The following is a 56,250-nucleotide window of genomic DNA, read 5'->3' as shown; positions in this document are numbered from 1 at the left end:
AGGAAAAACAAATGGCATTCAAGTTTCAGTCATTCAGAACATAAAGTATGCAGTTTCAGTTTATACAGCAATTCCTCCCTTTCCTCTACAGCACGCTTCCCACAGCCGTGTACCTTGCAACAAGTAAGTGTTAGTGGGGCACGAAGTCTGGGCACACACTACTGCTGTGGGACACCTGCCTTAACAAAGGAGCAGACTCTAAAATGCATCTTCAAATTCTCTCTTGGCATCCAGGGGAAGGTATCGGAGAACTATATTGAGAGAAGATGGCAGCTCAAGACAGTGAAGGTTTGCAGCTTGAAGAACTATTTCTTTCCTGGTGTCCCCCAAGGCTGCCTGTTCTGAGGACCCTGGTGACCAGCCCTGTTTCGCTCCCATGCTCACAAGCTCTTGTCAGGGTGCATCTCGCAAAGCTCAGTAGCAACCACCAGTGAAATGGACAAAGCAGGGTTTGCTGTCAGTTCCTGTCGGAGGAGAACATCTCAGCAAGGTACTCAAGGGCACAGATTTAGGTCAGGCAAATGTGCTTGCATAGTGTAGTTACAGAAGGGGACTCAGAGCAGAGCACAGAGTTCAAATCCAGTTCAAACTCAGAAAAAAATCAAGAGACTTTCTGACCTGTCTGTTACATGCACACAGACAGAACAAATGTCACCTGATCGAGACAGGCTTGTGTTCATGACTTGACACTGGCACATTTCTCAATTGTTCCAGAAATGCAGCAGACGACTCATCGAGCAGGAGCAAACAAGTAGCAAACAAGCCCCAGTCATCTCTCTCTCTCTTTTCAGACCATGCTGGACACCTGTATGCCAGACAGACTTACTGAGCCTTGCCTGCTCACCTCCTTAAAGAGAGAGATGATTTTTTGGGGGAAAAAATATCTAGGGCTGCTCTTGGACTAGCTGTAACAGCAAGTATCTAGCTGGAGAAAGCAAAGCATTGTGAGCTGTATGGTCAGAACAGACACATCGGAACCTGGGAAGCAGCAGTTCCTGCTGCAGCTCAGCCCCTCGGTGTCTGAAGGGCTGCCTAGCATCCTGAGCAGTGCTGTAGGAAGTGCCAGTTGCTCCACTGCAGTTCAAATAACCTTTTGTGATCCAGGGAGTGTGTGCAGTTATTCTACAATGCCACACTGGAGGGGCATAAAAGCTCTCAGGCTTGGAACACTTAGTGCTTCAGCACTGAGGAGTCATGCTCCAGAGCTTTTAGTCCCTTGCAGCGTACCACTGCAGGCTGGCTCTACAGCCATCCTCCAGGAGACCCAAGCACAGAGAAGACAAAAGGCAGCAGCCAGGCACCAGCAGATGTAGCCACATCACAAGGAAAGTCCCAATGCTTACCAGCCAACCCGCTGCACAGCTGCAGTTTCTCCTAAGCATCAACTCCCAGTTAACCAGGTGTAGTGTGAACACCACCAAATACACCTCTGTAACACAGAGTCTACCCTGAGTCTCTGAAGGGGGTGACAACAAGAGAGCAAAGAGCCATGCCATACAGAGATGTGAGGAAGGAGGTATGTCATCGGCAGGATCCGTGGAAAAAAGATGAGAAATACCTCTGCTGGAGCATAAACCCTACAAAGTTAAATATATGGAAGCAGCAGGCTTGGACGGCCCTGGGTTCCCACAGGCCCATGTCACTGCGACACTCCAGAACACTGTCAAATGGCTGAAAAGGATTTGGAGTTTGGGCCTCTCTAGCAGGACAGGCCATACAGACTAACACAGTCAGTGGTATTTCAGCAAGGGGGTCCTTTAATACATTTGCTTCTGCCTTATTTAAACCATTTTGTTTACCGGTGCACCTTAAAAACATGAGATCAAAGGCAGACTGAGGCAATACCCCCTCCCTTGCACCAATGGACACATTTCTCTCAACACATGATTCCACCGAACATTTGCCCAAAAGTCCCTCCCAGCTTTCTCCCATGCCCACTTCCCCACACATGCTGGTCTGAAGCCTGCAGACTTCTCATACTGGTGTTCCTTTGGGGAAAGGCAGGAGTGGGTTTCTGCCAGTCCCTTTGCTTGCTTCAGCACCCTCTGTTTTCAGCCACTCCATCTTCTGTTTGTGTTGCTGCACAGCATCAGCTACCCGAGCATCAATCATGGCTTCTGTAAGAACACCGTCCTCCGATGCATAAGCTGCAGCCTGGAGAGGCAAAGGAAGAAGTTAGTGATGGCAAGTCCTAGGATCAATGAAGATCTGACACTGGCCCCTCTCGTTTTCTTCTCCATGCATGTTTGCCCCCACACTACCTAGCACAACATCCAGTCTTGTTCCAAGTCAGTGGTGGTACCCAGAGCAACCTGGCTTATCGCCATCGGAAAGGTTTTCCTCGATGCGGCTGTACCAGGGACTGAAATACATCAATAGCCCAAGCACGGAGAAACATTCACAGCTACGCTAAAGTCTTTGTCTGAGCTACTAACAAGCACCTTTGCCTACCTGCCTCTGGATTTCCTGGGAGGCAAGATCTTTGCATTCGGAAGAGACAAGGCCTCAGGTTCATAATGCTGACATAGCCAGTATGGTTAAGCTGCAGTCATACTTGGCTCGTTTAAATTTCCTCTCCTGCTTTAAAAGCGCTGCACATATGAGGCCAATAAGGTAAAAAGTAAGAGGTGCATATGGTGATTGAATGACTCCACCCAAGACAATAGAAAATGTTTTAAACACTTACACAGGAGAACTAACATCCATGCTAGGGTGAATATGGGCAGTGTGGCACCTCTAAAATGATGTCTAATGTGCGTTGATCTTACTTTCCTCATGCATTCTGCTAGGAATCTCCCCTGCATCACTTCTGTGCTGTGTCAGCTCCCACCCCATACTCATCTGCCCGTAGGACCTTCCCTTTTCTCCCCCCCCATTCATACCCCAACTCCTGTCTCTCCAATTCTGCTTGGGAAATTAACACTTGGTCCTGTTGCTACTTCGATAGGCAGTACAAATTTTATCATAGTTCCTTGCAGAAAGGGCTGAAAAGTACTGACACCCTTGCCAAACAGCCCACAATATTTCCAGTGGCAGCTTAGGGGAAACAGGACTGCATGCCGTTTCTCTTCAGCTGCAGCAAAAGGACTGTCACTTTTGTCCAAACATGCAGGACTGCTAGGACTCCACTGATGGACATTTTGGAGATGACAACACAAGCAGCCGTACCCTCCAAGGAAGGGAAGGATGCTTACACTGTTAGCTGTACCCATCTCCAAGGTAACAAAGCAACCCCAAGCTACAGATTTCTAAATTGGGTTACTCCCTATGCAAGTGCTCCTGCAAGCGACTCAGTACTGTGGTTCCTTGTACAGCTACGCTAGCGAGGGAGCTTGGCACTCATCAGGGTGGGACCCCCTCCAGCTTCTCGCATCCATGCTGCCTGCCCCAAATAGCCCCAAACTTCTGCCCACATCCCTCTCCTGCCACAGAGCTATCACATCATGGATTGCCGCATGCCAACCCTTGAGTCCGCAGGGCATTCCCCAAGATCCCAGTTAGGAATATAAACTTTGGCTTTCACGAGAGGCTGAAGTGTGCTTCTAAGGTATTACAGACAGGGTCCATAAATCATTAACAGTGCAAAACATCAATTATACCAAGCAACGAGGTTTACTGCAAAAGCATCACAGGAAGAAATTACAGTGTGACCATTTTATGCACCCACTGTCCAGTGATGTAGATGGGAGAGAAGACAAACCCAGAGTAAGCTGTTGCACTGGTCCATTATCATCACAGCACTGACTAGCCCAGTACAGTAGATTATACCTGCCTATTAGATTACTGCTACCTCACCACAGGAGGAATAATTATTTCAAGAAATGAGCAAAAGGTTACCCAAGCTGGTTTTCAGCCTCCTCTAGCCTACTTTCCAGCCCTTACTTGGTAGCCCTTTTTGGGGAACTGGTTAGATCCCAAGAGGTCTCACTGCACGAACCACATGTAACCATAGAGCTGGCAGGCGCTGGTTTTTACTGCAAGAAACATCAAAACAGATCCTTCCCTGTGCAAAACCTTTGTAATCCTTCCTTAAGGCAGAAGTGACAAGTTAGGCTAATGCTCATACTTCAAGTTAGGAGTAAACACTGGCTGCAGGCAAGGAATGCAGAGAAATGGAAGGTCTGCAAATAAAGAATTCACTTTGCGTAAAGGCACTTGTCCTCTGCATTCAACAACAGAGCAGGAGGCGTCCTGAACACGACGAGGCAGCTACTTCCCACAAACACCAGGAGAAGAGCACATTTCCATAACCTGCCACGAATATTTCTACATGTATCACGACATGATCTGTCTTCTCTCACCACTGTAAACGGGGCATGGCGGGAAGGTTCTGTTCAGCTGAAGTATCCTCTCCAACTCACCCCTATAACCCCCCCATATTTTTTTTTCCAGGACATGACTGGGGACTTAAAGCTAAAAGGAGCCAGCACCCTTTTGTCAATGCAGCCCTCCAGCCAGGAGGATTTGCTGTTTTAAAGTGGTGTAAGTGCTTTCCTGGGATGTGCGGTATGTGCCTCCACAGAATAGAGAGGATGTCTTCTCTTCCTCCCTGCCACTGCATACACCATAAATTCAACTGTGGAAACTCCTGCAAAGCTGTGCAGTTCACGCTCTGTTGATTTTCTCAATGACTTTCTATTTATAGAAAGCCTCAGGCCCTAGCTGTCAAGAAAGCAAATGGGAGAAGCAGCTGTCCCTTCTGGGAGTAGCTTGCACACACACAAAAACGGTACCAAGCTTCATTTATATTCATACCTCTGCCTTCTGCGTGGACAAATTTTAACCCATTTTCTCCAGTGCAACTATTCATGTTTTATAACTCAAATCCAATTATGAAATAACCTGAAAACAAAGTATTTGAGGGGGGAAGTAGAGGGATGGAGCACAGATGACAAGTCCAGCCTAGATGACCTAATGTTTCGTTTCCAGCCAAGAACCATGGTTTATTTTAACTTGACCAAATTAATCTGTATCCTTTGAATCACATTTATAATAAAAGCAGCCTGCTCAAAAAAACCCAAAGCCACAAGCACCGCCCTGCTTACCTATAACGTCTTTCAGCTCAGACCCCTATAGAAACATTAAATTCTGCCCGTTACTTGGTCAGGCAGATGATTCCCCCCCCCCCCCACCCCCCCCAATTTTTAAAATATAAACAAAGTCCAGGGAGCAAAAAGGTATTTATGTGTTGTGTTTAACCCCAGCTGGCAACTAAGCCCCCCCCCAGCCACTTGCTCACTCCCTCCCCCCGGTGGGATGGGGGAGAGAATCGGAAGGGTAAAAGTGAGAAAACTTGTGGGTTGAGATAAAGACAGTTCAATAGGGAAAGCAAAAGCCGCGCACGCAAGCAAAGCAAAGCAAGGCATTCCTTCACCCCTTCCCATGGGCAGGCAGGGGTTCAGCCATCTCCAGGACAGCAGGGCTCCATCACGCGTAACGGTGACTTGGGAAGACAAACGCCATCACTCCGAACGTCCCCCCCTTCCTCCTTCTTCCCCAGCTTTATGTGCTGGGCATGACGTCCTATGGTGTGGAATGTCCCTTTGGGCAGTTGGGGTCAGCTGTCCCGGCTGTGCCCCCTCCCAGCTTCTTGTGCCCCCCAGCCCACTCGCTGGTGGAGTGAGGAGCAGAAAAGACCTTGACTGTGTGTAAGCACTGCTCAGCAGGAATGAAAACAGCCCTGGGTTATCAATGCTGTTTCCAGCACAAATCCAAAACACAGCCTCATACTAGCTACTATGGAGAAAATTAACTCTCTCCCAGCCAAAACCAGCACAATGTCAGTGGCACAAAAGGCAAGAAAATGACGGGCAGCTCATCTCTATCGTTAACACTGGGACATAAAACTCCTGGGAATTCTCTTGAAGTGTTGCCAAAACGATTTTCCAGAGATTACGGCTGGAAATAGTGAAAGGTTGCTTTTTTGACATGTTATCTAAAGCATATCAATGGTTTTAAGTACAGGGTGCAGAACTAGAAAGTCTGCACATTACTATAAACAGATCTGAAGGGAATTTTTAAGTGTGTGAATGCATCTAATCCATGCTATATTCATAAAGGATTAGATATGAGGAATGGAAAAGCACAAGGACAAAAGGGAATGCTCAGTCTTCTGCAGAAGAGATTAAAATGGATTTCTAGCATGCAGACTATTAGCTGTGCCAGACAGCAATATTTTTCCCAGCACTAGAGGTTACACCCTCTGCTTTCCTGCATCTGATTTTTTCTGTTTGGTAAATTCAGGACAAACTGAGCCAGGCTGAAACAACAGTGAACTAGAAATTCATGTAAATGACAGCCAATCAATTTCAAGCCCAGCTTATAGCGGAATTAAGCCTATGAAAGATGCAGCTACTGCTCAGGCTTCTAGTTTAACTGAGATGTTTTTGTTAAAAGCAATATTGGCAGAGGACTCCAAAAACATCTTCTTGGGAAATGACTGCGAGGCCATGGGACAGCAGAGTGGCCATATGCTGCCGTTCTAGGTTACTCTCAGTAAGAGCCAACAGATATGATAGTTTCTCCTCCTACTGCTTCAGAACTTCACTTTTCCCCAAACCATCTCTGAGGTTCAGTTCTAGCCACGAGAGGTGACCCCAGGTAAGCTAAGCAGAGCTGATGAGGATCCTAGCATCTCAAAACTCCATCAAGTCCATGATATATACCTTCCTGTGCTCCCTGTCCATTTCCTCCAGCACTTCTACAGGTTCAGGAATGGAAGCAGGAGTAACAATGCAGATTCCTCACTGCCTTTCCTAGTACTACCCGTGCTTCGTGGGTGGTTTGATAAGCAGAGGTTAGGACTAGAATTGCAAGCAACAAGGCTTCAGTCAGCTTGAGGTAGTAGGACAGACCCTGTGGAACAGAGCAACACTTCACCATAGATTAAGCCTGCCATTCTGCTCCCTCTGCATTTGTCTCTGCTGTCCAGACACTGGTTGAAGTTTTGTTCCAAGACATGTCTACAGAGGTATAATGCATACTAACAGCAACACCGCAAATGACTGTTGGAGGAATAAACTAATTAAGAAAACATGTATACAAAGCTGAGGTGAATTCAGTGACAGGCATGTTGCAATTAAGCCTACACTTTGAGGATTAGCTCCAAGTGACATCAGGGCACTATGCAAAATAGCTGAAAACAAAAGGCAAACAAAATGCTCCCATGCAGCTCTGTGCTCCAGCATTCACAACCAGCAGCTTTCACTAAGGCTTTGTGCTGTAATCTTCCCCAGAATAGGTCAACTGAATTTATTTATTAAACAGAGACCTTAGGCATATTGCATTTCAGCAGCCGGTATGATGAGCCTATCTAGAAAAGTGTTGGAAGCTTAAACGTCTCGAGACATAGTTGTTTCAAGTCTGCTTTGAGGACTTCTAAAGAGCACTAGGCTCACAACATCTGCCGTTTACTCTGTAAGGTGTTACTAAGATCAGAAACAGAACTGTTAAGAGAGATACCTTGTTCTTCCCTTTTCTTGGCTCTTCTTGCCCTTCATCTTCTCAACTTGTACATCATCTCAAACTCTTCCTGCCTGTCTTGTTAACTTGACATAATGCTTTGGGTGGAGGGGGGGGAAGCAATGGCAAGTAGGGAACTGAGTAGAAAGTCCAGATGTTCACCTTAACTACAGTCACAGAAGAGGCTCCCTAAATCCTCAGGTTAAGCCCTTTTGTAGCTTCCTTATAGCTCTGCACATCCAAGGCGGACAAAATTGTAGCTTGCAAACTAATTAAAATTCAAGTGTGCGTTCATGAAGGTGCTGCTCACATCAGGTTATTTCCCACATCAGCCATCTTTGGCATGTAGCATCTTGAATCAAAAGTTCAGTCGTACAGGAGTTTAAAAGACCAACAGTTCCAGAGTTAACAGTCCTATCTGTAGGATATAATCACGTTACAGTGGTTGCATCCAGCTGAGGAAAGTCTGATAAGCATTTTCTTGAGTCAGTTATGCTGGTTCACATAGCCCCTACCTACCCCGATCCACCCCCTCAGATGTGCTAGGACAACAGTGTAGCTATGCAGTTAGCTTGTCTTGCCAAGCTATTTTTAATTCTGATCAGCTCCCTGACCCAGTTCATAGTACAGCCTTACAAAGAGGTGTACCAGCACAACGGAAAGGACAGCAGAAAGGCAGGAATACGAGGCAGGACTAACGCTGCCAGAAATGCTTATCAAACTGCAGCCTTAATCCTTCCCTGATAGGAGAGAGCACTGCATCAGCTACAAAGCCACCTATAACAAGCTATCTGTTAGCCCTGACCCAGGCCCCAAAATACCAATACCATTCAAGAGATCAACTGGGGTTAAGAGTAGTTAACACACCTGCTTACAGAGAGGCTTTTAACCACAGCTACTCAAGTGCCCTACCCTTAATACTTTACATAGGCAAAACCAAAGGCAGGTGTTAACAAGTCTTGCCACAGTCAAAAGTCAGTGGGCCAAACCTGGCGTAAATGCAGCCTTCTGTAAAGCTCTAGTCAAGCTCCAGTCTGTTACAGCTCCAAATTCCTTGACCCGATGACTGAAAGAGAACCCTACAGTAGCACTTCGGATCAACAGCTCTGACAGGCAGCTCCCAGGGCACCATTCAATCCAGAAATCTTACCCCTTTTCGGATGCCCTCAGAAACCTGCTAGTGGACTGTATCCACCCAGTCATCTCCTGAGGAGAGAAGCCCATGTGTCTAGCCACTAGCTGCAAAAATCCTGTGCTATTTTAACACCGACCCATGACACATCACGCTTCCTTTCTTGATCAACAAGGGATAAGATATGAAGTCCCTTGTTCCAGAACACCAACAACTTTGATTTTGACACAGATGAACCTTCTTGCAGCTTCTACATCAAAACAATTCAATCTTTTTGTCCACACTCTCCTGCATCTTTTTTTTTTAAAGCCCTTTGACCATTTTATGATAGCTGAGAGGAACCTCCTGCTGCAATTTTACATAGAACCTTGTTAATAGTTCTGGTGCTATGAGGTGCATATTAAAAAGTGCTCAGGGCAACACCACTAAGGAATTAGTCACCCCCACCTTTCCCTTCCTTCAAGATCACTTAAAGGATAAATTATAAAAGCTGAGGTCATTCCTGGGGAGTAATGACAAGCTAGGAGATAAGGGGTGATAAAAAGCAAAGCTGATAAAAAGCAAAAGGATCATTTATCACAACTTTTTATTACAGGAAATGCCTGGCAGCAAAGCCTTTCACATACATGGGTAAGGGGGTTCCTCTTCTAAATGAAGAGAAATAAAGAAATTCCACAACCATTAGTGGTCTGCTTTCTCTCCCACATCACCGTCACTCAGTTTAAGACAAACACCCTAGGTCTTTATCCTGGGTTTCAAAATCAGAAACCCAAAAAAAGCATGGCTGTACTTGGAAGAAATTAAGCCATGATCTACCGGCCCTGTGAAAGGCAGAATGGCCCAAGAGTCTGGTCTCTCCTTCAACCTGTCAGCTCTCCAGAATGGCGTCTGAACACATGCTAACTGGACACCACGGCAGTCCACCTAACACCCATCAATATGCGCTACCTCCCTCTGAACCTCAAATACTTGTCAAGCATCTTGCTAAGCTTCTTGACTGAACTGGTGACAATACTAATCTGGTATGTGTTCAGGCAGAGAACAGAAACAAATTAAAAATAAATAAAGCTTTATATACATTTTCAGATGACAGCGCACATTTTGAAATATGTTTCAATAATACAAAATTCACATAGTAAAATTAACCAGCTGTGTGCTAACATACAAAGAATAAAATAAGGACTAACAGCACTCAAATGGCTGCTTTGGACCTCAGCTCATGACTACTGCAGTTAAATGGATTAGAAAGGATAAATACTTTCTGTACCAGAAAAGGTAGAAAAACAGTAGTAGGAGGAATGAAATGCACAAATTTTGTAAAATGTTTGTGAACTGCTAAACTAAATTAAAAACAAAGTTGTTTGTTTGTTTTTTACAATACCTGAAAGGAAGCTGACATTAGTAAGTTACATGACATACAATTTGAAGCATATTCCTTAAATTGATATTACTAGGTTAGTTTATACAAATACACAACCCAGTAAGAAACTGGCAGCTGGGACAAAACAAGGTGAAAGCCCTATTAAAAAAAGCGCTTAAGGCTGTTGAGCATGTGAACATTTGCAAAGTGACTGCATTTCTTATTTCTGTATAGGTACCATGCATGTAGAAGCACTTAGTCTTTTCAGCTCCATTTTCCAGTCAGTTTTGTTCCTTCAATTACTCAAGCTGCACTAAAAATGTGTTTAGAACCAAGTAGGGCAGAAGGATGTTTTAGTGTCCTAATGCTGTCATACCTATGGGCAACAATATTAGGCATCTCTTCTGCTGAGCTTCTTGAGCTGGAACATGAGCGATGGCCAACACGATTTGCCCAAACCCATTCCTAACTCACTTGCTTTACTTAAATTCAGTAAGAGATTTCTCATTCGTGATTATAAAAACTGTTCCTATTTATGAGATGAGGAATTATGCTCATATTCTGACACCCACCCAGAGCTAGCAGCATTCTAGTACTACCGTATGGACATAATGAAACTTCCACAGCGAGACAAGATCTGAGACTCCAACATCAAACACTCAAACCTTCCAGAAAGGGAAAACAAACCAAGAACCCCAGTGATAAAAGCCCTACTTACCTGCCATGCCACAGCAAGCTGAGAGATCTCTCGGCCAGACATGCCCTCTGTCAACCTGGCAATCTCCGAGCACTTTTTCCCATAGTCAAACTGGGCCAGCTTCAAACGTCTAAAAAGCAGAAGAACAAGAATTAGTTCACATGTAGCCACATGACAGGACAGGAGGGTGAGGGAGTCAGAGGTAGGCTTTGTAAAGAGCAACACTTACAATGAAATCAAAGATCAGATTGGATCAATCTGTATAGAAAGATCCAGCCTGAGTACAGAAGTTGTTCTCCTGGGCCCAGAAAGCCAAATTTTGTGGCACAAAGAAACATGCGTACCTGGATTAAGACCAAAAAAGTGCAAGAATGGCCAGCACACAAGGAAATGAGTCACTTGGTCTGATTTGTCTCTGTTAAGCCAAGCAGGAGACAAGTGCTTGGATATGAGGAGTTCCAACAGCATTCCTACTTGCATTATTGCCTCCAGTGCAGTAACTGGTCTCCTAAATTTTAAGGGCACAACAAACCATAATATTACAGGATGGCATCTCATCCTGTAACAGGATAGCAAGAGGCATCTCTCCAACTCTTATCTGTACTACTGGTTTAAAGTGGGTTTATAGATAGTGGGATAGAATACACAGAAAAGGAAATGAAGAAAAACAATAAAAGAAAGAGAATCCTGTAGGGTGGGAGAGTTCTGCAGGGATACTCACTGTTTACCCTCTGTGGCTGGCTTCAAGACATGCCTATCAAAATACATTCTCACAAGCCGCTCCCGTTCTTCTAGCTGGGGCAGATCAAAGTTCACCATTTCATCTATTCGGTCATTGATAGCCCAATCAAATTGCTCAGGCTGGTTGCTTGCTAAAACAAGCATAAACCTGGAAGTACGAAACAAGAGAGGAAAGACTGAAAAACCCATAAAAATAAAAATAAAAATCAATGAACCAGTCTGAGCATTGGGAACTGCCATGGCCAGTATCAAAGACATTTCATCACCTGACGTGTCTGAAGATTCTTTAGAAACAGCTTTGTAACAGCGTCTCAAGCAACATACTAAAATGCAGTGCAATTTAAGCTATTTAGAACTGAAATGCGTTTAACTCGGTACTTAGCCTTTCAATATCAGCCTTCCCCAGTCTGTCCTTGCCATACAAGCCTAATTTATCACTTTACCCACAATCTCCCTCAAGTTAGGAATATCATAAACATTTAGCAAGAGTACAGCCTCCCAGAGACCTCTAAGTCTGAAACCTTGGAACAAGGCTGGACAACATGGAGAGGTGTTCTCTGGCACATACATATCCAGTTTAAATCCCAGTTTGGGGAACTGACTTCAAGCTGCTAACTGCACAGCACTCTAGAATCATGAGGGGCTGTCTTAGTCCTGCTCTGAAGGTATGAACGGCTGCCAAACTGAAAGCCAACAGCACTACCGAAACCTCAGCCAGCCCAACAAGCTGCAGAGCATTGAATGGACTCATCCTGGCCTAAGAATAAGGGGAGTGTACCACTGCTGGGTCTGTGTATGGGGAGCTCATTCTTCAGCAGGTGGTAAAAGTTGACTTGTTTCCTTCAAGCAAGTCTGACACCATATTCCTGCTACCAAGTCTAACGTGTGCAGAAAGAGAGGCATTCACAATGGGTATCATAAAACAAAGGTCGTTTGTTTTACCAAGCTTTGCTCCATGGTACAGATGTGCCAGCTTCCAGGTCCTGCTCTCTCCTGCTGCATTTTGATGCCAGAAGCCCTTTCTTCTGCTTTGTAATGATGCTTCTTCCCCATGCCAATTCTACTTTAATGCTTTAATTGATGTAGGCAGCTTAATAGAGCATTATAATTTGAAACGGGCTTTTAACCACAGCTATTGGAATATTGACATTCTCACAGTCTATTTAAATCCTAGTCCACAGGGGGGCTGTGTTCTTTGCTGTCATTTCTGAAGATAACTTTGCCAATCCAAGAGCCACACAGGCATGAAACTGTTCCTTTTCTACCAACAAGGACTTCCCCCAAACCCCTGCAGAAACACAGCCTGGATAAAGGACTGACATGCAACCTCATATTCAGGCCTTGCTCCTTTCTATTGTGAAAATGATACCATAGAGAGCAAGAGCAAGAGATGCAGGCACAGTCAGCTATCCAGCAAGAAGATGCAGAAAGTTCTTTGGCAAGTTTAGGCCAACAATTCACAATACTAAGTACTTAGTTATGTTGGTGACAATTCACTGGTAAAGTAACAGTACTCCTCAGGGTCTCACCAAAACAGCTAGATTTACATGCACTATTAGACTTACTCAAGTGAACTCCCAATCACGGATACAGAAGTCCTTATTGCCCAAAGCAGCAATAAGGCTGTTCAGAAGTAAAAAGCAGCGCATGAATCACAAGGGCACGTTCAGTCTCCTAGAATGGCTCACAGTTTAAATTAGGGTTGAATTCAACACCTGACAAAATGACAGCTGTTTTGAGTGGAGGCATAGCACCCACCAGCACCAAACAAGCATGCCCAGAGCTCTGCTAAGGCAATTTAACACCAGGAGAAAGAACCATCCCCTTACCACCCCCTGCCAGTCACTGGCTTGCAGTGCCGTTATAAATCTGGTCAAAAACATAACTTTGCTGGATTCACAGCAATTAGACATTACAAGTCTGAAAAGGACTATTCCCTAGAAAAAGGGGGAGCTATCTAAAGCTAAAACATACATGCTATTATTCTTAAAGTTCTGCAGTTCCAGCTAAACATCTTTATCATCTTTGCAGGTACAGGGCAAAAGACATTTCTAGAGATCACCCAGGAGCTCAGGATATCTACAGTTTTCACCTTGGAAAACTGTATTTCTATCTTAAGCACCATTTGCTCTGGGTCCTGCAGAACATATGTATTTTGCCAATATATATTTATTATATTTATTCTCGCAAACAGCAAATACAACATCATTTAATAATAATTACACTCAACTCAGCATTTATAGAGCAATTCTATGTATCATTTCAGAAGAGACTCGCTATCCTCCCAAAGAGAAAACCAAGGACCTTGCAAGGTTCTTGCAGGCTCAACTCCTTGCTTTCTAGCAATCTGCTCCTTTTGGAAAGGCACACCTTCCAAGGCACCTCACTGTGACAGAGATGGGTACAGAGAAGCTACGTACAAGCAACTACCAGTTAGAGCTGCATTGGTTTTAACAAGTTCAAGAGAGACCCCAAGGACAGAAAATGTCCTGCTGTTGCCCTGAAACAATGACCTTCTAGAATATTCATTTCAATGTCATGAGGTTACTATAAAAGGTGTTTCACTACAGCCTTACTAAGGGAGCAGTTCAACCCCGAGAAACTCACCTTCCCACATACAGAGACAACTTTTCTCGTTGGCTCAATTTTTTTGTAAGCCCAATTTTTTTTGTAAAACAAGTTTAACAACTAAGTAAAGTTCACACACACACAAAAAATCAAATCAAAGATTATTTGAAAGAGGTCAAGGCAAGGTCATCTCTCTCTATTATGATAGCCAGGAAATGGCTCTTGTTAAACTAAGCAGTGCTCTGCAGGAACTTAACATTAATGTGACAAAGGGAGCATGGATGGATTGGCAATGAAACTCACACACATGCATACATCTGTCGAGTCAGCCCTGCAATCGTCTGCGTTTAGCAAATCTATTAGCAGCCATGAAGGAAACAGCTCTGGGATTCCTACATTTATATGCAACGTTGCACACAGACATACTGAGCAGACAGCTCATGCAAAAGAACGGGGGTCAGATTTAAACTCATTTGCCTCAGTCTCAAACCCATCCCCACCACACACACATGCACAGCGTGGAAAGAAGCCACCAAAGCACTGGAGAGGAACAGCAGCTCAAACACACACAAGCTGAAGCATTTTTGAAAAGATTATGAAACATCCAGCCAGTATCAACCCTGCATTCTCTTTTGTGATATTGATATTCATGGGCCCAATACTGTCCTCGTTTAAACAACAGTAACTGATCAAGAAAGAGAATGTACTCATTAAGACAATCGAGATGTTCAAATACCACCCCTGTTTCGGGAAAGAATTTCCCTAGAGTGCTGGAAGGGAGCCACACACAGTATGGATGACATATGAAAGGGAACTGCTCACCACTACGTACCATATGCAGGGGAATCGTTGTCCTGAAAAGCAGCTCAAGATCCCTTTTGCACATCTGGTAACGTGGGCCAAACAAACGCCCTTTTTACAAGCACTGATCTCTACCCTGCGTATAGCCCTTCTGAGTTCTGATTTCCAGGTCCCAGGAAAAGATAAAGGAGGAGCAAGCTACATTCAGTATATAAGCTGAAATGGGGATATTCTGTGCAGATTTTTTCAAGTCCTTAGTAGCACAGATCATACGTTTCCAACTTTCATTTGCACGCCGCAGACTCTTTACAGACTTTCCTCAATTCAGGGAAGTATCAACTGATGTAAGGGCTGAAACTGGATACTTACTTGTTGCTGTGCTGCCCTGTTCTGTGCAGGAATGCATTTAAAGTTGCTCTGAGATCTTCACTGATTTTCTCCTGCAAAGATGAAATCCAAAGGAAGATCAACTGCCTGGGGACCTAAGGCAGGTCCCAGCTTTAAGCAGCATTACTGACAAAGTGAGTTCTGTTATTGTCAAGCATTTGCATTACAGTAGAATCCAAAGCACTGTAATACCTTGAAAAAAAAGGATCAATTTATATACCCAGGAAAAAGGTTAGGAATTAAAGCTTCCAGCAGAGAGATTATTTACCCACAGTTATTCAGTGATTCTCTTGATTTCAAACCCAAGGCTCTAACCATTGGCCCAGGTGGCTTTCCCTGCTGAATACTATTTTAACCGGGAAGTCCAATAAGATACTTACAGGAAAATAAGCCACAGCAAAGAATTCACTTACACATTCAAAATAATCTTCTAGGGATAGCTCTTTAAATAGACCATTGGGGTTCAAGTAGCAGGTCCAGATTCAGCGTACAATATGGTGACTTACTTTGAAAACATAAATCATTTTTACAGGGGAAGATGCTAGTGTAGCTTTGTTAATGTCGCAAAAAGCAGCTCTGTTATGAAAACCTCCCAAGATAAATAGCTTTTGGGACAAAACCCAAACCCTGCAGGGTACCAACTCTGCAGCGTGAACAATCTTCTCCTGTTATGCCTCTGTCTTTCCTACTGCCCAGTCACCTGCAAAACCTCCAAAAAGATGATGTCACCCATCTTCTGCAGGGAGAAATTCTCAAGTCAGTCTTAAGATGCTCATTCCATTCAGCTGCAAGACACTAATTTCTTGTCTCTGCGTCACTTAATTAGGTGAGTAGTAAGGCAACTGCCAGTTTTAATCTTTTGCCTGTTGAAGCTAGCTATTCAGGTTAAACAAGAAAGCTGTTGGCTGACTAACTCTGCAGCATACACAGGTAACAGACATAGAGAAAGCACTTACTGTTGCCCTCTTCCGCAGAAATGCATCCGCTTCATCCACAAATAGCAAGAGGCTGTAAAAGGAAAGCACTACACAGTAATAGAAGACAGGTAAGTGAGGCTCAAATGGCTCAAGGATTCTCCTGTCCCACTACCAGGCACCCCTAAGTGTGACCAGCTGTAAGCCCAAAGGATTACACGAGCAAATTCATTTCTCAAGGCAACGTTTCTCAGCTAAGCTATGGCAACATTTCCATTGCATACACTGGCCCCGTCCCAACAGTTAAGAAAGAGGCAGTAGCTTTAGACACCTTAGGCCATAAATCTGACTCCAGGCCTCCGGAGTTTTGTTTCCTGCTGTTCAGAAGCAGACTGAACAGAAGCAATTCTAGGGCACACAACCTTAACCTCCTCCAGCTTTTTAAATATAGATGGGAGTTTTCATGGGCATGGTTTGGCAATAGGCTTGTATCTAGCAGTGCTGGTATGTTACTGCCAAGTTGGAACAGATCTCTGAAATTTAGACGTGGCTCCCCAAGTATTTGAGAGAGTGCTTATTTTAGCATTCCCTCCTATTTAGAGAAATGTGTGCAAGGGTACAAGACAGGTACACAAGCACATAAGAAATCTTGGTGACAATGGCATCTTCTTGCCATTTTTCTTCCTTATACCATCCTGAAAACGTGAAAAAAAGAGTCCTCCCCTGCAACTTGCTTTGTTATTTTGTTGGGTTTTTCCTTTCCAAACCACACTATCAATAATATAATGGTTTTACTACCTGTGGAGAAGTGAATTAATAAAGTCAATGAATAATTCACAAAAATACGTTCACTTATAACCCAAGGGTAGTGCTCTTCCCAAGACACAAAGTGTATAAAGATGTTTATCAATAACAGAACCAAGTTGCTCATAAAGCTGTCACAGCTTCTATTACCTCCTTGCCTAGCTTCAAAACCAGCTTTCAAGGGATTTCAGGGCCTATTAACATCTTTTACTCAACTCCAGTTTTTCTGAAAATATTCTCAGCTACAGTCTCCGCAAAGAAGCGTCTTCTATCACCACTGCTTTCAGCTAATAAAGGCAACACAGTACTAACTGCTAACATTGTTGGATACCCAGAATAAAATCTGCTTAAATACTTGAACATTACTGGAGCTTAGAATATTGATGTATATGGACACATGCAATCTTTGATCACAACGTTCATAAGATGGCTATCTGGACTGTATGAAGTTCAAATGCACAGTTTTTATCAGGACAGAGAATAAACTCAGACCCAGGCAGTGCTGTGAAAGACAATTCTTTAGGGGAAGCATCCAGCAGTCTTCATCCTGTTGAGTATCCTCATATCTCTTCCAACTTCTTTTTCTAAGCTCACTTAAATTCTTACACTTTTCCTTCTATCCTCGGGGTAGGAGAAGCTTGAAGAGTTTAAACCCTTAGGACATTTACTCTGCAGGTTTTTGGGTTTTTTTAAAGGGGAAATAGAAACATGTAGATAATGAATGTGGCAAGGATTAACACAGAAACTGCAAGATCATGTCCACCTAAAGCAATCAGAGAACAGGTAAATCACCAGTTAGCCACATGTACAGAAGACCTGCAATCAAAACAGCATAAAAAACCCAAACTCACACCCACTGCAAGTTCCCTATTGAGTTTTAATATCCTGGCTGGACTTTAGCTACCTCTGGACTGCAAAAATCCATTTACACTAGTATGAACAAATTAACTACACACTCTTACAAAATCAGGGAGTCATGATTTAGCCTCAACATGAATGCTTTTCTGCAGATAAGTTTGCTTTTAAAGGTGACTGAAAAAGCACAGCAGCTTGTGACTTTTACACCTAACGTCAATGCCTTTAGCATCTGTCTCCCCCTTATCCTCTTTTATTTCTTATAATTCACTGCTACTGCTTGAGACCCAAAAGTAAAGAAGCCGCCGGATCCAAAGACTGTCAGAGTCTAAAATCTAAGCAATTGCAACAGGGAACATAATATCCAGAGAGTGTAAACACCTGGTTACACCTCCATGTGTGCTAAGTCTTCTAACTACTGTCAGAAAACTAAATCACTCTGAAGGCATGTGTCCCAGCCTTAAGTGGGCAATATCTCTCCGTCTGCCTGGTGAGATCAGCAGAGAGTCAAGCTATGACTGATCTGGAAAACCTGAAGTAAACAAGAAGGGTTTGAGGGAGAAGAGCAAAAGCTTTCAGCCTTTTAAATATTACAAAGCAGCAAGAATTCACCCATTCTAGGAAAACTGTAGGAGATGTTATGCCTGGTCAGTGTTACCTCATCTGTGCAAGAGTATCATTCAATAACAACAGAGATTAGGGGTCTGAACTACGTCGTTGCAGTGAGTTTCTCTGAGCAAGAAACCAAATTCAGGATTCAGAGGAACCTCTACTTACCCTCTCCTACTGGTGTTTGCCCAGTCAAAGAGTTTATGCATGGCAGTAACTCCTTCCCGCCCCATGGGGGCAACATCGCCACCAGTCATGATGGCATAATCCATGCCCGAGTGCATAGCTAATTTCTGGAAGGAAACAAAAAACAGCGAGTTAAGCGCTCTCTTTCACTGCAAGTCCATGGAAGATGAGGAGGGAAATAAAAGTAGTTTAGTCCTATCAGCACGCTTATTTGCAGAGGGTACGTATGCTCTTAGCGAAGAGAACACTTCTGTGGTCACTTAGGGGCAGCTTTTAGCATTGCTCTGAATAGGAACAAAAAGATGGAAGATTAGTCTTACGGCAATGCACGAAATTTTAATGCCAGAAGGCACTGCTGAGAGTGCTTAGACTTCCAAATACACTTGTGTATTGTTTATTTCTTCCACTGTTCTCTTCATGGTCTAGTTTATAACTTCCTTCCTCTGCGCAGCAGAACAGGATTCTATTCTCTACTAGATGCTTAACTAATACAACTCAAAATTTTATTCATTTAAAAAATTTAAAAGCCTGGAATTAAATGGTCAGTAAACCCAATGAGTATTCAGACAAAATAACAGAATTTTCCCTTTGTGTCTTAAAGCCTGCCACAACTCATTGGTCTGGTGGCTACTATGTGAAGGGTTTTGATGAAGCTCCAAGGGCATGCTAGAAATACCTCCCTTAAGCCTGCAGGTAAAAAAAAAAAAACAAACCACACACTGATTTTTTGCTAGGACAGAAAATGCAAGTCTATCCATAAAGCAAGTTTGAGAGGATGTAGCCAACATTAACCAAGCACATCAGAAGAGCCTATAGATTGCACTGACCAAAGTTTGCTTAGGCTGTCACATCACTGCAGGGCAGAATTACAGCCTTGGCAAAGCCTCCCTCTACTTCAGCCCAAACAGGTCTACCAAGAGCTACGTAACATTGTAATTAAGCTCCCAGCTTAAACCTGCTCTCCACCTCACTGGCGAATTAGCCCCCAAATGCCTGTATCTGAAAGAACAAGCTCTGCTAGGATTTGAAGTCAATAAACGGGAAGATCTCTCTCCTCCATTTCCGAAAGCAGTTCACAGAGCAGCCACCAACTGAGCGCTGCCACGGTGACAGACAGCAGGCTGACTTAACATACCATTAGCTGTCCCAGACCTGGCTATCCAGTTCTGCCAAGTAAAGGAAAGTCATCTGAAGGTTAAAATGAACAAGTCAACCCAAGTAGATCAGCAACAGCCCCAGCAAAGCATGCTTAGCTGAATCCAACCAATTATCGGCTGTGCAGCAGGAGGCTGGAAAAAAGCTTTGCTCTGCCCATTAAAACCACCCAGTTCCTGCTACTAGTGTTTAGTGTTTTCTATCAGTCCAACAAAGCTGGAAGCTTTGACAGTTGCATCCAAGTGTGTTTACATCTGTCTCAAGAATCCTGTCATACAGCATTACTACTTACCACCACAGACCCATCTATGTCTTTGCCCTGCAGGAGTCAGAGAAGGCCGCCACACTATGACATGTTGCCTTTTTGGAACAGCAATAATAGCAATCTGTATTGTCACTGACATTAACCCAAGTGCAAAAGTCACAGCTCAGAAAACAGTCAGCTTCCCAGCGTAGTATTCTTTCCTCTCTAGAGCATACGGGTCTGATGTGCTCAGCCCTTTCCTCACCCTTACATCCATCTTCCTTCTGGCCCACTCCAATCTTTTACAGCTACCACCACATCCCCTTGGAGTTCCTATGCTATTGAGGAAAAGTGTCAAGAAATAACTTCTTGACTGTTTAATAAACAACTTCTTCCACTGCCAATCACTTCTCTCAGCTCTTACACTTCTCCCTTCTCCTCCTTATGCTGCTGTTGCCATTTCCTAGACCTGTCCCTCTCTACTGGCTTTAGAAATCCAAACTAGGTGGCATACTGTCAGAGCAGGCAGCAAAAACACTATTGGGATATGGGTTTAATGTATTGATAGAGAAAAAAAATTTAACTTGCATCAGCACATCAAATCTGCCACTGCTGAACAAGTCTATGAAACCTCAGATCTAGTGGACAAGCACTGAAGAGCAAGTCAAAAATCAAATCCTGACTCAAATCCATGCAAAAACCATCCTGGTAGCACGTATGCACAGTGAAGCCATACCTAACTCTTCTCTGCTCTGGGATTAGTAAGCAGCAGCAGGAAAGACCCTATCTAGACAAGTGCATAAAATTAACAGAGGTGGAAGTGAGACAGCAGGCTGGTGTTGCGATTTCACAAGTCACAGTTGCCAAGTGCCTTTTCCAGACGGAAGGGCTCTTCTGCCTAGGCTTAGCACTAGAATCCAAATGACTGTACTAATTTAGAGTTGAAGCAGCCTGGATGCCTTTTCCTCCCTTCCCAGAGACGCAAGAACGCAATGTTTATGCAATACTACAGCCATAGATTTCAGACTAGCAAGGGTGCTTAGACCCCGAAGTTTTCAGAGCACCGCGCAACATGCAGGTTGCCAGAATCTTGGCAGGGTTTTACCTTGGCAAAGAGTGTCTTTCCAGTGCCAGGGGGACCGTACATAAGAATATTCCTGTATAGGCTTTTGTTCTTTTTTGTATTTCTTGTTGCTATGGCAATGTCTCTCACACGTGCTTCTAACTGTGGCTGCAAGAAAAGGGTTAAACTTAAGGAACAGAAAGTACCAAGAGACCTGCATCTATCAGCTTCACAGATCAGTACCAGCAAGAAGTAGGCAGCACGCCTACCGTCTCAAGCTTTTGAGCCTTAACTTCAGCTGCTTATTACTTCAGACCAGGGTCATTTCCCCTTCTATGTCAGGATTTGCTCAATTTAAAGTTCCGTCCACTTGGCTACAATTCTTTTATAAGAAAAAGCAGCAGTGCAGGAAGCAGTGCGGTAACTACTATACAAACTGATAACGCCTAACTATTCACTTCCTATTGGATGCCCTGGGAAGGATATGTCAAAACATAAGCAACTCTTTGCAGTATTAATTCTTTCATGTAAGTCATTAACATTCATGTTCATACTTATTACTGCATTTGTTGAGATACTGGGAGAAAGCTATTCCTGCAGGAGCATTTTCTCTCAGCAGCTTCAAGAAGCACTTAAATTTGCCTGATATCCAGGAATCAAATTCAGAAGCAAATATACAGAAGCAGCTCTAATTAGCAAGTTAAGAACCATTCACACGATGGGTAAACGCATACACTTCTTCAGTTTTTGGCCTACAAGCAGATCTAGGTTCAGTAATCCTTAACAGATTAGGCGAGACAAGTGGAACTCTGTATATTAACATGCTGACTACAGGGAAAGACTGCAGCAGTGTAAGGACTGAACTAAGACTTCCAACTGCTTTACACAGAGGAAAAAAGGTTAACAAAGTGCTTAACGCGTGTCACACTGAACACAGGAGCTTATTTACAGTCTCAGTGCTCCAAGGGTGCTATGTCTCCAGAATTACTGGAATTACAGTTTTTGAAGTGAGTCTAAGGAAACAGCCGCTCTTATTTAGATTCCAAAGTCATCCTTCACAGACCAAGATAGCAAAATAGAGTACTTACACTGAGAACAACTCCTTCAAGAGCATCCTGAGCCTTGCTGGCAAGACGCTTACCAACCTACAGAGGACAAATTCAATTACCGATACGTAGAAATCAACCACAGTTTTGTCAACTCACCTGGACAAAAAGGTCACATGAAATGACAACGAGCTCAGCCCACCTACTGGTTATCTCTACTGGTACGTTTATTCACAGACCCATTGACAGCTCCCTGCCTGCAAAACTCGTTTTGCATCCTCATGGCTGAGCACAATACAAAAACAAAGCTAAACTTTACCTTGATAGGATGCTTCAGTGCCTCCAGCACAGTAATACGTGAGGTTTCTCTCACCAGGGAAGGTTTGCCCAAACGTGCTTCTATGTATCGCCCTGCTACTGCCGTGGCATTCTTGGCAGAGTAAACACCCACTGCCAGCAGGGTTAGGCCTGCCACCTGCAAAGAAAAGGGGGAAGGACTAGGAAAAACACTTGGCAAGGCAACACTATTGTGTGTAGCATGCCCTGTGGTGGGGAATTAAGATTCGGGACAAATGCTGACCAACAGGGGTTTATTTTTGGTAAGATGTTTTATCCCTGTTCAGACAGTTAAGGTCTCACGCTCCCTAGTCATAGAGCATTTAGTGCTCTTGCATCTTGCAGTGTGAAAGGCAGAGGAAGCACAAGTAACGTATATAGTCATGCATCCAGAAGTACGTACTCCCTGCTCAAAATTTGTGTGGCTTTTCAGACTTTTAGCTAAGTAGAATATGTATTAAGACAAATAGCCATCAGGCTTTGCTACAAACTGGAGGTATAAGCCTCCTATGAGAAAACAGTATCTCCCATAACGCTGAAGCTTTAGCTTCCGGTGTTATGAACAAAAGCACATTGGGAAAGTGGTGTGGTTTGGTTTGTTTTTTTTTTTCCAGGTATTCTGTGCAGGCAGTTAAAAATAAGCCCACATCAACCAGGTGCTGCCTGCCAGACTACCCCTCACCATACAAGAAAACGTATGCCGAATTAAAGATGCCAAGGCAAACATCTGAATTGTGGCTGCCACCAAGGCAGTACACAGTGAGGAACAAAAAGGACTAGCCAGGGTACACCTGCCAAAGGTGAACAGTCATGCCAGACCCAACACAACAGGAAAACAGGTACTCAAGAGGAGCTTCAAAGCCAAAAGCACCCCGGGAATTACCATCACTGCATTAGAGACTGTTCTTTCAGAAACCCCAGAACATGAGACATTCCCATCAATTTGCCAGTGAAGCAGAAAGACTCCAGACTTCGCTGTGGTTTATGGCTGCTGCTCGGTTCAGCGCTACCTTGGCTCATATTAAACCAAGAGCCCTGCAGGCAGCTTTTTCCACCATAGCTAGCTGTCAGAATAGACAAGGAGCTGTGCTGACAATGCTAAAGACACTCCAGGAGGTTGCCAAGAATAACATTTCAGGACAGGATTTGAAAGCAAGACTTTATAGAAATCCTTATCATGTATAGGACTGTTTCCTTAATTCTGAGAGACTGATAGCACTGGTAACTTTTCTAAAACTTTTATACAACTTTAAGGTGCACAAACATAAGCCTCCAGTTCCATCTGTGTGTACATATGCAAGCGAGTCAGTGGATTTACCAAAAGTCCTATTCACCTGAAAATACAAGGGAAGAATGGGCATTACTTTTAAACTGAGAGGTGTCTGGGAAGAGGCCAACTGTTCCACACAGTTCCGAGTACAAGTAATCAGTTGTGTTCAGCTTACAGCTAGATGCCAATAATTCCTATCAGAGCAAGCCCAGATAGACAAAAGAGCACGCTGCAGCAATTGCTTTTAAAGCAAGCAGACTTTTACCACAACTCCAGAACAAGGTCAAAAGCCTCAAGGACAACAAGGATGGCATTGTTCAATAAACCATGAGACACCATCTGTTCAGTTTCACTCCGCTTAAATGTGTGACATCACCTTTGCTTTGGATGGAAACATGAACGGTTCAGAACTGCGAGTTCCAAGATGCAAAGATGACAACGACCTCCACACCTGATTCATCTCAGTTTACAGGGACTTCAGAACACAAGAGACTCCACCTTTTTAGCAGCCTCCCTCTAAAAACAAGGCACGATGACAAATGGTACCATGACAAATGGTTTCATGCACTCTTAAACCATCTGCTTTCGCAACATCCAGTACTACGCAAAGTTACAGGTTGATACCTCAGATCCATACAGGCAGAGGTAAGTATTTCAGACTTCTGGACTTCACTGACCTTCATGTTACAAGATACAGAGAAATACAGCTTTAAGACTGACGGCTGTGCATCAAAACAGGAAAATGACTTGACTCTCACATCCACAGAACCACCCAATTACTATGCCAATTCCACAAATGAGTCTGATTACAGTGCCTGTCTGTTTATCATGAAGTATCTAGCAAAGGAATGAATCTCTGACTGATAAACAAAGTGAATTCCACTAAAAAAAACACAACAAACTCCAACAACTTTGAGCAGAACCTTTGGGGTTCTGCTTGGATGAGAAGAGGTAGGAAAAGAGCAGCCCTTACAGTAGGCAGGAAGAGCTGAAAATCCAGGGCTAATTTAGAGGAACCCTAAAATAACTGGCTAATTCTTACCTTATAGTCATTTTTCAAAGCAACAGAAAATATGAGTTCCAGCTGTGTTATCTCCTTTCCAACAATATACTTACTTTTTTTTTTTTAAGCTAAATGTCCCAAATTCACAAGACAAGAGCTTGTCAGAAGCAAAAATGACCATAATGCAGGAAACTGGTATCTGGGTCAAGAGAATATGCAGCTAAAAGCACCAAGAACTAATCTGCAAAAGGCTCTGAATACTGCAGGCATTCCAGGTACAGCCTACAGATTACAAAAGGATGCACTAAAAGCACGTCTTGTTCTCCCCAGTGCGCTCAGGCAAAGCGTCTTTTGTACCAGCCTGTGTGTATAAAACCGGAGGGTGGAGCAGATGGTGGTGACTGACTTAAAGCAAAATGTCCATTTTAACAAGCCACGCTACCAAAAATATATTTTCACTGTAAAGTTTTGTTGTAAGTAGTACACTGAGAAACAACTTTATGTCCGTAAGAAGCCACTGCCATGCTCTTTTGTCCTGTGAAGAGATGTTGGTCCAGTTTTTAATCACCTTATTTAGCACACGTAACAGTTCTCTAAGTGCTCTCTAGGCTACATCAAAATTAGTTATAAAGTTGTGAGATAACCAGCAAAGCGAGTTCTAGATCACGTCCTGCAAGGACTTGAAGTTCCAGAGACTAGGAGTGCTCCTGTCTATGAAAATGGCACCCTCAGACTCCTTGATCAGAGAGCTGACAGTCTGCTATCCACCTGGGATGAGAGGAGCAGGCAAGTTCCTGGCAGCTGACGTGGTGGGAAGAAATTGCAGCTCACAGACAGGATGCATGCAAAAGGGGAATATTGAATAATTTCTCTCTGTGGCCTTAAAATCATGTACCTTAATACTATAATTTAAAAACAAAACAAACCTTCACAATGCATCTCTTGCTATTTTCTGGGGGAGTGTTCTCAGAAATTTTTTACTGTAAGGGGTACGTGATCAAAAAATTGGAGACCACTGGTTTAGAGGGAACAAACCCCTTTTGTGTCCACCAGATCAACTATCTCCAATATACTTTCCCTAATATTCCTAAAAAGACACTTCCAGTTTGTAGTTTAACTGCAAACATACAGAAGACATTGGGGGTGGGGGAAACAGGGATTAGATCCTTGTTCCCAAAAACCACCACTGGCAAAGTAGTCCTGTAACAGCAGCGTTAAACATTTCATAACGCTCTGTTCACCTATAAACATTTATAGATCATGCATCGTGAAAGTACAGTGAACATCAATCATTAAAAAGCTGAATGAAAACTTGTCAGCTCAGAGCCTAGTCAAACACAAAAATTGCATTCAAGATCTCAAAGAAAAAATCTGCAGTTATCTCTAACTGGCTATTAGATAAAACCCCTACTCCCCTACACACGAGACAGCAAATTCTAGAACAATCGGGGGGGGATTGACCTGCGAAAAACACTCATCTACTTTTTTCACAGAATCTGCATCTATTACTTGTAATAGCTGGCAAACTGTCAGGAAACATGTTTGTAAAGGTGATGGTGCCTCCAAAGACAAGACAATTATATGCTGTTGATCAAAGCCAGAACTTTTGTGACGAATAAGAAAAAAAATGATCTATACAGAGAAGATGAGAATTAATTTGAATAAAAATCTGAAGCACAGTACCTCCTTACATGAGGACTGCAGAGAGCACTAAGTGAGCAGCAAATTCCTGCCATGGCTTACAGTTTATAAACACATCAGAGCAAGGAGTTAGTTTAACACACATTTACAGACAGACTTTTCTGGAAGTTATCGATACATGTCACAATCTTACCGTGGCCGTAACTTTATCCCAGTCTGTTACAAAAGCACGGAATCCTTCCCCGAAGAGCATCCCAGCTGTCCTACGGTAAGCAAACAGCAAGGCAAGCAGGAGAAGAGAAAGGGATTCCAAAGACTGAATTGCAACAATTTACAAGACAACTTTATACTCTATAATGATCTTCTTCAGAACCCATCAAAGCCAACTGAGGCCTCACCTGGGAACTGAAACATGAACAAGCATGGCAAATATATTTATAATCATCTGATGTCTACACCTGATCTGGGATTAAATCCAGAAAAGCCTTTGGCATTAATATTATCTCAATTTCTTTCTTTAATACATTATTAGTGCTGAACTGTAATAAAAGGTATTTAATTCTAAAGCTTTTTTAATGCAAAATCACAAAGGACCTAAAATTAACAAATTATAAATCTAAATGCCCACCCCTTTGGAGATAGACTGCTTTATACCTTTATGGCATATGTTCAGAAACTGAAAGAACTCAGAGTTTTCAGCGTAATTGAGTCTCAATCTTAGCGACTAAGGCTTGAAGTAACCTGTTAGAAAAACTGTATAAAATTCACAAGTCTATAAATAGTCTCTTTGGTTCACATTCAGATGACAATGTAGCAAGACAAGTGAAAGAGAGGGTTCTCTTTAATAGAACTCCTATTGTTCAGAGTACAAGAGTGTACAAACTAACTTTTGATATTCCTCAGAGCTTACAGGAATAAACAGCAAGGTTTCCTACATGATGGGAGAAATCTGCAGAAGCAGCAAGGCAACCCATGCCCTTCTGGCTTGCACATACTTGAGGGACTCTAACACGGTTTGGCGATGTTCAGCGGCTTTTAAGCGGATCTGCTCCCGAATGATGTCTGCGTTCTCCCGCTCAGCCTTGGCACGGGCTCTTGCCTCTGCCTCAACACGCAGCATTTCATTCTTATGCCGCAGCTCCATCTCTCGCTCTACAGTAGCTTTAAAAAACAAAAAAAAAAAAAGGAGAGAAGAGCACAATCTTTTGGGCTGGCTTAATCCCAGGTAGCAGGCAGGTGAAAGAGGTGCATTGCTTCATCCTGGCTTCACAACAGCTTTGTGTGGTCCCACAGCAGCAGACTTCAAGATCTGAATTCCCTCCCACCCTCCCCCAAAAGGCAGCCAACCAGTACAATATTACAGAAGACAGACAAGGAATTTCCCCTCTGTGCTCAGAGGGATCACACACCAAATAGGTGGCCTTCTCCAGATGGCACACTGCAAGACAATAATCATGCTTCTGTTCTGGAAGTTCATTACCAGAAAAATTGCTCAGGGCAAACTTTAGTCAGAGACAGGCTAGACAATAAGGGATAAAGCAACAGAGAGGGGAAAAAACACAGTGTTAGGCACTGCTGCGGCTCATCAACATCAGTTTAGAGAGGAAGGGTGACACGCTACAGGCAATGAAGGACTACCCTGGGCAAGTAACTACACGCAGTATAACATGAACTGCTCATCAGGAAGAGAAGCAAAACGGAGTTGCCTGTAAAATGCTGTCCCAAACAGGATTTTGGAAGCTCTGTTACTTCAGACACACAGAATTGCAACAGACACATTAAGATTGATGTGAATGGAGAATGAATGAGAAACCTAAGAACAACCCTGGAGATGAGGACTCCATAGCTAGCACCCTCTATCTTCAGCATCGCTGCAAGAAATCCTGCCTGGACCACCCAGCTACTTGATACCTGAATGCTGTACAGGCTACCTTGGCATTCATATCTTAGTGCCTATGAGTAGGTGGATACTACAAGAGTAAAATCACCCTCTCCTACAGGGTTTCACCATTGAGCTTTGTCCTATGGTTGCTACAACAGTTCCCTCAAAGATACTGACAAACACTGAGAGTAAACTAGATGGCAGCAAGGAGCAGACAACATAGCAGTCCACATCTGTGTACGGAGCAAACCAGCCTTCTGATCCCATTTGGTCATGCACAAATTGCCTTACACTCCCAAGACTTGTGCCCTAGTGGAGTTCCACTGGCGTTCCGCAAACCCAGTGATTCTGGCAATTCCACAACAGTGAAAAGAAACAACGCAAGCTTCAGACTAAAACTTCACTACTCAGCTTTTATTTTCTACAGGAAACGGTGAATGGAGACTAGGTGACACAGATTCAACCATTCCTCCCAGGAGCTATTTTCTCCTCCCTCCTCAAAACTGGTTCTATTTTAGATTGTCCCAGTATAAAACCAGAATTTCAGTTGCTATATCAGGAGATGCTGACAGTTCATTGGGAAACCCAAGTACCACAGGGCAGACGTTTAGGAGTACAGCCACTTCTAAAACTAATCTTGGAAGCAATTGGTAGTTCTAGTACTACTGGGATTCACCCGTTACTTGCCGATATGACATTAACACATGACTAATGGAGCATCAACCAATATGGACAAGGGGTCAAAGATCAGTACAGAGAATTCATCTGCCCACCCGCTCTGTCACTAGCCAAAGAAAAATTACTAGCTTACCACGCCTCATGGCTTCCTGCTTCTGTACAGATTCTTCCTGCCTCCTCAGATTCTCTTCATTAGCAAGTTGCTACAGGCAGAGATGACAGCAGAAGATGCGTTAAAGTTGTAAGAACTCGGTCAAGTAAGTATTTGTGTAAACTTAACTACTACAAATGTTTTCAAGAAGCTAGCGCTCAGGTTGAAGTGCATTACTCCTCTCCCCATCTCCCAGATTCAGACTGTTAATCCCACGCTCCTAGCCACTTTGTCCTAATTCCTGACCTTCGATTTGCCTGGCCAGCACTGATGCCAAGCAAATAGTACAGATGAAAGCACCTGTGCCTAGCATCGGCCATCTGGCCAGCATGACAGGGCACGGTTCCAGATCACCACTTTGACTTAAGAAAGCTACTACGCAGTTCCCAGCTGGGTTACAGAAGGAAGCTATCATACCTGCTGTCGCATCTGTTCATCATAGCGCTGCCTTGCCAATTTGTCCTGGTATTGAGCTCGCTTAAAAAAAAAAAAAAGGAGTATTCAGAATATAAAGATTAGGCATTTAAGAGAGAACCTAGTCCTGAGGGCAATGAGGTTTGGAACATGCAGGGGAAAAAACAAAACAAAAAACCCCACACAAATAAAAAAATAATCCCAGGTTTGAATACGAACAGAGCAAAGTTTGGGGCAAACATCCTCAGCCAGCACCAAAAACCCCTCTATGCTGAGAAATCTATATAGTCTGACTTCGTTTTAAGGTATCACAGATATAAAAACAGAGAACAAGTGGTTTTGCCAGTAAAGTAAGTCTCCTTTTCTGGGCCAAGGAACATGTTTTTCATGTTCTAAAACACATTACCTGGACTGGCGATTGCAAGCGATAGAACTGTCAAGATATGCTGCCTGTTGATGAGCTCAGATAAGCTCTGTTTCCAATTGATTTTCTCGTTCCTCATTAATTTCTCTCATCGATTTTCCACTGCAACTGGCAAATAAACCCATGTCATCTACACTCAACTGAAAGCGGTCTGAGGGCCCACATCCATCAGCAACGGGGACTCTGGACACGGGATGGTATCATTCTCTATTCCAAATACACAGCAGAACAGCTTGCAAGTTATCTCCTTAGCAACTGTAAAGTATGGCACTTCAGAAGTAAACCATGATCAAGTTTGCTTTGACTTAAGTGATGCCCTGTGGACTGCAAGAGTTTAAAAGCTAACTCATGAACAGAGCAAATGCCTGTGAAGCCTGCTTCCTGAGCCAGCCCCGTTCAAAGTCCAAACTCTGATGGGATAAAAAGCAACGTGTGCCAAATAAGCAGTTTTAGCTATCTTCCCAAGCTAGATAAGCAACTAGAATTAATCAATCCCCTAATTTCCTGCACTCTCAAAGTAAAAAGCCACCATAGGTAAGCTATTAGCATAAAAGCTAGCTTACATTTCCCCGATTTCACATTATTGTCACTTCAGTAACTCATGCTAAAACATACCAGAAAGCACCAACATTGCTCACAACACAGCCTCTGGTAATGCTCAGATTTGCATCACTTCTCCTCTTAAGCTATTTTTTCCTGTCTAAAAGATCAAACTTGGAAGAAATAGGGTTGCAGGCTACTTAAGACTGAAATCCAAATAACTTAAGAGACATCTCATAGTCCAGGCTAACACGTATACTTGGTAAGCCAGTAGTCTTCAACCTTTTAACACCATCAGCTTTAACACCATCAGTTAGACACAAAAAAGTGTATCTCAGAACATTTAATAACACTTGCCTGAAAGCTCCTTTAAGAAAATTTCAAAGAGCACACAACAAGAGTAACAGCTACTACCGGTTCCTTTGGACGTTCAAGAATTTGGTAACAAAAGTTCAAGACGACAAAGCTGCGTATAACTACAAATCAAGTCCAATATTACAAAGCCAGGGTAGAAGATGGGCTCAGTCTGTGAACTGCCTCACATCTACGGCTGCCTGCAATCCCCTTTCCCACGCTCCCCAAAAGGGGTAATTCGTCCATCGTTGCTTTTTCCATAAAGGAGGACGCAAACAAGGTCTCCCATCACTTGGCTTCCCCCTCATTCCCTTACTGCTTGATGCTGTTTTGTTTCTTCGCTGAGCGTTTTTCGTCTCTCTTCTGCTTGTACCCGTATCTGCTCATTCTTCAGTTGTTCTATGGCAGCTTCGTACTCCTATTAAGATACAGGGATAAGCATCAGAAACGAGCTCAACGTGCCATCCCATAGAGAAACGCTAGTGACAATTATATTCCAAGAAATCCCTCTGTAATCAGAGTGGTACCCTGCAAAGCTGAGCAATGACACAAGAAAGCTAAAATACGATCACAAAATATGATTGTAAGAAATCTCATAAGTAGCCATTTCACGATTAAATACAATTTATTTTAAAAAACCCAAACAAACAAACCAACACTCAAACAATCCCCAAATTCCTTTATAAAAGAAACAGAAGTCTGTTCTCCACTCAACTTTAGAGTTCCCTGCAGAAAACCCTTGTCATTCCCTAAAAAAGCTGGCGATATTCTAGGGGTTACAAAACCACTCAGGACATGCAAGTTATAAACAAAGCCATAAAATATGTCCGAGAATAGGCCAAATCAGCTTGTACTTCACCTTCCAGAATTACTTTTTTTTTTTTTAAAGGCAAATAACTATTATTTGCTGAACCTGAACAGCAACAAGACAAACTTAGCACCCTCTGCAGATTGCTAGAAAATGAGACTTCGACTTATGCCCCCCACGAACCTGGCAGTTGCCTGAGGGGGGCTGGCTGTACACCCCATGACGAGTTCCAACATACCTTGAGTTTTGCTTGCTGTTCCAGCTGCAAGGTCTGCTCTTGCATCTGGGCAAGACTAAGAGCATCTTTCGCATGGCCTGAAATCGATGGTGGAAAGAGGTTATCAACAGTCCAAAGGTCTCTTCTCAAGGAAGAAAGTGCTCAGCCTCTCCAATCCAACCCGGCGCTGAGGCTGCCTAGCGCTCAGCTCCGTACGTTCAACCCTCCCTGCCGACAGACGCTCAGAAATCTTCTCGGCACACCCGCGCCTGCAGCCAGCAGGTTCACCCCGCTGAGGAGGTGCTCCACCACCGTCCTCTCCCTTCGCAGGCCCCGGAAGCGGCGCTCAGAGGAAGCCAACGACCCGGAGGGCCGACCTCGGGGCCCTGGCAAGGAGCAGCGGCCCCGGGCGAGCGCTGCCAGAGCCCGAGGCTGCCCCGGCCCTGCCCGGCCCGGCGGGCGCACCCGCTCCGAGAAGGCGGGACCCGACAGGACGCGAGGTACCGACTATCGGCCGCGACCCCCGCCCCGGCCCCAGCCCCGAGCCCGGCCCCTCAACGCACGGGACGCGTCCAGCTCCCGCGCCGCCTTGGCCGCCCGCTCCAGGCCCGTGGGGTCGAAGTTGCTCCATTTGTCCTTGGGCGGTTGGCGGTCCCCGGCGCCGCCCCCCGCCGCGCCGCCGCCGCCGCCGCCCCCGCCGCCGCCGCCGCCCGCGGCCGGCGGGAGGGAGAGAGCGGCCGCGTCCCCGCCGCCCGCCGGGGCCGCGCCGCGGTTCAGCCCGAAGAGCCACGACATGACGCCGCCGGCAGCAGGCGCGCACGCGGAAGACGCGCCGCTCCCCGCACGCGTGCGCGGCGGCGGCAGGGGCGGCCTCCCATTGGGCCGGGCGCGGTCGCACGAAGTGCGTCACCCGCGGGACGCCCCGCCTCTGTCACTGTCACGCGTCTTCTGATTGACGGAACGACGCGGCGGGCTCGACCGAGTGGAATTCGATTGGCTGCGGAGTAGGCGAGTGGGCGGGACCGCTGGGGCTGGGGACGGGGAGCGGAGAAGGACAAACTAGGGCGGAGGCGTTCCGCCATAGCAACGGGAGTGTGGTGGCGTTGCTAAGGGGAATGGGGGGAAAAAACTGAATCCACAGCGTGTATTGCACTTGCGAATCTGCTCCCGATCAAGCAGCTTGTAAGGTGAAAGGCGGCAGGACAGCGGTTAGAAAGGGGAGTAGGGGAAAGAGGAAGGAAAGTAGCTGTAAAAGCCAGGAACAGCTCTAAACTGCGCATGCAAACCCATGTAATTATTCATATTTTACCTGCAGTTTTCTAATTTACATTTTTAATTTCCCATCTAGGGTCAAAGAATATATATCGCATCTTTAATAAAGATTCGATTGCAGTACTGCTAAGTACCAAAGGAAAAAGATGCGCCCTAACCAAACCCCAACACCTGCACCCGCAGGCTGTTTTCGGAGCACACGTCACTGTCTCCCCGCTCCCCTTGTACGACCTGACCAGTTGTGTATCGGGTGGAATCGGTTGGATCGATGGGCCAAGGTCAATTGTGTGAGGTTTAACAAGGCTCAGTGCTGGGTCCTGCACTTGGGCCACAACAACCCCATGCAACGCTACAGGCTTGGGGAAGAGTGGCTGGAAAGGACCCCGGCGGGAAAGGACCTGGGGGTGTTGGTCGACAGCCGCCTGAAGATGAGCCAGCAGTGTGCCCAGGTGGCCAAGAAGGCCAATGGCATCCTGGCTTGTATCAAAAATAGTGTGGCCAGCAGGACTAGGGCAGTGATCGTGCCCCTGTACTCGGCACTGGTGAGGCCGCACCTCGAATGCTGTGTTCAGTTTTGGGCCCCTCACTCCAAGAGAGACATTGAGGGGCTGGAGCGTGTCCAGAGAAGGGCAACGGAGCTGGGGAAGGGTCTGGAGCACAAGGCTGATGGGGAGCGGCTGAGGGACCTGGGGTTGTTCAGCCTGGAGAAAAGGAGGCTGAGGGGAGACCTCATCACTCTCTACAACTGCCTGAAAGGAGGCTGGAGAGAGGTGGGGTCGGTCTCTTCTCCCAGGTCACAAGTGACAGGACGAGAGGAAATGGCCTCAAGTTGCACCAGGGGAGGTTTAGACTGGATATTAGGAAATTTTACTTCACGGAAAGGGTTGTCCAGCATTGGAACAGGCTGCCCAGGGAAGGGGTTGAGTCGCCATCCCTGGAGGGATTTAAAAGCCATTTGGATGAGGTGCTTAGGGACATGGTACAGTGGTGGGCTTGGCAGTGTTAGGTTTATGGTTGGACTCGACGATTTTAAAGGTCTTTTCCAACCTATACGATTCTGTGATTCTGTGAATCTTTTCCTTCATCTTGGCAGTGGTAAAAACATTCCCCGACCCTTCACGCCTTTCCAGGGTGCATATGCTGGCTCGTATTTCTCAGTGAAGCTGTCCAGGTTAAGCCTGTTTGTACCCGGCCCTCATCCGCTACAGCAAATTCAACACCCTTCTGGCTGGCAGTAGCCAAGTGCAGGTAAAACCTCCATATTGCTTGGGAAAATTAGCTAGCGCATCTTAATTACAGTTGTAATCTGACATCTCGGTGAGCCTGGGGTTATAGAGGGGAAGGCTTGCAGGTAGTACACACTTCAGAGCAAGTTTCTTCCAAGTGAACACAAACACTCTAGCAAAATTCCGGCATTGGGGAACTATGCTGTTTTCCTTCAGAAAACCATTAGGTTTTCTGTTATCTGTCTAGATAACAGATCAGCTGAGTGGGATAACCACTGCAGTCCCTGACGGATCAGCACCTCCAGGAAGGTTGTGTTCAGAAAACCCATGGTGTCTTGATACAGGACAGTAGGCGTCTTTGGATTACTGAAGAACGTGGGAACTCTCTCTGCAGGTCACACTAGCAACTCCGAGTTAAATCTTTAGTGATAACCAACACCACACACGTCAGAAGGTGCAAGGACCCTAAAGAAAACCTGGGAGCAGCTCCGCTACAAATGAAGCTCGCTATAGTCCCCAAACACAGAACTTAGCTCCCACTGGGAGCCCTGACAGTTTGTGCTCTTGTCCTGCATAGGTGTTTGGGTGTCATACCCATTATATCAGTACGGATGAGATGCTTAAATAGCTCCAGAAACCATTAGGCTTTAGTTAAAAAAAAAAAAAAGTTTAATTCAACTTACCTGTCCAACTTAGAATTTTCATGTTCATGAGTACTACCAGTTCTGCCAAGATTTACGGGACATTTACTTTTGGCTCCTTGTAAAGCAATTCTTATTGAAGCTGAGACATTATTGACACCGATATATTTCTACTTCTACATTTCTGACACTTTCTTTGGGGGGGGCGGGGTGGGGGTAAAGTTCTATGTAAACCAGACTATGAAGTCATGGGTGGAATACTTGCTTTTCAGTCATTTAAAATTGAGATGAATACCAGCTTTTCAACCCATACCTCTCATTAGAACAAAAGCTACACTTAACAGACTTGCCCTTATTGACATCAAGAACAAAGTAATAATTCGATAGCTCTTGTATTGTATATTTAATGGTCTTCAAAAGGATGCATTACAGCTGGGGGGAGGGGATGACACGTTAATGTATTAGTAAACTACGCAGGGAGTTGTGCAAAATTAATTTCTGTCCTACAGCAAGAATGAACAAGATTATCTTATTGCATGAGAGATTCCAGAGGCTTTATCTTCCCCTCAGCACAGAGTCTCCATTAAGATTAATCCGTCACAAATGCACATTCCAAAGAAGAACACAAATCATATGAAATCTTCTTATCAAGTTAATGAATGACTCACCTCCCTCCTATCCCTTCCTCCTGTACAAGACGACAGCCCAAAGCAAATGCTCCATAAACCTAGACGTGACGAATTCAGCACTCAGGAGACAAGGTCAGTGACAAAGTTCCTCTCGGCTCCAAAAGGAGCTGTTGTAAGAAGTCCAGAAGCAGAGCTAATAGAGGGTTTGCAGGATGCAGTGACACTGCATGAGGGCTCTCCAACATACAGCACAGCTTTAAAAAAAAAGTTCCACATGTAGGACAAATAAGCCATAAATTTAAAATAGAGCAAGCATTACTGAGGGAAGGTGTTCCCACTGATGCTGGTTTTTGTTACCGGAAGAGTATATACCTTTCTTTACAGCCCTAAGCCCCGAATTTTGGAACTGTGCTGCTCCAATGGCTTTGTCACTAGGTATTAAAATTGTAATCTTTTTTTTTTCCTAGCTCCCCTTTGAAAAGAGTAGCTTAGTGACAGCAAATTCAAGCCTTGGGCCAAAGGGAAAGAATCAGATTTACTCTTCTCCCCTAAAAAACCCGATTTTTAAGTGTAGCTCAAGCTTAGCACTGGGTGGAAGCCCAGGACAAGACACTAAAGATGTGCTAGGTGCTTTCAGAGTGCAGAGGATAGAGCTTGGAATGATAGTGCTGGAGACTTACTGTCCATAATTAGTCACAGAACAGGCTAATTAATCTCCATATAGCTGCTCTGATAGCAGGACTCGCATCCAATTTGGTGAAACTGATGGCAGGTGTGCCACAGTAATTCAGCGGTCATGATCCAGGCAGTACTGCACTGTTGTTTGGAGGTGTGTATTTGAACGAGAAACAAAAATAACTGCTTTAGGTGGTCGTGCTGTCTGGCTCTTCTTGACTCACTGCTGCTCCTTGAGCTCAGCTGAGGGCTGAGAGCTCTGGAGTAGAGTAACCTGCCGGGGAAGCAAATTCCCAAGTTTTTGAGTCTCCTGCTCTCTCAGGCCGATACCAAATCCCAAGGCAAATGACTTGGGGGAACTGAACCCTTCAAAGTCCATCTGGGATCTGTATGTCATTGAATTTACTACCAGTGCCAGAGGGAGAGCAGGACAGTGTCGATGAGACTCAAGAATTCAGCAGGCAGACAGTGAGCAAACTTTTGTGCTAGAGCACTCTGACAGTGCTCACCAGCCCTGGCCCTGTCGTTCTGTTTCTCAGAGTTCACCAACCATGCTCTGCCATAAACCAAAGACCATCTGGGAACTCTGAAACTGTCCTTGCACTTTATAAAAGGCAGGATGTCTTCTATAATGTGTCTCCATGTCCTGGCCAAAGGCCAAGTGGGTTAACAACCTCTTTTCTTCCTCTTCTCAGAAATCCTGGTGGCTTTGACCCAATCTCCTCTGCATACCGTACATTTTTGTATTACATTATTCTTCTTTCTGCTAATGCTTTTCCCTTCCATCCCTGAGATGCTATACTTTTGGGATGCCTAATCTGAGCTACCTGCTGAGTACACTGGATGAGTTGGAGGAAAGCTGCTCTTTGTCAAGTGTGTCAGCTTCAACGGCTGTTGACAGCAGGAATGGATTTGGCCGCATGTAATCTTTCTCTGAGTGTGAGTACCCAGAATGAAAGGCCAGGGCAGTAAACAGCCAAGTCTTGAACATGCTCATGAGCTGCAAAAAGAAAACGGTATCAACATTTAATAAATAGAAAACAGGCAGTAAGCAAGCAATAGTGAGGATTCATCACTTGGCCTTTTGTTTGTTATTTGTCAGGCATATTTATATAAAAGAGGGTACAGATTTGGGATCTATTGGTCAGCTTGGTTGTTCCATCCAGCCAAGCCAAACCTTTAAGCTTTGGGAGAACTTGGCTGAGGACAGGCTTTAGGCTTGACAACCAGGACACCTCAACGGACAGTGCAGGCTGGGAGATGATCGGTGAGCTTTCCGGTTTCCTCCCCCGACCCCTCCTCTTTATCCAAGTCTTTGTCCAAGCAAGATTCCTTGCTCTGCCGGGAATCAGTTCACTCCAGAGTCTGTCATGCTCTCTGTCTGTGCTTATATCCTTGGGCCTCTGTAGCTGGGAAGAACACAAAAAAGTATAACATCAGCTTTATCCACCCATTCTCCAAATGGGACTGAGTCAGAGATCTCATCCCTGTGGTCGTCTTCACTATCGCTCCAGCCTCTTGCTGGGAAAAAGGCTGTGCTTCTGCGCTGTCACACAGCTGCTTTTTGCTCTTACTTCACTTCAGCCTATCAAGAATCCCTTTGTGTTTCGCGACAGTAAGTGGCTTCTGGGTAGTGGAAGGAGGAAAGCAGATGTGTCGTGCCTTAGTAGCTGTGTTTAATAGTTAGCTTGTCCCTGCCACGTTGAAAAGTGAAGGGCAGCCAAGAGTTCACATTACTTTTAAACAGCGCTTCCAATGCTTTTAGCAGTCTTCCCACCCTTGTTAGCCCAAAGTAGTGGCAGGACTGTCTCCACTGTACACTTTTTCTCCTGCCTGCAAACATGACGCCACTAGGAGGAGTATTGCTCTTAAAAATGGGGGAAAAAGCCCATCTTGGGACAGTACCTTTTGGGCTGGTAGCTGTGAAGAAGCCCTATTGGCAAGCTAGCTGATGAGCACAGAGCATTTCAGCCATGGGGGCTCCTCTGTGTTGGATCTCCAGCACCTCAGTGCCCTTCAGGACACTTTCCCTCGGCTAAAGTGCCCCAGGATTCTGCCCTGCACCCCAGCTCACCTGGCTGCATGCGCACCATGCGGCATAGCCCTTTGCCTGGCTGGTTCTTGTACATGGGCTTCACACACACTTTGTTAGTGGTGCCCGAAGCCAGGTCCGTGAGGAGCACGCTGTGGATCTGTGGCGAAACGCTGATGACAGATGAAGGGCCAGTTTGCCGCCGGCATCTGACTCTGTAACCAAGGACTTTCCCATCGGCAGAGTCCCAGGAGGCTTTCAGGGTGTTGGGGCCCATGTCTTCAAAGCGAAGGTGCCTCACTTTGGAGCCCTCTAGAGAAAGAAGATTCGTGTTACTGCGGGCCGTTTGTATGGAGTGATCCTTACCACCTAGCTCCTTCTTTCTCCTGAGGGCATTGCTGAGAAGGGGTTGCCCGCCAGGCCGCTCTTTCTCTGTTGTAGAGATGCAATAGCCCGTCACTCTACATCTCCACACCGGAGGAGCTCAGCCTAATTAGTCCTTAACTTTGTCCTGGTACCAGCACAAAATACTTCTGTTGGCACCGTTAGGCACTGGCTGGCCACCTCCCGCACCCTGCTGCTGTCATTCTCTGAGCTCCTCACTCTTGAGTCCTGATAAGAGCTAGATTTCACCTCCTGCAATATCTTTACAGGTCCCTCTTCAGAGCAGAAGCTTCTGCTGGTGAAATTTCCACCCCGCTGATGCTAAATCACACCAAAGAACAGACACTGAGGAGACAGGAGGGAAAGGCAGTTTTTCTTCTTTAGGGAGATTCAGGGATCTCCAAGTCTGTTCTCCTTGTGACTGCACCAGCAGCTTGGCAGTACGCACCCTGTAATAGCAGTCATACTGTGCCTGTCTGATTTTCTTTCAGTCCTATGCCTTCTACATCTGCTACATCCCAATGGCACATCATGTGCTGCTCATCAGAAGCTGCAGCTTTCCCCTTCTCTCATCCCTCCCCAGTGACTGGGCTGACTGAGTTCTCTGGCTTCACCTAGAGGCAGATGATCGGTGCAAAGAAATAGGCACATTCAGAGACTCCTCGTGCCCATGTAGTTTCCTATCAGCAGGGTGCTGCTCACTCACCTTCCTGAGTGCACGCTTTAGCTGACAGGGATTTCTCCTTGCCCGACTTGTAGATTGCGGTCACTGTCACTAGGTAGGTTGTGTTGGGTGCCAGATTCTCCACCAAAGTGCCATTGTGCTTGCCATCCACCTCCAGCAGCTTCACCGAGTTCCCAGGCAGCGGTCCATACAGGATCTGATAGCCGATCACACTGTCCAGCGTAGGAGCCCAACTAACGTGGAAGCTGTGTGGCCCAGACTCTGAGATGAGAACCTGAGCTGGGCTTATTTCCTCTGAAAGCAATGTAAAAAGATGTGAATGAGTATGTAATTCAAGGCAGAAGAATGCTGTCAGAGGCGCATAATTGACCTGCACCATATTTGGCTTCCAGGAGGTGGAAGAAAATCCATCCAGCAAGTGGCTGTTGATAGCCATCCAAGTCAGCACAACCCAGCTCTGCCCTAAGAAAATGGTTTCTCTACTGGTGCAGCATAGAGTGGGCAAAACTACTCAGCCAAAACTGTTCTTGCATGCAGAAAATCAATACTGGATGCAAGTTCATCTTGACTTTGTGACCCCTGCTCAGATTTTCAGTGTGCCACTCTTTGGCATGTTGCTATCCAGCATAAATCTGAGTTATTCTGCTGGCCCAAATGACTAGTCTGCAGAGAGGGGCTGGCTTCTGCTCCAAGTGCTCCCCTTCTCCCTCCCTCTTACACAGGGATTCCCCGTCAGTGGATACACCTGCCTGGAGAAGCAGCATGCACCTTCAAGAGCATGACTCCTCCCTGGCTGCACCTCCAGCCTCAGGTAGGAGACAGGGATCTCCTTGTTCCCATAGCAGCTGCTCAAGCTATGAAGCTCAAAATTCCCCTTTGGCAGTAACCCGCACAAGGCAGCACTGCTTCTGCCATCAGACTGGGATAGTGAGTAAGGATGTGCAGCAGCCTGTGCTTTATCCCCAGTGGGCTCTGCACCTCCGCCCTGTTAAATACTTGCAAGCTGCAGCTCCTGCCCTCTTCTCCCAGGGCAGCGGGCTCTGCTTTCCTCCAGATTCATAGATTGTTGAGGTCAGGAGGGCATCTTATGACCATCAGACCTGATCCCCTGTCCTGGGCAGTCCAGAACATCTCTCTAAGGAAAGAGCTGCCAGCTGAGTGCCAGCATAAAGAAGCTCATTATGTTCCGTCTTCCTCACAACCATCTGCCTCCTCCAATCAGACCACGAGGCTGTGGGATGCAGACCAAGGGCTGTCCCGTTTGCTTTATATATGTGAGGCTCAGCACAGTGGAGACTTCCCCCTTGGTCACGATTGTGCACATTTTACCTGCCAGTGTAGTAACCCTTGTCGTCTGGGGAGAGAAGTAGTGGACGTTGGATTCGGGAATGAGTGCCACCTCGTAAGTAGTTTCTGGTGCAAGGTTGCTTAACATGAGGCTGGTGTGAGCCCCAGACACTTGCTTTGTCCTCTTCCTTGCTAGATCATCTATTGGGGCATACTCTAGGGTGTAGTAGCCAGTTTCTTGGGAGAGGAGCTTGGGCCACATCAGACGGAAGCTGCTTGAGGTGATATCTACTGCATGGAGCCGATTTGCTTGGATAACATCTGGAAGAGAAACAGTAGCAAGAAATCACTACTGACATTAAGACACAGAACACAGCACATCTAAAATACAGGCCTTTCTGGATGGGAGATGTAGCCTACAGCAACGCTGGATGAGAGCTGAAGTCACCTAGGTGTAGCCAAGCCCCTTCATAGCAATTCAGTGAACCAGACCCTCTTTGAAAGGTTCAGGAGCACAAAACTAAATCCTTGAAGCCAAGCATAAAGCTAAAAAAACATAAAACGTGTCAATGAGGCAGCAATATTTGGGTTTTCGCACCACTCCAACTTCTCAGACAAGACCCTTTCACTGAACAGAGCTTGCAAAGGAAATGCATATGTCCCAGCTGCCATGAGGTGGCATTTTGGCTAAAGCAATTGCTCAGGTATGTCTGCACAACAGGTTTCAGCTCAAGAATACAACTGCACTTTGCCTCCGAGGCATCTCCAGCCTTAAACCAGTTTGCCACAAGCCTCCAAGTTGCTCCATAAAGCCCCAGCTTTCCCTCTCCATTCTCTCTGCCTTGTCCTCTGTGCTAAGGCCAAACAGTGCTGTGATCTGCTGTGGCAGAGAGGCCTGGCACAACAGGAGCCATGCCCCTGCCCATCCAAGCCTGTTTTACGCCACCAAGAACGAATCTGGAGCCGTCCAGCAAGTTCTGGGCAGCCGCTACTGCCCGACAGATGTGTGGGAGTTACTGTGCCTGGCCAAGCAGGCAGCTTCCCACGCTCAGCAAGACATTACCACGTACCCAGCATGGCAAGCAGCGCTGGCACTGCCTGTGACAAAGCTGGAGAGAGAATTTGGGGCATCCAGGTTCCAAAACTCCTGCGGTCAGTTCATCCCAAGCTCCCCGTGGAAATCACCTCCTAGTGAAACCAAACCACTACATTGTCATGTATGTGAAGCAGCCCAGAGTATGAAGAAATACATTTCTCCCTGCTCTCTGCCTGTACCCAGTGGCCAGGAAGACAGGGCAGCAACTGGGGACTGCCCAGCATTTGCTGAGCCGGCTGCGTTCATCCCAGCTGAAGTCACTCCCTGCCGCGTTTCACAGAGCTCCATTGTTCTGTGACATTCAACGTTCAGAGCCACTCTTGTGCTATCTCGCCTCTCTCTCCCCCTGCACAGAGGCTTCTCTTCAAGGCTTATGCTACCTTTGAATTCTAGACCCCAAATGCCAGACGCTAATACCTCTTCTGATGCTCTGTAGTTCCCCCAGCTTCCTCTGCTACTTGACCCTTCCAACGTGCATGGCCTCCTGAGCCCATCTTGGGCAGAATTCCACTGTTCACTGGTCTTCCAGAGGGGCAGAAACACACAGGACTTTGTTTCTAGCTCCAGGGAAGTGGCATACGAAGAGCTAAAGGGAGGCACAGAAGTCTGCCCAGACCTGCAAGAGAACAGGGGGTAGCCTTGCACACTCAGGCTTGTCCTTTAACTGGGAGAAGATCAGCTCTCCTTCTCCGAGCTGCTCCGAGTCCCTGCCAACTTCCCCGTACCAAATAAAGCAGCCTCAGTTTTTCCTCTGAGCTGTTCTTTGGCTCTCCCAGGCAGGCAGGCAGGAACGTTTCCCTTCTCCATGCCCTGTCCACGCGTGCTGCCAGCCAGCAGCACTCCGCCCCATCGGAGCTTGGAGGAGGCAGAGGGTGGGAAGCAGCACCACAGGGCCCGGGGCACTGCACCCTTCTGCGAGCCCCACAGCGACCAGTGGCCAAGCCACAAAGGAACAGGGAACAGACGAAAGGCCTCAGCACCAAAAGTCCTGCCAAAAGCTCAGGGAATGGAAATAAGTGAGCTTGGAGGCAAGGCTCAGGGACACTGCGAGTAAATCGGGCAGATTAAAGTGGCAGGGTGCGACACCTGAGGGACATGCTGCAGGAAGCCCACAGCAAATAGCTCTGCCCTTTGTTGCCAGATTACAGGTGCCTTGAGCGTATAAAGAGGGCAATAAGCCCCAGAAAACAGCTGCCCGTGGTATGCTTCCCAGCACCTCCTTGTGCCCAGAGGGAAGCAGCAAGTTTATTTCTTGTATTAGACCCAGGCAATGCCTTCCTTGCAACACTCAGAGGCAGTTTGGGACACACAGTTGCCTTCCACCTCCTGCCTCTTGGTGACTCGAAACACCGTTTTGCAGCCACAAGTTTGCTGGCACCCCGTGAACGCTGGCGAGGTCAAGATCAGGCTGGCAGGAATGCTGCTGCTTTCATGATGTGTGTAAGAAATGCAGCCAGGCAGCAGATGAACCTGTTCTAGCCCTGGGTACATGATCCCCTCTCTGCAGAAGCTTCAGCTAGGACTTGGGACAAATAACTTCTGCTGTGTGGCTCTATTTCCCTACTTGGATATAGATGGGAGGAGGGTTCTGATTCTGGGAGGGGGAAACACACTTCTCCATTACCAGGGTGGACATTCAGGGTCTGAGATCACTCCCTCTGGTTGCCTGCTTATATTCAGTGCTAAGTGAGAACGTCAGAGGACTCCAGACTCAAAGCCTTCACTGCGGCACAAGTTATCCAGGACCTTGTTTCAGATCAGAAATGTGTTGCCCTGCATGTGAAGCGGCTGATGTTTTGTGACTGCTGGGCAGGTGGGCTCCTGCAGAACTTGGCTCAGAAGATGGTGCCAAAGGATGAAACAAGTCAGCAGTTGTCAGTTCAGCTCACTGAGTGGGGAGCAAGTGGATGCTAGCGCAGAACCTGATGTCATCTCAAAGGAATGCCTTGGTTTCACAATATTTGAAGGTCCTTCCCCAGAAGGAGGGCACCAAATGCCATATCTTGGGTGCATAATATATCAGATGCAACGGAAGAAGCCTGCGCTAGAGTCCCCTTTCCTTCACACTAGGAAAGGCAGAGATATTTGCCAGGAGCCAGCTGTGGCTGTGGCTGTAGCTGGGCTGGCTGGGAACCGTAGCCTGCTGCATTCTGCAGACTCATTGTGTCAGGACTACGTGCCAAGGAAAAAGAGGAGGAGTGAACATACACATCCATCCACAGTCCCCGTCTTGCACCCTTCTGCGTAGTAGCGTTACTGGAACTATTTCAGGTGCAAGAAGCAGTAAGAGTGAGGCACCTTCCTTGCGTCTCCCTGTCCAAGTAGCGGTGGTCTTGCTGTCTGGGACTGAAAACCCTTGCTGTGAACTCCAGACTCAGCCCTGACTGTGCATTGTGTTATTTGTCTGCTTAGAGCTCTGATCAAATTTCTGAAGGCAAAGAAAACACTTCTTCATTGAGCAACCCCTACGTAAAGGTGTCTACCTTTGTATAGTGAGGTACAGCTGCAGAGACTGAACTGTTCCATGGAGGGTTCTCAGCCTACTTGAGACAAGAGCAACTTGGTAGCCAGGGACCATTGTGTTCGAGTATCTATGAAGCAGGCATGAAACACCCCATTCCTGGATAGGAGGTGGAGGGAGGAGAGCAACTCTTGACAAAAGCTTGTTTGTGCATCTACAAAAGGCTTTTAAAAAACAGTAGCAAGAGATGAAAAGATAGCCATGATAATAAAACCAGTGTGGGCCGTTCCAGAGTTGGAAAGGCCTAATTCCTGCCTGCCAGGGATCCTGTCTGTCCCTGCTATCCCAGGGGCCAGAAGCAGGAAGGGTGGTGATGAGGGCTGCCTCCTCCAGGCAGGGAAGAGTGGACTTACGTGGCTTTATTAAGGCTAACTCAGGTGATGTTACCAATGTCTGGTAGTTTGCTTAAAGCACCAGCCCCTGGATTCATATGGGAATCTCACCTGCCATTAAAACCCCAGACTAGTAACTTTTAGACCTGGTGGATGCACAGAACGCTGCCCTCAAGCACAGAGTATTTACTACCTTTGCAGATCTTACGATCTTCAAGACAGTCTTGTGCTGCAAGGCTATGCAGGTGATTTCTCATTTTGGGATGCTATTTTATACCATCTGGATTCAGGATGCACTGGAAGCTGAAACAGCCACTTGAAACGAAACATCTGGGGATGTGTGTGGCATCTGGTACAGTAGAAGGGCTGCTGGTACTGCCCCGTACTCGTACAGGAGAGAGGTGGATGATTGGAGAACGTAGTACCTGTGTGTGATTTGTTAAATCATCATGGTTGGAAATAGAAAGAAATTGCTACATACAGAGGATTCTGTGGAAAGGGTTACTTGGACACTCCAAAGACAGCTCTAACCAACTCACATAGCAGAAGCCAAATGAGAAATTAAAACAGGATTTCCAATGGAGAGAGAACCTCCAGAAAATGAATGGAAAGTCTGCAGAGTCATAGTAACTCACTCAGCTTTCCAAACAAATCCGGAGTCATCTGGGAGGCTGAGGCAAAACCCCTGCTTTGCAATCACGGGCACTCCCACCGTGATGGTATTCAAGAGCTGCGAAAAGAACATGCATTGTGCAGTGCAGCATGTGGATTAGCATGAGATTTTCCTCTTGGCTTCCAAATGCCTGTCTTCTGGCCCAGATTATGGCTTTGGGCCTCCTCAGACCCTTTCCTGGATGTTTTAAAAAACAGGACTGCTGAAAAATGAAATCTTCTGTCTGTTCCTGGTCTCTGCACAGCAACCGCCACAACCATGCTAGCAACAAAGAGGTAGCAGTTGGCCTGCTAAGCCTAACAAGTTAGGGCTGGGATTTTCTTCCAAGGCCTGTGCTAGCCAAGTCAGGCTATAGATCTGGAGGTTATGGAACACGTTACAACAGGGGATTTATGGAACAAAAAACATTCTTCTCCTACAGTCTTAACGCTGATAGCAAGCACCATCCTTAATTGCTCTTTGTAAGAGAACAACAACTGCCAGCCGCTTGTCGGCAGGAGTTAGATATCCCAGCGCGTGCCAGCCATTGTGCCTGCACATGACGGTACGTGTAGGACGTCAGATCTACCCTAGACAAGAGCTTGAGGGAGCTGACAGGACCAAATCCTTCCCAGGCATACACATCCCATTTTGTGTACGCAATGTGTTCAACCCATTGGTGTCCTCCGCCTCCATCAGATGGCACAGAGCCAGACAGCATTTTAGAGAGAAAAAAATAAATTCACTGTGAATGTGAAAATCAAGTTGAAGGGGCTTAGGCACCTTGCTCCCACAGACAGCAGCCTCTTCCTGTAGTTAAATCCTTGCCTGTTTGGGAAGCCTTTGGTTAACAATTAACCTGTGCAGGTTGGGGCATTTTCATGCTATGCTTGAATTGTACGGATGTCTGTGACCTGCGTGATTCATTTCAACGTCTTGTGGGTTTTTAAGGAATCCAGATAATATGCTGCCTGAGCCTCCTTCAGTCCCTCACAACTGAACGACTCATTGCAAACACAAGTTCATCTCACTAACAGGTCTGCAGAAGGGAATTTGTCCCATTCGGTCATGGGACCTTCCAAGAGGAAGAGAGATATTTGTCCCAGACCTCCTAAAAGCCTTGGTTTATACTTGGACCTGTGGCATTGTGGACAAAACACCTCAGTTTGCAAGGGCAGCAGCCGTGGGTCAGGAGGACCACTGGTTTTACGGGATTCTCACCGTGCCTGCCCTGCAGAGCCAGGCATTAACTCATTCAGCCCTGTTGCAAACTCCCAGTGACCACAACCCAACCCCACGGTACCTAGGATAGCATCTCGAAGCTCCTTTGTGATGATGGGTAGGTCATCAACATCCACAAAGTGCAGGTGCTTCTCAGGAGGCTGGCTGGCAGCAGCAGAGAGTTCCAGGTAATTCCCCCGTCCAGTGCTGACAATGAAGACTGTTACTCCCATGTCCTTCAGGAGCTGCATGGGTTCAGAGATGTCATCAGTGGAGAAACCGTCTGTCACCCAAACCAGTACCTTGGGCACATCTGGCCGGGCACCAGCTTCAGCACTGAAGAACTTCTCCTTGGCGTAGGAGAGCGCTTTGCCTGTGTTAGTGTCGCCCATGAGCTGTCGAGTGTCCCGGATGGCTTGCTGCAGAGTCCCACTAGACAGGTACCGGTCAAAAGGGAACTCCATGGTGGGCGTAGTGCTGATGTGGATGATGCTGGTCTGGACGTCTTTGGGGCCAAAGCTGAAAGGTTGCACAAGGTCCCACATGAATTCCTTGACCCTGGAAAACTCATAGTAGGAGACGCTGCCAGAGCTGTCCAGCAAGAAGAGGAGGTCCCCCTCTGAATTGGAAATAGACGGCTGGGGACCTAGCAGGGGAAGAGAGAGGAAGGTGCATTAGTGGAATGATGTGAGCCCATACCTGCACAGCCATCTGCTAGGAAAGCTTGGTTACCTTGTGCCAAATCTCAGAATTCAGTGAGAATTTTGCTGGGTAGAGACCTCAGGATTTGCCCATTATTATTATTATTATTATTTGCATCTAGTGTGAGGGCTCCTGGGCTTTATTCTCAGTCCTGCTGTCAACTGTCCAGGAACTTCTCCCCCACCTCCCTAGCACCCTGTCTTCCCTCACTGAACAGCTTTGCTTAGACTCACCTGTCTGATCACAACTGTTCTTGGCGAACACTTTGAGATGCTAGCACTGAAGTGTTAGCCAGAGGTCCGCCTGTGATTGTTCACAAACTAAGTCCTCTTAGCACCTTTTGGTTTAAAGTACGTTGCCAAAAAAGCTGTTTCTGTTGCGAACAGAAAACGGGTTCCTAAGTTCTCTGAGGTCCAAGAACCTGAAGTGGTTACAGGATCACAAAGAGCAAGAGGAAAAAAGTTCATGAGACCCCCCCACCTCCCCACTGAATAACAGGATTGTGACCTGTGGTGGACTATTTGTCTCCCACTGCTTTCTTTGGGGTCAGTCTCCCTTTGGGACGTCACAGCTGCTCAGCCTGATCTGGGCCCTGCCCAAGAGGGTCACTGCAAGGAGAGAAGCCCAAGCACTGCAGCGGAGCTGGAAAGAGCTTTTGGAGGCACTGGAGGACAGCAGCCTAGTGCTGATCTGCCCAGCCACGGGACCCTCTCAGCAGCACGCTTCAAACACACCACCTACCCCGCAGGGTTTCACGTTGGCCAAGAGGGTAAGGGACATGCAAGGGAACAGTTGGAACACCTCAGCGACACAGCAGCAGCAGCCCCGAGCACTGGTGGTGTGCTTGGTCCGTCGTCGTGAACAATGGCACGACACCCAAGCGCGCAAGCGTCGCAGCTGCCTTACTGCACGTGCTTTGGTTGGCTGAGACGGACAATAGAGGCTCACAGTAAACAGAGTCGTCAGCACATCTCAGCCCTGCTGTGTGCCAAGAGCCAGAGGTCAAGCTGCAAAGGCCAATGCTGCAGACAAGTTTGGCCTTTTGGAGCTCACTCCTTTTCCGTGTTCTGCACCTCACCTAGATCCATCACCATTCCACAGAGGTAAGGCTGAAGAAGCATCTCGCCCAGCTGCTGTGGTGAGCTCTCCAGGAGCAGGGAGAGGAGCTCCCCCTGCCTGCGCTGGCTCCCTGCTCCCCAGGCTTTGTTGCCAAGTTTGTTTTAAAGTTACATTTTACACATTTGCAAAGCTAGAGACCGCGAGGAGGAGCGATAGTTACTTTTTTCCCTCCTTTCCATTCACGTGCACGATCCCTACTGTTCAAGGAGCTCCTTGGATGCCCAGAACAGACCCCATGTCTCAGAGGGAAAAGAGCAGTCATGGGAGAGGAAAGGCAGGCCAAAAGACTGAAAAACTGGGATGAAATATGCCTGAATTTAGCCTAGTGCCTGACTTCTGAGAAAATACAGCTCCTCATGGAATGAGGGCGGGATGAATGCCTGATACTCCTCTGGTCCAAATTCAGTCAAGATGCATAACAGGTGGGAGCAGAAAATGCCATTGCAGCAGTGAAGGGAAGTACTTTCCCTGGACACTAATCTCATCCCTTGTTCTTAGGTCCTGCACAAGGACAGGGGGCTGGACCAGAGCAAGGAGCCAACACAGGCAGGGCAGCAGAGACGCCCTGGACCTGACACTGCAGGGGCAATGGGAGCTCCGGCTCCTGAGCTCACCCCACGCTACACTCACGCAGGATCTGCAAGCACTGCACAGGCTTCTGAAACCTCACGCCAGTCTTTCCAGGCAGATGTTATTAACCCATTATGGACAAACTGAAAGGGAAGTGGAAAGAGGCAGGAGCTCAGCCACAGGAATCAGGCTAGAGCTGAAAGTACAACCCGCAAGTCCTGGATCCTGCTCTCACTGCTGCAGAAAAAATGCCTCTGAGCTACCTCAGCTTGCACTGACACCTCTTGTTACACAACACCAGGCTGATCCCAAATACTTTCTGCTCCAGGCTGGAGGTGGACACGTTCCAGGAGCTGGGAACATTGCTCACCAGCCGGAGCCAGCAGGTCAGTCGTGCCCCGTGCCAGGGAGCAGCCTCCGCCATCCAGAGCTGCTGCCCCGGGCTGATGCGCAGCAGTCCCAGAGAAAGCAGCAAACTGCTGATCGCAAGACCGAGAGCAACGGCCAACGTCAGGAGCAACTTTTGGGCCTAAACCAACTTACAGGTTTATCCCATCTTATGACAATGGCAGTGCCTGGAAGAAAAATGAGCTGTATTTGGAAAAGAATGAAATGATAAAGAAACTTGATGAGAAAAACTGCTGGCTCTGCTGTCCCAGGAGAGGTGGCTGATTCTCACAACTGGCTGCCTCTCAGTTCAAAGGCTACAGTCCACACAAGACTGGCAGAAAGCTCCCTGATTTATACCACTGTTGGCAGGAAAGTCTGGAGTGGAGGGACTCCTCCCTAGATCACTTTTTAAAAGCTGGGCTAATTTGATGTTTTCTTGCTCTTCTGAATACATGTTGACCTCCTTTCCCAGATAGGCTTAGGAGCAGCAGGGAAAGGGCTGCACAGACCCATTTGTGCAGAAGAATGCAATATGTCAGGAAGAACGTGCTTCTGAGGGTGTGGCCTGGAGTCCCACTCCATTTGACTCATTTTCTTACCATTTCAATTAAACTGCTGTGTGGGAAGCACAAACACATAGGGGATTCCTCCTTCTACCACTCTTAGAGCTTGGGAGATTTACAATAGCTGGAATATCAATAACGAATTTGGAATTCTTTTAACCATCACCCTGCCTTCTGACAGCTTTTGAGGTGCAAGAAGGGAGAAAAAGCCTTGGACCAGAGATTCCTGCCTGCCCATTTAGGCTCCTCTATCAGTGAAGGGATCAGGAATGCGGGGTGGGCTCCGGAGCACAGATGGACTTGGTGCAGCACACAGTGCTTGAGTGCTGGAGCCACGTGTGGGAGCCAAAACCACAAGGCAGTAGACAGCTGAATGGAAAGGCTCCTGTAAAATTAATTGCTCCAAGGAGACAGCTCATGCAAACAGTTCTCCCCCTGCAGAAAGCCATGTCAAGGCAGGCCCAGAGGTAGCAATGAGCCTGGCAGAGATGAGCGGAGAGTTGCTAAGCCCCCACTGGGGCACTACTCCAAGAGGCAGATATGAGATGGCAAATCAAGAGGAGGGAAAAGACCAGGGCAGGGGAACGGTGAGTGGGTACAAGGGGTCCATTACATGTCCTGACAGTGAAACCTAACGACCTGAGCACAGAAAAGATCATGAACCAGCAAGAGCACAGCCATTCAGCGTACAACACAAGGGGCTCAAGGGGGGAAACAGAAGGCGGAGAAGTGGTTCAGGCTTGAGCCACAGGGGACTTGATCCTCTTTGCCCAGTCTTCATTTGGACAGTCTTTACCCTGCTATTTATTTCCCTCACTGGGTATGGCTCAGATGCCTGCCTCTGCAGCCAGGGTGTGAGTGCCTGGGTCTGACCCATGGCAGGAGTGTTCATGTCCAGAACGTCAGGGGGAGGAACACTGGAGAAAGGGCCAGGTGCGCTGGGAATGCCCACAGGATGGGGGACAGAAGGGATACGTGTGAGTCAGGACCACACTTATGCGTGTGTTCCAGCATAGGTGTGCACTGGAAGAAAGCCAGAGTGCTTGCACGTCTGGTCTGTAAACGTGCAAATAAACATCCTGCCTAGAAATCGCTGTGCTGCTACAGAGACCAAGGCAGCACAGGAGCCGGCTCCTGTAGTAGGGGCTGGCTGAGATGGCAGAGGCATACCAGATCTCCTGAGACAACAGGAGAAATGAGATGGAGCCTTCAGAAATGGAGAACATTAAAGTTACTTGGAGATGACTAAGCAAGAGATGGTAGGAGGCGGCAGGAGGGGGACCTGCAATCCCTGTGGCTTACAGCCAATTCTGCATGACCCAGCACAACTCAGCCCTGCGCTGCAGACACACACACCCAGCAACCTGGCATTCAGAGCTGAGCAGAAAATAAAAGTGAAGTCCAGTAAGCTTTCCTGCTTGCCCATAGCAACGTGCAATTTCATCACCACATCACACAGGAGAGCTGAACCCGTGACTTACAGGTCCCTGCCACTGGTTCCTAGAGCTCCCTACCTCCCATCGGCATTCCAGCAGGGCAGAGCCACAAGGACTTTGTTTAGAGCTTCTGGTTGCGTGAAGCAAGTCAAACACACGTAGCCACGACTCTCTGCTTTCCCCTCCACTGGAAGAAATACAAGCCACTTGCTCGGCTGGCAAGCCATAGCGAGAGATCTTGGCAACATGATTGCCACCTCCCCAGAGGAAATCATGTTTTCTCCCCTCTGCTCCTCACCAGTTTGAGGAGTGTCGTTCCTTTCCAGGGAGTGTGAAAGCTTCTGACCCCGGCAGGGCAGGGATCAATGGCCAGAGGACATTGCTCACAAGTGGTAAACAAGGTCGCATGCGACTGGCACGTGATGGAGGGGAATTCGGAATTCACCACGAGGGAGCAGATGCAAGTGAAATCCCACTACTGCCAGAACTACCTGCATGGGGGAACACATGGGTGAGAACCAGCATGGAACATCTGCTCAGGAGAAGAATGTCAAAGGAGAGTCAAGAGCCATGCCCCCACCAAATTGCACTCCTGCCTGTACCCTGCAGCTCTGGGGCACCAAGAGAGCTGGGCATAACGTTAACATCCTTGAAACACTGCTTTGACCCCTCGTACACTGCTGGAAATAGCTGTGTTAATTAGGAGGCTCTGCAGGAAGAGCTACAGCTGGACACCGCAGTGTTCTGCCTGGAGGGTAGAAAGCATTGGCTGCCACAATTGGTTAACAAAAGCACAGTTACACTGGTGGGCAGGTATATATTCTGGAGCTGAAGGGGTTGTCTGTGGGTGGAGCAGAAGGCTAATCCTTCATACAGGCACATACCATCACCGTTACCTCTGCTTAACACTCAGCCCTGCAGAAGATGGAAACAAATTCCTCCCATTTAGATTTTGTCAGCAGAAAGGATCCATTAAAAAAAAAAAAAAAAATCTAGGCAAAGGATCTCACTACATCAGGAGCGTGGCAATGCTTATAAAGTGACTGGACACTGCATCATCCTTCCCTTCAGGTTTAGGTTTTCAATTCCCTCATCTTTCTTCCTGTTCTTCGTCCTTCATCCAATCTAAACATGCCATCCATGCCAGAGGTGGGGCTGTGATTTGTTACCAGTAAATCTCTGCCTTACGCAAGCAGCTGCTGTTTTCAAGCAGTTTCCCTGCTTTCCAGCAAAAGAAGATCGGCTGTTTGGCAAGATGCCAAACGAAAACTTCTCACTTTCAGTGGGATTCTGAGAGAAGGGGCATCCATTAGCACCTCCCTGCCTCCTGAACCGTCGAGGCCTTTCCTTCTGAAGAGCTGAGGAATAACTCTGCAGACCTCGTATCGTTGCTGCTCCTGGGCTCTACGTAAGTCTAGGGAACAACGGAGGACACATGGCAGTATCCTCTGGTCACCCTCTAGCTGATACGTGGTCCGTAGACACAGATCGGTCACGCAAAGTAGTGTTTTGAAGGGACTGATACGGGAGCAAAACGTCACCGTGGAGTCACAGTGCTGCCTATTTAAACACTTAGCTTTTCCAGGAGAAAAACAGCCGGTCAGACTCCCCTGTCTTACAGCGAGATGCTGACAGGAGACATCCGCTTCAAGAGTTCCCTGCACTCTCAGCTGGGACCTGAACACATGCCTGAATGACATGGGACTTGGAGCTTGTAGAGCAGAAAGGATTTAACAGCCAAAAAAAGATCATGTCCTGTCTTGGTTAACTACATTTGAAATTCCATGTTTGTTTTCCCTTCTCACTGTTTGGCCATTCAAGGAAAAAAGTTCTACTATGAGTAGAGCCAGGTTTGGAGGCTGAGGAACGCCGTCTGTGCTTCCCTGTGGCCCCTGGGACCACAGTGAGAGGCAGGAGGAGAAAGGCACCGCTGCTCCCAGAAAGAGACGTATCCCACCAAGCCAACCAGGAGTAAAACACACACTTAAAACCATGTCAGAGAGAGGCCTGTGCCATGGGAGACTGCTAGACCACCTGCATATTTAAGGAGCTGAGCCCCACCAAGCAAAATATCCTTGTGTGACTAAAAGCCCAAGCTGCCTGTGCAGGTTCCAGCTCGTCCATGCCACAGATTACAGGCTGTGGGTTGAGAAACGGCCCTTCAGACAAATTCCTCTGGCAGGAAGGAAGCTGGGTTGCCATCTCTTGTGATCTTTTCAGGAGTTTCATTATCTCTGCTGTTTTATTTAGAGCCTCAAGAGTCCTGGAATCGTGGAATTATGCCAGGTACCGAGCTGTGCTTCAGAGGTCAGTAAGTGCAGGGCCCTCTACAAAGTGCGTACAGATGGGCCGTGTCTTTATTCTTCACTTGCTTCACCCACAGGGACAGCAACATCCCCATCATTTTCTGCTGATGCTAGTCCAGAATAACCAGGTGATGACAACCTAAGTTTCATTTATCAAAGCCCAAACTATCAAATGGTCGTCCTTTATAGTGATGCAACAGAGATCTGAATCTGGACCCAAAGAGGAAAGTGGTGGAACTGGTCATGCAATGCTCTGCCTTGACTTTGTTCCTTGGTGCACTAAGTCAATAGCCATTGCCCTGAAAAAGCTAATTGTTCCTGAGCATGTAGGACCACCACTGGCCACCCAGTAGCTTACTCACTTTGTGGCCTTATTCTCAGCCGCAGTGGACAATCATTCACATTGTCAGGTCCCTAGGAAATGGAGTATGAACATGCATCCCTACCTCTCAAACAGTTCCTCTCACTGTGGGATCATGGCACACCACCATAGCACTCCAGACAAGAGCTAGCCCATGCCCAGGAGCCCTGCCAGACCGGCTGTTTGCTCAAGGTGCTTTAGGGAGCGCCTAGGAGGCACCCACATCAAAGCTGCTGGGGCGCGGGCACCTTGCCGACCAGCAGGTTCATTTCCTCTGGGGGTGCTTGGCAGCGTGCAAGCCAAAGTCAGCATGTCAATAACTTTGCCTCTGGAGCAAGGCACAATCCTTCCAGAAAGCCACGGCTTGTTTTTTCACATACCCTGAAGCTCTGAGCATTGTTTTAGCCTGGTTTGGGGAACTGCCACATACACTCCCATGGCAGCAGAAATGCGTGACAACAGGCATAACTGCTGCCTGCGTGGACATCGAGCGCTGTGACAATGCCAGAGGCAGCCGTACCATTCCTGAACCGGCCTGTGTCACTGAGGGACAGAATCCAGTAGCCTGCAAGGGGACCTGAGCAACAGACAGTCTGCCCTGCCTACCACAAGCAGAATCAGGACCTCCTGTCCAGATAGACAAGAGGTTCACGTCTCCTTTCACACTGGATTACATTTCCCAGGTGCAGTGAAAACCAGATGCAGCCCGCAGTAGCCCTGCAGTCAAAGAAGAGAACCTTTTTCTACTTGCGAACACAAGGCAGAACAGAAGTAATTGCATCAGTTTAGCCATCGCGACGTGGGCTGTCTTCTGCCCAGCACCGCAGCGCAGGACCCAGAAAGGAGACGTTCATCTCCTCCACGTCCCTTTCCCTGCTGGCAGTTCTGTGAGACTGACCCATACTCATTTTCCCTGAACAGTATCCAAGAGAAAGCATTTTAAAGAGGAAATACGATGACTGAATTACAGAGATTAGCGAGAGAACAAGACAACAGGTATACCATCAATCACTGTTTTTACTTCTCTTAATCGATGTGCCTCAGTACGTAGGTAACAGTGAGGAGTCAGGACTTTTTCCCCTATGATTGCACTAAACTCTGCAAGTTTCTGAAACAGTTTCCTTTCCGCTACTGGAAACAAGCAAGATAAAATTTCTTTCTAATATGGCAATTTTAGAAAAGTTTTTTGTTTGTTTTGTCCTTGTGCCAGCAAAGTAACATACAAGTATAACTCTACACCTAAAGCAGCAATATAACTTCAGCTTTTTCTCTGAAAAGGTTTTATGAGAAGCTCTAAGGACCAGGAGGTATTAAATGGGGGAAGGTAGCAAGGGAATGCCTTGCCTTTTCAGGCACTCACCTCTCTCAGGTGTGTTCTGTCCCACAGCAAACTGCAGCCACAGACCAAGAGAAAGCACTGTCTCGGCCAACATAGCAAAGTCTGGTCCTGGGCAAACTACCTTAAATCCAAAAGCTCGGCTCTGTGAAGGCAGATGAAAGGCTTAAGATCAGTCATATTACATGCAAGGATCCACCAGATCCCAGGGTGCCACTTCTATGCTGCTCATGCCTTGAGATCCGACTGCTTCTTCATGTGTGTTTTGCTGGGCTGTGGTGTAAGCTCTGGCTCCTGCAGGCAATTTTCCTTCTCCCCCCCCCTCCCGCTCCTTTTAAAGTCATAAATCCATCTTGACAGGCATAGCTGGAGGAGAGGCACAAACAGCACTCCTGCTGCTGTTCCTCTCCCGAGTTAAACTTGCCCCAGGAGTGTGGATTCAATTGCAGGCAGCCTGCGTGCAGCTGGGCTGGTTTAAAAAAATATATCCCTATAGATAAAACTTTGGCCCTGCAAGACACTGGCAGCAGTCCAACAACCAGGGGGGAAGAAAAAAAAAAAAAAAAAGCTCAGAGAAATCCAAAGCTGCTCTGCTCTGGAATGAACTAGAAGAAGGAAAAACACGTATATAGAGAAAAGAAAAAGTAGAAAGGCTGGGGAGCTGCCCTGCCCTGGGAATATTGGCTAATCTTCTGGGAGGAGGCAGGCTGAGCGTTGCCCAGGTCCTAGCGCGACCCAGCCTGTGTCCCTTCCCCGGGGCTGCCCCACGGCCCGGGGCCGAACACGAGGGATCCCCACAACCGCCCCGCCTCACCCTGCAGAAGAGCTGGTGCAGAAGTCACCCAGAACCGCAGAGCCTGCGGGGAGCAACCCCTGCCCAGGTGGGAGCAACCCCAGCCCAAGCGGGGAGCAACCCCTGCCGAGACGGGGAGCGTCAGCCACGCAGAAAAGGGCACGCAGCAATATTCTCTGGTGCAGCTGGTGCGTGGAACAGCCTTCTGCGTTGCCCGCTGATTATCCCCCGTCAGTGTGGCATTAAACACAGTCTCAAGTCTGTGACTTCTGAGTCAACA

The 56,250-nt window shown here is 46.7% G+C and overlaps 2 protein-coding genes across 3 annotated transcripts; both read right to left on the bottom strand.

Annotated features, from left to right (window-relative positions):
• Nucleotides 1–1,720: 1,720 nt before the first annotated feature.
• On the bottom strand, nt 1,721–32,571 carry LOC140661476 (ATPase family AAA domain-containing protein 3-like). The gene is made up of 16 exons (XM_072883612.1): nt 32,305–32,571; nt 31,763–31,839; nt 31,033–31,134; nt 29,402–29,461; nt 28,967–29,036; nt 27,269–27,434; nt 26,467–26,536; nt 22,343–22,498; nt 22,066–22,122; nt 21,020–21,145; nt 18,498–18,622; nt 16,104–16,155; nt 15,130–15,200; nt 11,372–11,539; nt 10,672–10,780; nt 1,721–2,154 (listed from the first exon to the last, which is right to left on the bottom strand). The coding sequence occupies exons 1-16, from the start codon at nt 32,534–32,536 to the stop codon at nt 1,975–1,977; spliced, it is 1,821 nt and encodes a 606-aa protein (XP_072739713.1). The 5' UTR covers nt 32,537–32,571; the 3' UTR covers nt 1,721–1,974.
• Nucleotides 32,572–35,268: 2,697 nt separating this feature from the next.
• VWA1 (von Willebrand factor A domain containing 1) lies at nt 35,269–55,729 on the bottom strand. 2 transcript variants are annotated; one of them, XM_072884028.1, is made up of 7 exons: nt 55,412–55,729; nt 55,202–55,322; nt 46,477–47,040; nt 40,615–40,893; nt 39,307–39,579; nt 38,259–38,528; nt 35,269–37,587 (listed from the first exon to the last, which is right to left on the bottom strand). In XM_072884028.1, the coding sequence occupies exons 1-7, from the start codon at nt 55,433–55,435 to the stop codon at nt 37,553–37,555; spliced, it is 1,566 nt and encodes a 521-aa protein (XP_072740129.1). In that variant the 5' UTR covers nt 55,436–55,729; the 3' UTR covers nt 35,269–37,552. The 2 variants fall into 2 exon arrangements, with proteins under 2 accessions (XP_072740129.1, XP_072740127.1); XM_072884026.1 differs by having other exon boundaries at nt 35,269–37,593; nt 55,412–55,726.
• Between the last annotated feature and the right edge of the window lie 521 nt (nt 55,730–56,250).

This window comes from Ciconia boyciana, chromosome 19 (assembly GCF_034638445.1).
Source record: "Ciconia boyciana chromosome 19, ASM3463844v1, whole genome shotgun sequence".
Taxonomy (NCBI): domain Eukaryota; kingdom Metazoa; phylum Chordata; class Aves; order Ciconiiformes; family Ciconiidae; genus Ciconia; species Ciconia boyciana.
The sequence above is the reverse complement of the archived record's forward strand: the minus strand, read 5'-3'. Positions and strand labels throughout refer to the sequence as shown.

Bases quoted from the DNA above. Each gene is read 5' to 3' on its own strand.
- LOC140661476 (XM_072883612.1), bottom strand. From the start codon at position 32,536: ATGTCGTGGCTCTTCGGGCTGAACCGCGGCGCGGCCCCGGCGGGCGGC. The intron at 29,037-29,401 runs GTATGATAGCTT...CTCTGCCTGTAG, and splicing joins ATGAACAGATGCGACAGCAG to CAACTTGCTAATGAAGAGAA. The intron at 16,156-18,497 runs GTAAGTAGAGGT...TTCCTTTTACAG, and splicing joins GCAAACACCAGTAGGAGAGG to CCTCTTGCTATTTGTGGATG.
- VWA1 (XM_072884026.1), bottom strand. From the start codon at position 55,435: ATGAAGAAGCAGTCGGATCTCAAG. The intron at 47,041-55,201 runs GTGAGTGCCTGA...TTCCCCTGCTAG, and splicing joins ACAGAACACACCTGAGAGAG to GTCCCCAGCCGTCTATTTCC. The intron at 40,894-46,476 runs GTACCGTGGGGT...TTTCTCTTCCAG, and splicing joins GCTTCGAGATGCTATCCTAG to ATGTTATCCAAGCAAATCGG.